General features: G+C 36.2%; 5 protein-coding genes, 4 long non-coding RNA genes and 1 pseudogene across 9 annotated transcripts; 5 read left to right on the top strand and 5 right to left on the bottom strand.

The window, feature by feature from the left end:
* Positions 1 to 9,897: 9,897 nt before the first annotated feature.
* On the top strand, positions 9,898 to 11,026 carry LOC106404324 (annotated as a pseudogene).
* Positions 11,027 to 12,182: 1,156 nt separating this feature from the next.
* On the top strand, positions 12,183 to 14,964 carry LOC111212445. The gene is made up of 2 exons (XR_002662973.2): positions 12,183 to 13,907; positions 14,482 to 14,964. It is a non-coding gene; the product is annotated as an uncharacterized LOC111212445 (long non-coding RNA).
* Positions 14,965 to 25,377: 10,413 nt separating this feature from the next.
* On the top strand, positions 25,378 to 27,237 carry LOC106403038. Its single transcript, XM_013843881.3, has 2 exons — positions 25,378 to 25,907; positions 26,022 to 27,237. Exons 1-2 carry the CDS (start codon positions 25,833 to 25,835, stop codon positions 26,430 to 26,432), a joined length of 486 nt encoding a protein of 161 aa, XP_013699335.1. The 5' UTR covers positions 25,378 to 25,832; the 3' UTR covers positions 26,433 to 27,237.
* Positions 27,183 to 30,197, bottom strand: LOC106402749. Its single transcript, XR_001280820.3, has 2 exons — positions 28,189 to 30,197; positions 27,183 to 27,574 (listed from the first exon to the last, which is right to left on the bottom strand). It is a non-coding gene; the product is annotated as an uncharacterized LOC106402749 (long non-coding RNA).
* A 4,144-nt stretch (positions 30,198 to 34,341) lies between these two features.
* On the top strand, positions 34,342 to 36,145 carry LOC106404322. The gene is made up of 4 exons (XM_013845049.1): positions 34,342 to 34,431; positions 34,643 to 35,095; positions 35,158 to 35,514; positions 35,675 to 36,145. Exons 1-4 carry the CDS (start codon positions 34,342 to 34,344, stop codon positions 36,143 to 36,145), a joined length of 1,371 nt encoding a protein of 456 aa, XP_013700503.1.
* A 4,066-nt stretch (positions 36,146 to 40,211) lies between these two features.
* On the bottom strand, positions 40,212 to 42,069 carry LOC111208097. Its single transcript, XM_022706832.1, has 3 exons — positions 41,656 to 42,069; positions 41,050 to 41,565; positions 40,212 to 40,868 (listed from the first exon to the last, which is right to left on the bottom strand). Exons 1-3 carry the CDS (start codon positions 42,067 to 42,069, stop codon positions 40,212 to 40,214), a joined length of 1,587 nt encoding a protein of 528 aa, XP_022562553.1.
* Positions 42,070 to 42,143: 74 nt separating this feature from the next.
* On the bottom strand, positions 42,144 to 43,073 carry LOC125579881. The gene is made up of 2 exons (XM_048743778.1): positions 42,825 to 43,073; positions 42,144 to 42,626 (listed from the first exon to the last, which is right to left on the bottom strand). The coding sequence occupies exons 1-2, from the start codon at positions 43,071 to 43,073 to the stop codon at positions 42,144 to 42,146; spliced, it is 732 nt and encodes a 243-aa protein (XP_048599735.1).
* Positions 43,074 to 43,310: 237 nt separating this feature from the next.
* LOC125580805 lies at positions 43,311 to 49,503 on the bottom strand. Its single transcript, XR_007318583.1, has 3 exons — positions 46,474 to 49,503; positions 45,306 to 46,376; positions 43,311 to 45,213 (listed from the first exon to the last, which is right to left on the bottom strand). It is a non-coding gene; the product is annotated as an uncharacterized LOC125580805 (long non-coding RNA).
* A 499-nt stretch (positions 49,504 to 50,002) lies between these two features.
* Positions 50,003 to 51,635, bottom strand: LOC106402828 (cyclin-D3-3). The gene is made up of 4 exons (XM_013843624.3): positions 51,031 to 51,635; positions 50,740 to 50,941; positions 50,529 to 50,659; positions 50,003 to 50,432 (listed from the first exon to the last, which is right to left on the bottom strand). Exons 1-4 carry the CDS (start codon positions 51,487 to 51,489, stop codon positions 50,166 to 50,168), a joined length of 1,059 nt encoding a protein of 352 aa, XP_013699078.1. The 5' UTR covers positions 51,490 to 51,635; the 3' UTR covers positions 50,003 to 50,165.
* A 10,966-nt stretch (positions 51,636 to 62,601) lies between these two features.
* Positions 62,602 to 64,669, top strand: LOC125580804. Its single transcript, XR_007318582.1, has 2 exons — positions 62,602 to 63,953; positions 64,431 to 64,669. It is a non-coding gene; the product is annotated as an uncharacterized LOC125580804 (long non-coding RNA).
* The last annotated feature ends 1,749 nt before the right edge of the window (positions 64,670 to 66,418 follow it).

The following is a 66,418-nucleotide window of genomic DNA, read 5'->3' as shown; positions in this document are numbered from 1 at the left end:
TGACCAAAATGAAAATAAAAATATGAAACTTCAAATTTGAAGTTTTAACTAGTGAAACTTCAATTCTTATAATTCTAAATTTGAAGTTTTGCAGTTCAGTTTTGGAAAGCAAAAAACTTTATGTTTGGAATTATCAAATTTTATTGGATATGCTCTTATAATGAAAAGACACAACTCTTAAAACTAATAATTGTAGAAAGACATTTATTGATTAAGATACTTTTAACTACTTTATAAACTTTTCCAATAGTTACAGGTTAGCAAAACAAAATTAATCTTAGTTTTTTATAAAAAGATAAAACTCTTATGATGGTGCTTTATAGATGGGTCATGGAAAGATAAGAAACCTTACTAAGGACAAGGTTGTTATAGCATTTTAGAGGGTTTTGATGGATTTATGGGGCAATAAATGTTAGGGTAACTCTATCACCTCTTCGTGCGGAGACGGATGCACTAATATGGGCGATAGAATGTATGAGGAATTTGTGCCAGTTTCAGTCACATTTGCAACGGATTGTTCTCAATTGGTGAAGATGGTTTCGGAACCAGAAGAATGGCCAGCGTTTGAAATGTATCTGAAAAACATTAAGATTTTAAAAGCAAGTTTCCGCAACTCAGAGATCATTCATGTACTTCGGACGGAGAATTCACTGGCGGATAGTCTGGCACGCAGTGTCAGAAAATAACCATCTTTCATCGTTCACATGGATGCAGAGTTACCAGTTTGGTTCACAAAGTCAGTATGAATCTGTATATGATGATAAAAAAAAATTTATGATGAGAAGACACAACTCTTAAAATTAATAATTGTAGAAAGACACTTATTAATATAATATAACTACTTTAAAAATTCAAATAGTTGCATGTTCGAAAAACAAAACTAATCTATTACAAAAAAAAATGAATAGGAATAAAATTTTGGGAATGATGAAGAATGATTTCTTATCAAAATTAACAATGAACAAATTTGCATTATAATTCTCTACAAAAAAAAAGGAATGAGAAGGAAGGAGAAAGAATGAAGAGGCAAAACTATTCCTCATGAATGGTAATTTTTTAGAGGAACATGGACTTTTACTCAAGCAAGTTCCTGAACACACATGTAGTCTTATCTGATCCATTTCTTCCTTCTTTCTCTCTTCTATAAATCTCAATTCCAATGAACAATGATGTTGATACAGTCCATCTCATTCATCTTCTTTTCGATTCGCATGAGACATTCCTACCCCTCTAAACCGTAGGAAATCATTTCCATCTTTTATACTTATAGATGCCGAAGATAGAGAGATAATGGAATCAGAAACACACAGACTTTTCAATTCCAAACTTGCTGGAGGAATCCGATCTAATGTATACCAAACCCCCAAGACAAGTCTCAATTAGGTTTGAGGTCAGTTTGGTTTCCTTCAAACATTCTCAGCCTGGATATTTGGCAGGTGATCCACTTTAGTATCTCTAATACAGTCTGCAGTCACTAAATCTAAGAGTGTTGCTAGAGAGTGGTTAGATAATAAGTGAAATTGAAAAAGTTCATTATCTCATTATTGACCCAATAAAAACTTTTTGAAAACATTTTATAAAACTCATAAAATAAACTAAATATCGGTAAACCTCCCCCAGAATTAAATTACATTGTCCCCAGTTTATATCTAGTCGAAGTTTGGTGATATCATAAATCATAAGTACACAATGTAACAAGGAAGAACGATATACATGCATGCTGATGTTAGTGTTGATCGACACAAATAAGTGTCTGTCGATCGTTGATGGCGTAGTACTGTCGATCGATGTCGAAAAGGTCTCATCGGTCGATAGGCTAACCAATCGTCTCCTCGAATCTATTTTTGGTTTTTTATAGACCTAAAATAAATTAAATATGAAAATCAGTAATAAATCCAAATAAAACTAAGTAAAGCTTACCTAATAGTGGGTTGCCTCCCACTCAACGGTTTGTTGTAGTCATAGCTTGACTTTGGAAGGTTAGTTAACTAGTTTGGAGGTGATTGACGACTTGATGGAAAACAAGTGTCTACATCTTCTCTACTCATCTGAAACCATGTACCGACGAAGCTTCTTATGGCGTCATCTCCTCTGGTCCACTAGTTTTTCATTATCTCCTTATCAACCTCATTGACATGTATCCTTTTCTGAAGGTGTCTAGTACAGCCTTGCTGCATTCTACGTCTGGCATGACTTTTTCCACAAAGTCCTCCAATCTCTGTGAAAAATTCTCCCTCATCAAGTCTTCAGAAAAAGCAATCTCATCAAGCTTGTCCTCTAATAGCTTCATTGTTACCACCCTTCCTTTCAAAGATGTGTGACTAGTGTCGATCGATGGTCGAGTGTAACCGTCGATCGATGTTTCTGGTTATATCGCATTCTGTCTATGAATCACGTCTATCTCTGCCTTCAACTCATCCATGCGTGTACTCAGCCTTTCGATGCTGTCATTGAGTGAGTAGTAGACATCATCGAGCCTCTTGTAGGAATCATCTAGTTACATCTCATGGGCTCTGTAGATCGCATGTACCATGTCATCAATATCTGCTCTGCTGTAAGTGTTTGGCACTGCATGGTTCTGGTGAACTTCTCTGCATGTTCTAGTAGACAGATATGAGCTTGTTCATGCATTGCAGCTCTTTCCAGAATTTCTCTGATGTCTTCCTTTGACACATGAATGACTATGCCATCTACAGCTCTTGCATATTCGTGCTCGTCTCTGTATATTCCATATTCATCTATTGTTTCCCAATGAAATCTTTTGTTGCCGCTGGAATCATAAGCTCTCTGTCCATACTCGTAGAGACCGTCGATCGATGGTTGACCTCTCCTATCGATCTATGCTAGATCCTCTGTTTCGTTTTTCTGGCGGAGAAGGTTTTCTAATTCTCTAGCCTTTGCAATGATGATTGTGACGTATTTAGAGATGTGTATAACTCGTCCATCTAGAGCATGTTCTTGTCCTTCTGAATCTCTGAAAATACTAAACTCATCTGCTCTAAGATAACCATAATCTGCATCATCTTCTGCTCTTGTGTTTGACTCTGTTTCGTGATGAGTATCGATCAATGCTTTGTTGTTTCCGTCGATCGATGTTACCCCTTTGTTCTCATGGAAAATCTTGAGAACTCCTGCTTCTTCCATGGCAAGGCCACGATACTCAATGATCTCTTCTTCTCTGTATTCCTCATCATACTCATCTGGTTCCATTACGATGATCTTCTTCTTTGAAGGTGTAGCAGTCCGAATTGTGAAGCTAGGTTGGTAGTAATCCTTCTCCCAACTATTGATAGATCCTTCTGGGAAATCGTCTATCTCATTCGAAGGATCACTATCGATCGGTGCTACGAATGCTTTGTCGATCGTCACTTCAGACTTCTCGTCGATCGATGCTTCATGTTGAGTGTCGATCGATGCTTCATTCTCCGATTCCTCTTCAGCTTCATCGTCGCAGTAGCAAATATCCTGGATCATCTCCAATCTTCATATATCCCGTCTGATTCCTGACAACTCTCACTAGATCATAGTAGACAGTAGGGTCTATGAGTGTCAGACACACCTTGTTGGTCTGCATGTCGCAAACTGCTCCTACAATAGCCATAAAAGCTCTCCCAAGTAATAGAGAAGAATTCCAGTTGAGATTGATGTCCATGACATGGAAGTCTACTGGAACTAGGGCACTAACAATCTGCACCTCAAGGTTTCTGATGATTTCTCCTGAGTTCCTCTGAAAACAATCCACAAAAGTGAATAAATCCTCTGAATGCTCTATCTTCAGATCTAGATGGTCTACCATCACCTTTGGTAGAATGCTGACTGAAGAACATGTGCCGCAGAGCGCACTAGGATAATCAATGCCTCCTATCAAGCATGGTACTACAAATTTTCCAGGATCACTCTTCTTCTTTAGTTTAATCCTCTGTCTCATCTTCTCTCTGACCTGGTGTAACACTCTCCTAATGTCTTCTTCAGTCTCCTTGGTCTATCTGAAGAACATCCACAACTTGTGGGTAACGTAAGCCTCCTCAAATGGCTTGTCCATTGGGATCCGTAGAATCCTCTTTGTGAAACTATCAATCTCCTTATCATTAGCTCCTCTCTTCAGATGCTTAGGAACCTTTTCCTTTCTCTTCCTCAAGGTCCTTCCCGCAGTAGCCTGATCAAGTTGCATAGGCTCTAGTGCATCTTCAGATTGCTCACTGATGTTTTCTGTTGATGTCTCTCAAAGTTGAGATGGGTTTCTGAGTGCATTCAATCGAGCTACATCGATTTTAGGTAGTTGCACTTGGTAGCAGAGAGGTGTTCGTCGATCGATGCTAGAAGGTGACTGTCGATCGCCGGTTGAATCTCTTTGTAATATTCTTGTTGTCTAATTTTAGTTTTGAAATACTATAAATCTTATTTTTAAAATTTTTATTTAACTTTATATGTAAAACTTTAATTTATAAAAACAAATTTGAAATATTTATGAGATATAAAAAATTTAAGAATTAAAACGATACAACAAAATACTTAAGAATCATAAATGTGATTTGTAATTAATTGTAATTATCAAAATGTAAATAAAAATATGAAACTTCAAATTTGAAGTTTTAACTAGTGAAACTTCACTTCTTAGAACTCTAAATTTGAAGTTTTGAAAAGAAAAAAAAAATTGAAGTTTTAAAGTTCATTTTTGGAAAGCAAAAATTTTTATATTTGAAGTAATATAATTTTTTGGATATGCTCTTATAATAAAAAGACACAACTCTTAAAACTAATAATTGTAGAAATCCATTTATTGATTGAGAAATTTTTAACTACTTTTGAAACTTTTCCAATAGTTACAGGTTAGGAAAACAAAATTAATCTTAGTTTTTTTTATAAAAAGACAAAAAGACAAAGGTTACATCTCAATCCTTGTAGTTTGTTTAAGGTGAAAAGGAAGATTTACTTATTTCTGGACTTTTAGTAAACAAAAACTGCGCCAGTTTTAATGTGTTGTGGCCAGGTTTCCAATATCATATACCTTGATTCGCTTATTGGTGTGGGATTATCTTATTCGAAGAACAAGTCTGATTATGATCAAACTAGTGATACAAAAACCGCTTCTGATTCTCACAAATTCCTTACCGAGGTGAAATAAGAGCGTAGCGTAAGAGCATGATTAATGGGGGTTCTTAGGGTGGGGTTCTTAGCGGAATATAAGAAACAGTCTCTTAACTTTTAACTAAACAAACTAAGAACCGATTCTTAAATATATTTAAGAGCCGATTCTTAATTTTTTTAGTTAAAAGTTAAGAGACGGTTTCTTATATTCCGCTAAGAACCCCTCATTAATCATGCTCTAAGTATATTATATTTGAAAACAACTTTTTTTGACTCACAACACTAACTATTAGATTTAGATCCAATGTTTCAAAACAGTGGTTCAAGAAATTTCCGGAGTTCCAATCAAATATGTTCTTCCTCTCAGGAGATTCTCAGAGCATCAGAGCACCCGCAAGGCAAACACCTTGCATGGTTTCTACAGATTAAAAAATAAGGATAATTGGAAAAGTAAGAAAGAGAAGGAAAAACGATTCTACTTAGAGCATGAATATCGGTGTCCGTGGACCGATATCTTAGCCTTTTTGGGATTTAAATTAAATGAAAAAGGCCTAATAATGCTTGGGACGAAAGATGAAAGTTTCCGGTTAAGAACTTTTTTGGTCGTGTCCTTAGGAACACGTGGCATCAAACATTCACGTTTCTTTCTCTCTCTCTCGACGGATCAACTTCTCTCCTTCTCTCGCAAAAGGTCGATGACTCCGGCTCTCTCTGTTGTTTCTGGTGAGAAGAAAGAAGAACCTGACACCAAGGCTGTTGGATCGTCGGCGGCAGGGGATGATGTATCTTCTCCGTTGGATGATGTTCAGAAGAAGATTCGACATGCTGAGAGGTTTGGAGTTTCGGTGAAGCTAACCGAAGAGGAGAAGCGCAATTCTCGTGCTGAGATGTTAGATTAGGGTTACGAAAGGCGGTGGTGGCGCAGTCGTACGCAAGGATCTTAAGGGAATGGGAGAATGTTTTGATTAATCATATGACGGGGAAGGAGTATAGGCTTAAGGCGATTGGTGATGTCGGGCCTGTGGTTGATGCTGGTGGTATCATTGCGTATGCGAGGAAAGCTGGGATGATTCCTTCCGCAGCTGCTTGATTGATTTCTCCGTGTCAGGTATGAGAGATGAAGATTGCTAATTTTTGGAATGTGATTGATTTCTTATTGTCTACGGAGATCTTCTTCATCTCCAGATCTCGAATCGGTTTGTATATCTCTTCCCATGTTTTGCTCTGCTTTAAGCTTTCTTCAGATTCAATCATATATATAGTTTAGTATTCAAATTTTTCGTGTTAGATGGATGGAATTAGATTGGTTAAACTCGTATCATTACATCATCTTTATATCTCCCTTACATAGTGGCTTCAATGAAAATAATTTTTTTTTTTTTTTGAGATTTGGCAATGGTAGAGAGCTGTGTTAATGTTTTATTTCAGGTTGGTGAAGCAATAGTTCTTGATGGGATTGTATCATCGCCATTACGAAGGCCACACGCGCTAAAGAAGCAGTGGGAGGACTTGGGTAGCCAGATTAAGAATTTTGATTGTTCCGAGTTCCCTACGGTAATAAGCAAATATTATTATATCAGGCTTTTTTGGAAGCTTTGGGTGTCTCCATGTACTTAAATATCTTTCCTTTTTATCTTTGATAAGAGAATTGCTGGAGAGATCAAATCATTCTCAACTGAAGGATGGGTTGCTCCAAAGCTTTCCAAACGGATGGACAAGTTCATGCTCTATCTTCTCACTGCTGGTAAGAAAGCTTTAGCTGATGGTGGTGTAACTTCTGATGAAGTAATGGCTGAGTTTAACAAAGTCAAATGTGGAGTTTTGATTGGCTCTGTAATGGGTGGCATGAAGGTACACTCTGAAGCCAAAGATTGGGGAATTATTTGCTAATCGTTGCATCTCTAACAATCTGGTAGTGATACAGGTCTTCAATGATGCTATTGTAAGCGCTGAAGATCTCTTACAAGAAGATGAATCCTTTCTGTGTACCTTTCGCCACAACAAACATGGGTTCTGCTATGCTTTCTATAAATTTGTCTTAGGATCTTTTTATTACTTGTCATACAAGTTTGTGTCATGAACTCAACAATTAATTTACTAAGAGATAACTAAAAGTCCCACCAGTAATCACCATTTTTACAAAAAGTCCTTAACAATGTCCTAATCTAAAAATAACAATAAAAAACTCTAAGGACTTAAAACTAAGGACAATGGATAATCATGCTCTTAAAAGAAGCAATTCTTCCATATGTTTCTATAGGAAAATCGCATTTTAAAGAGTGTCACATTTTCGCACTTTAAACACTGAAATTTTTTATAAACACTTCAAACTTTGAAAGTGACATTTAAAGCAAACCTCCAACGAAGTTTACTTGTTTTTCAAGTCAAGTAGGTGACCGGTACTGTTCATTTATGATGACGTGTTGATTTAAAAAAATACAAAATAACAAAAAAATAATAAAATACAAAAAAATGGAAAAAATCATTAAAATTAAAAAAAAATTCAAATTTTCAAAATTATAGAATCACCATTCAAGTTATTATATTATATATATATTTATTGGTTTATAATTGGATTAATTTTGATATTCAATAATGTTTTTGAGTTTAATCCTTTAAGCCTAAAAAAATGTTTCTGAGTTAATATCAAAAATCTAAAATATCAAAATCTCTAAAAATTAAAATTTTAAACTTAAAATTTGAAAACGTTTTTAAAAAAATATAGAAAAGAAAAAATGATAAAAATATTTTATGTAAAGTTTACATATTTTAAAAAATATTCTATTTTTAATTTTTAAATTTCAATTTTTAGATTTTTTGATTTTTTAGATTTTTAGACTTTTTATTTTTTCCAAGTTTTTTGAATTTTTATGTATTTTATTATTTATTTATTTATTATTTATTTATTTTTTGAAAAAAAAAAAACCAACAAGTCATCACAAAATGAACAGTACTTATCGTCTACTTGACTTGAAGAATTAGTAAATCTCATTAGAGGTTTGTTATGATAAAAATGTCACTTTCATGGTTTAAAGTGCTAGTAAAAAAATTTCAGTGTTTAAAGTGCAAAAATATGACATTTTCAAAGTTTAAAATGGGATTTTCCATGTTTCTATATTACTGGTTTAGTTTACTTTTATTTTTTTAAATTTAATGCTTAATTGAAATATATTCAAATTATTAATATTTTATTTGCTAGGTACTCTTGTTGAGGTACCAAACAATAATAGTGCTCTTGCTGGTGTCTTTGTGGCAACTCTTGCTTCCCAAATTTTCAAAGGTCATTATTTTTTTATCTAATAAATATCAGAAATATAAACAATCTGTACATGATATTTATCTGCTAGAAAAACTAAAAAAAATATGTTGTTTCTAATTTTCTTACTCATCTTCTCATTACGTTTTAGGAAATGAGAATATAATGAAAATAAAATATCAGAAACAAAACACGTATGATAATTAAGACAGCCAATAATCAACTTAAGGTACGACTAATGAAATATAATAGCTAAGGATATGTTTCAGATTCAAAGTTCATTATCGTTTTGGTTGGATCTTGAACGTAATATTGACTTATACATACGTTGTATAGGGATATTTGGTGGGAAATGGAGTTACTGATCCTGTGTTCGATGGTAACGGTATGGTCCCATCCGTGCATGGGATGGGGCTCATCTCAGATTAACTCTTTGAGGTTTCTATCTGTTGGTCATTTCTTTTTTAACACTCTTGTTTTATTTCTCAATATATTGTTTTGGCTAATGTGTAAACAAGAAATGGCAGGAGACTGAAGCGGCATGCAAAGGAAAGTACTATGATGATAACGGAACATATATAAGTGATGAATGCAGTCACAAGATTGGAAAAGTGATAGATGCTCTGGGGTTAATAGACCCATCTAACATTCTAGAACCATGCAACGTCCAAGCATCATCTATGTCCCACATTGCCATCGGATCTCTGCCAGTGAGAAAGAAAATGTTTAGACGCGAGTGGCCACTAGGCATTCTCCCTAGTTGGTCTGAATTCATCTCCACGTCCGATATTCCTTGTCTTGTGAGTGCTCCATTTACCTCATCATGCATCTTTCTCTCATACATCACTGAATACGTAAATAAAATGACAGTTTGCTCCTTTCATACCTTAGAACATAAGTGCTTTTATACCAAATAAGGTATCCCTTCAAAGAAAGAGAATTGTTCAAGAACAAACTGAGAACACAATTTTAAAATTACATTTTCAGCTAGCTATTATTAAGATTACTACATGAAAAAACCTACTTAACCACACAAAGATGATCTAGTGGTAGGTGGATTCTTGGAAGCTAGGCTACCCGGGTTCGAATCAACCCACGACACTAAACATGTATATATGGCTAAGCGGATATGAGACCATGCTTTGGATATCAATTGAATATCCGGAGAGATTATCTATCTGTGAGATGTACCTACTCTCGGAAGATTAGGCTGGCCCTTCTATCGACACATGATACCTTTAGATTAATTTTTTAAAAACTACTTATCAAAAATACTAAGTATTTAAATACATTTGGGTCAATCTGTATTAGGAACTTTGATATAATATATCATTAGAAATATAAACCAAAGCTATTATGATTATCATATAAATATAATGCTTTATGAAAAGAAACAAATATCTCCTAGATTAATAGAAAAAAATATTAAAAATGTAATATTCGTTGTGAATTGTGATAAACTGCTTCTCATGTGTTTGAATATTTGGCAAGGATGCAGGATAATATAGTTGCAACCAGGGGCGGATCCAGCCACATAACTAGTATGGGGCACACATCATATAAAATGTTTAAATCAAGGGAATTTACATAAATTGTATGTTAACTATTGAAGGAAAACAAAATTTTGTGTGGGGCAATTGCCACACCTATGGCCTTCCTGCGTCCGCCCCTGGTTGCAACGACCTGGCTGAACTATCCAGCCGCGAGGAAAGCGGTTCATGCTAAAGAGGTCTCTTAATTCTATAGTTTTCTCTTGGTTAAGTTGATAAACAATATTTGTCATCCTTTATTTATGTCTAAAACGTTGATAGAAAAGCAAGATTGGAAGATGGGAATTGTGTGCAAATGCAAGCAAATACCAGACTGACGCTGGAAGCATATCGAATTCCATAGAAATCTCACTCTCGGCGGCTATCGTGCTCTCATTTTTAGGTACAAATAAGTTTACGATAAAATTAAAACCAACGAAAAGGTGTAAAAAGTATATACTAAAAATGTGAATTTGTGCAGTGGATATCATGATAGAATTGTACGATATACTGGCTCTGAAACATGGACTAACTCAATGGGATACAAAGTGGTTGATGGATGGAGGCAATGGATGTCAAATGACCAAGTTGCCGGGTAATCCTTTTCTTCTTTCTATAACTCTCTCGTTTTTTTTTATCGATTTTGCTTCTCAAACTTCCCTGTTAATTTCTACAATTTGGTATCGCAGGTATACACGCGGGTATGCCAACAATCTAACATTTCTAAAAATCAAAGTAAGAAACATACATCTTCTGTATATTCTTTGATGTATTTGTTATACGTTTTTGATGTGTGAGTGTTTTGCTTTGCAGGGTGCAGGACATTTCGTTCCAGAAGTCAAACCTCGTGAAGCATTGGACTTCTATAGACGCTTTCTAGCTGGAGAAAAGATTAAGACATTCCTCATGTTTGGTCCATCTTTTGTTATAACGCTCATTACCAAACATGTCTTCTTAATAAAATTCGAGTCTTCTCATTAAACTTTTAGTTTTGTCACAAAGTTTACAAAGGTCGTTACTTTATATAAATTGAACTGTCTCGTTTCTAGCCATTTCGATGTTGCTCATAGTGCAAAGGTGCTTCCGCCGGCAATGATAAATGTCTTTCTATTGCAAATTGATTGATTAGGATGATACTCATGAAGACATTAGTATCTCTGAAACCATGTACACAGTTTTAAATCTATGAATATCATCCTATTTTCTTGAAATGCTTTGCTTTTGGCCAGAGTCATTAAATTTAACGTAATAAATGGTATCAGAGGATTCAATTCCGGATATATGTTGTCTCAGAAAGCTGGAGCAGATCAATTGTTGGAACGACTTCAACATGATGTGAGTAATCTGACATCGCTGGTTGTGGAGCAACGATAGGAAAGGGACAGAGTGAAGCCTCTGGAGCTGGTCGAGGTTGTCCAAAAGTAGGAATGTTAGTACGGGCTAAAAGTCACAGGTTAAAAAGGGTTAGCCCTGCAATGTACATGGTTTAAATTTAACCCATTTATTTTGAGTCAGATAATTACTATACAATATATAGATAAATATTAAAATTTTAAATTTGTTCGATTATGCAAAATAGAGTTTTCCCGTCAAAACTTTAAAACCCGAAAAACGAGTTTTCCCGCCAAAACCAAAAATTGAGTTTCCCCACCAAAACCGAAAATTGAGTTTTCCCGTCAAAACAAAAAAAAAATCGATTTTCAGTTTTGCCAGGTAAACCCGATTTTCATTTTTGTGGGAAAACTTGTTTTTTGGTTTTGGTGGGAAAACTCAATTTTCGGTTTCGACGGAAAAATTCATTTTTTTTTTGTTTTGGCGGGAAAACTCGATTTTTGGTTTTGGCAAGAAACTCGATTTTCGGTTTTGGAAGGAAAACTTGATTTTTTCGGTTTTGGCGAAAAAAAAACCGAAAAAATTTTGATTTTTGGTTTTGGCGGAAAATTTTGATTTTCGTTTTTAGCAGGAAAACTTGTTTTTAGTTTTGGCGGAAAAACTCAAATTTTCGATTTTGGTGAAAAGTCTCGATTTTGCAGTTTTGGCGCGAAAACTTATTTTTTAGTTATGACGCAAAAACTTGATTTTGATGATCATATATTGAGTTGTTAAAACATGTAAACTTTGATTAAAATTGATATAACAACATTTATTAAGTTGCATGAAAATTAAATGAGATAACGTTCCTAACAGTCCTAACCTTTGATTAAAATATGAGTAAAATAGGGTTGGTTTAAAATAGGGTTGAATTTATTTTAAACGGAAGAGGTCAAGACCCTAACCCAGAAATTAACATCCCTACTGAAGAGTAGATGAGCAGATCCTTACTTTCGGAGCAGATGAGATTAGAGGTAGGGATGTTAAATCCAAGGCCAAGGCCTAACCCTCTTTTGTTTAATATAAACTCAATTTTATTTTAATCCAGCCATATTTTAACCTTATTTTAATCAAGGATTATGGCTCGTGCATGGATTAGCCCAATTTTATGGAAAAAGTCTAATTTGTTCATTTTTACCTTCGAGTTCTAAGCATGAAAGTTAAAAAAAAAAAACTAAGAAGTAATATGATCATCACTCATTGCTCTCCTCCAACTTGTTGATCAACAAAATCAATTTTTTTTTGCCAAAGCACAAAATTAAGGTTTTCCTCGCCAAATCAAATTTTCTCGCAAAAACCAAAAATCAATTTTTTTCGCCAAAACCGTAAAATTGAGTTTATCGTCAAAATTGCAAAAACAGAAAAATCAAATTTTCTGTAAAAACCAAAAATCGAGTTTTCCACAAAAAAATGAATTTTCCCGCTAAAAATGCAAAATCGAGTTATTCCCCCAAGATCGAAAAATCAAGGTTTTCCGAAAAAAATCGCAAAATCAAGTTTTCCCGCAAAAACCAAAAGTCAAGTTTTCCGCAAATAAAAAACAAAAATTAAGTTTTTCCGCCAAAATTGCAAAATCAAGTTTTTCCGCCAAACCGAAAATTCAAGTTTTCTAAACAAAATCGCAAAATCAATTTTTTCCACCAAAACTGAGATATCGAGGGTTTCGATAAAACCACAATATAGAGTTTTCCACCAAAACCCCAAAATAGAGTTTTTCCGCCAAAATGAAAACGAGTTTCTCCACCAAAACCGGAAAATCAAAATTTTCCATCAAAACCGTAAAATTGAGTTTCTCCTCAAAATCGCAAAAATCAAGTTTTCTTGCAAAAACAGAAAATTAAGTTTTCTGTAAAAACCAAAAAGTCGAGTTTTCCCGTAAAAACTTAAAATTGAGCTTTCTCGCTAAAACTGCAAAATTGAGTTTTTTCGCCAAAATTGTAAATTCAAGTTTTCTCGTAAAAACCGCAAAATCTATTTTTTCCACAAAAATAAAAAAAAAATCAAGTTTTTCCGCCAAAACCTCAAAATCGAGTTTATCCGGAAAATCGTAAAATAGAATTTCCCCACAAAAATCACAAAATTGAAGATATGAACAATTCAATTAAATTGGACCCTTAATAGTAAAGTAAAAATGTGTAAAAAAATTGGATCCTATGCATTTGCACCTTTGGCACATGCATAAGGCCGGCACTGCATGCAATACATTATTATACAAAGACTTCCCAAACCAAAACCGAATAAAAAAATTACAAATGTGTCCGGTAAGAAGTTCTTAGAGCAGCATTAACGCGGTTCCTTATGGTGGGTTTTTAATGTTTTTAGGATTTTTTTTAAAAAAAGAAAATTATGTAATTAGAGAAGGAACGTCTCTTAATTAAGCTCCACAAGACACAGTTCTTATTAGACACGTGTTGGACATTCAGCGTCTCTTTCTCTCTCTCTCGACGGATTGATTCCGTTTTCAGGGTTCACCAAATCGTCGTCGCTGCTACACTCATCTCTGTCGATGGCTCGATTCGTTATAACCCAGGCAGAATCGCCCCATCGGATCTGATGTTTCTTTGATCCAGCTTCTTCCCACCCGTAACCCTTAAAAACAAACTCTTCGAATCCTCTGAACTCTTCACAGATTCTGAAAACCCTTTTTCTTTTATAAACAAAAGGTAAACCAATTTCAAACCTTTCCTCTGTTTCGTCTCTCACTCTCTTCATATGAAAAAAAAACTATGTGCTGTTAGCAAATCTCAAAAGGGTTTCTTGCTCCAGTGTAAAGGATCCGAATTTATAGCTCTAATTGTCTCATTATGGCATAATTTTATCTCTTTTTGCAGTAACTTTTTGTTATGATGATGATGTGTTTGGATTTGATATAACTGTATAATGCTGATGATGATGATGATGATGGGGTCTAGTTTCTTTATGATCATGATCTTTGCAGCTCTCATCATGCCATTGTAATTGTGAAGAAATGATAAAGTGTTCGTTTTCCAGTTTAAAGTTTGTTGCTTTTATCAATGACTAGTGATTTTTGGTTCATCAGTGAGTTTTGCGAATGGTGATTTTTTTGGTTTTGATATGATTGTATAATGCTGATGATGATGATGATTGGGTTTATTTTCTCTAGGATGATCTTTGTATAATCATGTCATTGTCATCGTGTAAACGATATAAAGTGTTTTGTTTTTGAGTCTAAAGTTTGTTGTTTTAATTAATGGGTAGTGATTTTTTTTGGTGCAGGAGAGAGTTTTGTTGGTGTGATGGATGAATCAAATGAGATCATCTTGCAGAAATCAAAGAGATTGACATCTGTTGTGTGGAACTACTTTGAACGGGTGAGAAAGGTTGATGCCTGCTACGCTGTTTGCATTCAGTCAACAAGAAACTCAGCGGTTCCAGCAACAGCGGGACGACTCATCTCCGGAACCATCTCATGCGTTGTCTCAGAAGAACCAACCACGACAGTGGGTATATGAGTACATGAATCTCTTTGATTTTGATATGCTCCCAATAATAAATTCAATTGCAATTTTTTTTTTGTTGGCTGGGTTCTTAGCTTTCAGGCTTTGTAAATAACTACTTATTGATGCATAATTACGAGCATGGACAGTCTCACATATACAAGACACTTTCAGAAATGCATGTTAGTTGAATCGTGGTGTTTCTTGTTTGTAACGAAAGTGTATTCATAAACTTGTATAAATAAAAGTGTATTCACAAGCAGCCTTTGTTCTTCCTTCTCATTCTCATGTTCTTCCTTTTCATGTTCAAAATATTCATCTAAATCTAAAACAAAATCTATCTTGTAAACAACTTTTCTAAACAATTTTATCTTTAATTAAACAATGTTTAATTTTTTTTAAGAACTCCTAAATAAGAGACTCCTATTGGAACACAAAAATATTGGTCTCTCTTAACTAGGTCTCTTAAATAACATTTAATACTTAAAAGTTATTAAGAGACCCAAAATGAAGTTTTGGGTTAATGATGCTCTTAGGTGGCGAAGTTGCGGGGTCACCCACACTCGACAGTTAACACCCGCTCATGTAGTGCTCCAACTTGGTCTATATAACGTTCAAGGTTTAATACTTTAACCTTAGTCTTAGTTATCCACAGCCACAGGCAGTGGCGGATCCAGAAATATTTTTGATCGGGGGCACTATATATATTTATAAATTAATTATTTTTTTTATCAAAATTATATATATTAATATACAATAAAAATAACTAATAAAATTAAGTTTAAAGTATTATACTATATTTAAATTTGGTACCAGTATACTATAAACAAAACTAATCTTAAACTATTTTGGATTTTAAAATTTTGATTTTAATATTTATTTTTTTCAAAAATTAATTTAGGTGTCTTATTGTCTAAATAGTTTATCGAAAAGTATAAAGTGATTTTTAACTAATGATGTAAAATAAATGTTTTATATATGTGAGCAAGTTAAATTGCTTAAATGAAATGTAAAAGAAGATAATTAGTTTACCAAAAAAAAAGATAATTAGTTAGAAAGACAAACAGATGATGTAAGGAAAAAAATATACAGGTGAAATTAGTAATAAATTAAATGTAGGAAATAGACTGTCTTTAAATTTTGTTATAATATTAAATGAGATTAACACGAGAATAAAAAGTAAAAAGAAGAAATAAGAGGAAATGGGTAAACTAGAATTTGGTAATGGGAGAATCAAACCTTGCTCCAATACATATTGGGGGAACTACAAGCCACTAAGATACGTTGCTCATGTTGGTAAGATATGACGCAAAATATTTGGAAAAGTAGTGGGGGGCACGTGACCCCGTACCTATGAACGTGCATACAGGCAAAGTGGTTCAAGGATGAGGAAGCATCATAGCTCTCCCAACAAATCATGCAGTCCGAATAATATCATAACCCCCTATAATGTTGCATTTGTATAATTCCGATCTCTTTTGATGAATAAGTAACAGAAAAGTGCAACATAAAATTTGACTTTTAAACTTTATATCAATATATATATATATGAGAACTACAATAGTTAAAACTAGAATTTCAGATTAAAATGGTATCACTACAAAACAGCGGTATTCTGACGGACATTCTGACGGAAAATGAAATCTTCGGAATATCCCGAGGAATTGCCGAGGAAATTCCGAGAAAACACAAAATTTGTGTTTCCTCGGAATTTCCTCGGAATATACCGACGGAATTCCGAGGAAATACAAATCCGTCGGAATATTCTTATGGAATACCGAGGAAAAACGTATTCCTCGGAAAAAACCGATGAATTCCGATGATATATTATAGCCGTTAGAGAGCCGTTGGGGGATTTTAAAAATTCCGAGGAAATTCCGACGAACTAGCCGTTTCCGTCGGAATTTTCTCGGTCTGTCGGCAGGATTTCAACTATAAATACAAGCACCCCTCTTCCTCTTCATTCACTCCATATCTTCATCCTCCCTCTTACTCTCTTTACACACGAATTTGATTCATAAAAAACATGTCTTCTTCAAATTATTTTCGTTCTTGGATCGATCGACCTCATTTGGATCCGAACACGAGATTGCTTACGGAAGAATACCAACGAGGTATAACCGAATTCATGGGGTTAGTTCACCGACAACCGGAAGCAAAAACAGGTATGTTAAGATGTCCTTGCTCTAATTGTAAAAATAGAAAGGTTATTAAAGAGTGGGATGTTTGGACACATCTATATTTGAGTGGGTTTACACGAAGTTACAAAATTTGGTATCATCATGGGGAAACTGATTATGAACATGGTAGTACTAGCGAACCTCAGCCAGCGGTTAGATTAGAAGAACCAATTAGAACGGATGTAGATTATGGTATAGGTACTGAGCAGATGGTAAATGATCATTTTACAGGGGAAGATTTACCCAATGCACAAGCTAGGAGATTTTATGATATGTTGGATACTGGAAAGCAACCATTGTACGAAGGTTGCAGAGATGGTCATTCAGCTTTATCATCTGCTACAAGATTGATGGGCATTAAAACAGATTATAATTTGGCTGAAGACTGTGTGGATGCGATTACTGATTTTGTAAAAGGTATTCTACCCGAGGATAATATAGCTCCTGGTTCATACTACGAGGTTCAAAAACTCGTAGCTGGTCTTGGTTTATCGTATCAGGTAATAGATGTATGCAGCGACAACTGCATGATTTATTGGAGGGCGGATGAACAGCGGGTTACATGCAAATTTTGTGGAAAGCCTCGTTATAAAGATACGAGTGGAAGAGTTCTAGTGCCATATAAAAGGATGTGGTATTTACCTTTGATGGAAAGGTTGCAGAGGTTGTATTTGTCTGAACGCACAGCGCAACCAATGAGATGGCATACAGAGCATTCAACAGATGGTGAGATCAGACATCCTTCAGATGCAAAAGCGTGGAAGCATTTCCAATCAAAGTATCCCGACTTTGCGTATGAGAGAAGAAATGTCTACCTTGGATTATGTACTGGTGGTTTCAGTCCGTTTGGGAAGAGTGGAAGACAGTATTCTCTATGGCCCGTCATTCTTACACCATACAACCTACCCCCAAACTTGTGCTTGCAACGAGAGTTTTTGTTTCTCTCGATTCTCGTTCCCGGACCAGAGCATCCTAAGAGATCACTTGATGTGTTTCTTCAGCCACTAATATATGAGTTGCAACAACTATGGGCTCAAGGTGCTGAAACATACGATGTTTCGTGTAAAGAAAACTTTCAAATGCGGGTAGTACTAATGTGGACAATAAGTGATTTTCCAGCATATGGTATGTTGTCTGGATGGACAACGCATGGAAGACTATCATGTTCATATTGTCAAGATAACACTGATGCTTTCCAACTAAAACACGGAAGGAAAACGTGTTGGTTTGACTGTCACAGGAGATTCCTACCACCTGATCATCCACATCATAGGAGTAGGAATTTGTTTACGAAGAACAAGAGGGTGTTTGACAGTCCACCTCCAGAAATTTGTGGGAAAGATTTGAAGATACAACTAAGAGATTTTGGTGCAGAAAGGACGCCAGACGTCGGTGGACATGAGCGTTTTCCGGTAGATGCTGTTGGAGAACTACATAACTGGCACAAAAAAAGTATTTTCTGGGATCTCCCATACTGGGACGATCATCTGCTAAGGCATAATTTAGATGCCATGCATATTGAGAAGAACTTTTTTGACAATCTCATGAACACGATCCTTAATGTTCAAGGTAAAACAAAGGATAATTTGAAGTCAAGACTGGATTTAGTCGATATATGTGCTCGTTCAGAACTTCATGTTGATGAGAATGGTAGGGCTCCTTTTCCCATATACCGACTTGATGCAGAGGGAAAAGATGCGTTCTTTGATTGGATTTCAAACGATGTGGAATTTCCAGACGGCTACGCATCTAATTTGCCTAACTGTATCGACAGAAAGTAAGGAAAGTTTACTGGCTTGAAAAGCCACGATTGCCATGTAATGATGCAGCGCCTCCTTCTGTTTGCCTTCAAGGAACTATTACCACGAAATGTTCATGAAGCAATTGCAGGGATAAGTGGTTTCTTCCGCGATTTATGCACGAGATCAGTGACTCTTGAAAGTATTGAAAATTTGAAGACTAACATAGCCGTGATTCAGTGCAACCTTGAGAAGATATTTCCTCCCTCATTTTTTGATGTTATGGAGCATCTTGTTATTCACCTGGCAAGAGAATTGGAACTTGGTGGTCCTGTGCAGTATAGATGGATGTATCTGTATGAGCGGTATATGTTCCATTTGAAGAAGATGGTGAAAAATTTAAGTAGGGTGGAAGGTTCTATAATCGCACAGATGATCAATGAAGAAACTTCAAACTTTGCCGAGTACTACTTTCCAGCAGAAGTTCAGACCAAAAACAGAAGACCTGCTCGGCATGATGATAGAGGCGAATGGGCAACATATCATGTTACGGTTCCAGACATTTTCACAGACGTTGGACGACTTAGCGGAAAACCAAAGGACCGTCGACTTACTGAGCAGGAGCGCAGTCATTTGCAAACATATTTGCTCACCAACTGCGAAGATGTTCTTCAATATGAGAGGTAAATAAATTAGCTTACAAATTTTTATTTTAACAAGTTGAAATTTAAATCTTAATTAATTACATTATTGTCATCATATACAGGATTTTCATGGCAGAAAAGCGGTTCGAGTATAGATACGCCACAGAGGACGAACTAGAAGAAATGAAGCAGAGAGAATTTTCTGGATGGATGTTTACTTATGTGAGTGCTTTAAACAAATTAAAATATATTTTATCACATATTTATACTAATTCACATTTATTGATATAACATATATATATATATATGTGCTATTAATAGGTGTCTGCTGGTTTGGCCAGAGGTGAAACATTTGACGATTGGATACGTGAGATGGTCGTTGGACCAAACTTTGTTGTGAAGTCATATCCGAGATTTTGTACTCGAGGATATGCATTCACAACTCAGAAGAGGAGACGTTCGAGTACGACTTATGATGCTGGCGTTTGTTCTGCATCAGGGGATGATGTATACTACGGACACATACATGAGATTTTGGAAATCAAGTATTTGGGCATGGTTGGATTGCGCTGTATTGTTTTCTATTGTGATTGGCACGACAACACTCCAGATCGAGGTGTGAGAACAGATGCATTTGGTGTTACATCAGTAAATTCGAGGCGAAAGCTGCAATATTATGATCCTTTCATTCTTGCTTCTCAGGCCGATCAGGTAATTAAATGTTAATTATTCAGAATGATTCATCATCATGTGTATTAATTTATAATTTTACTAATAATTTTCTAAATGTTACAGGTTTGTTATATCAAGTACCCCCGGGTAAGGAACAAAGATGATCCATGGGTTACTGTTACAAGACTCAACCCGAGAGGCCGAGTTCAGGGAAGTTCTGAACTGGAAGACCCACTACAACCAAGCACATCCGGCAACTTAAGTACAGCAGAAGATTTAGCTGGAGTTGGCCTTGTAGTCGATTTAACCGACTTCGGAGAGGAAGCCGTCGTTCAAGTAGAGGATGAACCAGTGATTGGATAGTTTCACCAAGATCCAGATTCAGATTCATCTAGTGATGACGACTCGGAAACAGACTACCATTGATTTTTTTTTTTTAAAAGAAATACCGAGGAAATTCCGAGGAAAACTTGATATACTCGATCGATCGATCACATTTTTTTTTTTTTAAAGAAATACCGAGGAATTTGTTTTTCCTCAGAATTCCCTCGGAATATTCCGAGGAAATTCCGAGGAAACAAGGTTTTTAAATCGAAAACAACGTTTTTCGGTTTGAATAACACTTATATAACCCTTATTAAGTGTCTTAGACTTATTATGTAGTCAAAAATTTGTTTCTTACCCTATAATAAACACTTTTCCGATTGTATGAACGAAATCCCCACAACATAAGAGAAACACTTATACACTTTAATGAACGGTAAAGGGAATACTTACAATTCGTTTTGAAATTTTGTTATTTCATGGTTTATGCTCATCTATACAAAGAATCCTCAATGGTATGCATTACAATTGTATAAGAAATGAAATACGGCAAAAAAAATTGATGTTTTGAAACCCCAAACACTAGTTCCTCGGTATTTCCTGGGAATATTCCGACGGAATTCCGAGGAAACAAGGTTATTAAATCGAAAACAACGTTTTTCGGTTTGAATCACACTTATATAACCCTTATTAAGTGTCTTAGACTTATTATGTAGTCAAAATTTTGTTTCTTACCCTATAATAAACACTTTTCCGATTGTATGAACGAAATCCCCACAACATAAGAGAAACACTTATACACTTTAATGAACGGTAAAGGGAATACTTACAATTCGTTTTGAAATTTTGTTATTTCATGGTTTATGCTCATCTATACAAAGAATCCTCAATGGTATTCATTACAATTGTATAAGAAATGAAATACGGCAAAAAAAATTGATGTTTTGAAACCCCAAACACTAGTTCCTCGGTATTTCCTCGGAATATTCCGACGGAATTCCGACGGATATTTTACTATCCGTCGGAATTTCCTCGGAATATTTTCATTTAACCGGGCAAATATTTCGCGAAAATTTAAATTAGAATTCTGACGGAATTATCCGTCGGACCCTAGGTTTTATAACCACGAGCCGCTTCTTCTTCCCCATTTCTCTCTTCTTCCTCTGCGCGACTCCTCTCTCCTCTCCGGCGATTTCCCCCTGAAATCCGACGATATCTCCGGCGATCTCCCCCTTCTCTTACACAAATCATGTAAGGACCCTATCCCACTCTCTTAGGTTCTATTTGTTAGGTTTTTGTGTAGTTTTGATAGATTTTTGTTAGGGTGATTGGTTAGGATTGTGATTTGGTTGTATAGTAGGTTTAGAATTGTGATTTGGTTGGATAATTTGTTTTGTTGAATTGATTTAGAATTTTTTTAGAATTTTTTTATTTTTTTGTATTTATAAAATCGATTTTTGTATATAAAATCGATTTTTGTATTTTACAAAACGATTTTTGTACATAAATTCGATTTTTTGGATTTTACAAAATGTTTTTTGTATATAAATTTGATTTTTTGGATCTTACAAAACATTTTTAATATCTATAAAACTTTTTTGTGATTAAAAACTATTATTTGGGATTTAAAAAATATATATATATATTATTAAAACTATTTTTTGTAATTATTAAACTATTTTTTATTTATTAAAACTATTTTTCGTTTATTAGAACTATTTTTATATATTTATTAAACATTTTAAATATCTATAAATATTTTTTTGTGATTAAAAACTAATATTTGGGATTTAAAAAAAAATTAATTTATATATTTCTATATTTATTAAATATATATTTTTTAATTTACAGGTCTCATGATGATCAGACCCGGCCTCGACAGCGTCGTGGTCGTGGTGGTACGGGGAGCCAATCTCGGGATTCCAGCCATTTTCAGGATTCCCCTTCGCCCCACAGCTCCTACCATACATCTCCCTCTGCTGCACCCGCTCCTGCTCCTCTCGCTCCTGCTGCTGCATCCGCTCTTGCTCCTCCGGGTCCTCCGGGAGTGATGAGTGTTGCGGAGTTGGTTCAACAGCCCGGTCGTGACCATCTTCCGTATCTCACTCCGTATCCACATGGACGGGGTCAAACATGGTAATTAAACATTTTTTTTCTTTAAATTTGGATTCATTATTAACCGTTTGTTCTTTTTATTAGGTTCAACCGATCCGGGAACAGGATCAGCGCATGGATCAACCGTATGATGTACTCGGCCCTCGACAGGGGACATCCGACTTTCACTCACTTCCCTACCGACAAGCAGCATCTGTGGTTTCGTCAGTTTGCGGTAAGTATTCTAATTTTTTACTTATATTTTTAATCTTTAATATAAATTTTCTACTAATTGTGTTTTTTTTTCAGCAAGAGTTCAACTGGAATTCCGATGAGACGCTCTTTATCTATCACCACTTCGTCCATAAAGTTATGGACAACTATGGGAAGCAGATCCACGAGTGGAAGAAGAAGTGGGAAATCAATAAGGTTCGATTTAATTTATTAAACAATTTTTTAATTTATTAAACTATTTTTTTGTTTATTAAACTATTCCCTTTTTTTTTATTAAAAGGTCCCAAAGTCGATGAACGACACGGTCTGGAAGGAGTTGTGTGCGCATTGGGATAAGGAAGAGACGAAAGAAACTTCTTCCACCAACTCCACCAACCGCAGGAGCGACCGTAAAGGGAAGGGCATCTACAAGCATAACTTGGGTGCTCAATCTATTGCCACTCTGGGAGATCGCATGGTAAGTTCAACCGCTTTTTCTTCAATTATTTGAGTTTCAGAATTTTAATTTATTGTGCATTTCTTCTAATTTCTAATGTTTCTTTAATTTATGTTCTTTTCAACGCGGAAGAAAATGATGGCGAGCCGGTTGATGATCTCGCCCTAATGAGGAGGGCGTATACCAACAAGAAGACCGGCCAGATTGATGACGGTCTTGTGAGGGACGTGGTCGACCTGGTCCAAACTCAGGTGGTAGACGAAGTGTCTCAGCTTCAAACCGAGGATGACTCTTCGACGGCTTCGACCAACTTGTCCCGGTTTCGAATCAACGAAATCGTTGAATCGGTAAGTTCTTTTTTTTAAAGTTCAATTTATTTATTTCTTGATTTTTATTTTATCATCAGTTTATATTATTTAAATTTGGCTATTTATATTTCAGTCGGTTCCAAAGAAGAAGGGACGTTTGGTCGGTTTGGGTCGTCGCTCCCGGTCGGCTGCTCCTTCTTCTGCACCACCGCCATATGTTGATCCAGAAGTTCTTACGGCTCAGCTGAAGGACAAGGATGATCAGATATTTGCGTTGGAGACCCAGATGGCAGCTCAACAGGCGGGCTATGAGACACAGAAGAGGCTGAACGAGCAGATGATGGAGATGATGAAGAGGATGTACCCGAACGAGGTGTTCCCGAACATTCAAGACCCGTAGTTTTTTTTTTTTTACCAAAAACTCGGAATGTTTTATTTTTATTTGTATAACTTTGAATTATCTAATATGTTTTCAGTTTTAATTTTAATTTTATATTTTCGAATTTAAATTTCAAAAATTTTAATTTTAATTTTATATTTTCGAATTTAAATTTCAAAAATTTTAATTTAAAAAAAAAAAATTTGAAAAAATTAATTTTTTCGAAATTCCGAGGAAAAGCACCCTCGGAAATTTCCGACGACCTTTTCCTCGGAATAAGTCGTCGGAATTTTAAAAAAAAAATCCGAGGGAATGTTCCTCGGAAATTTCCGAGGACCACGTTCCTCGGAAATTTCCGAGGTCCACGTTCCGAGGAAGTCCTCCCTCGGTATATTCCGAGGAACTTTCCGACGATCTAGTGGTCTTCGGAGTTTCCTCGGAAATTTTGTTCCTCGAAATTCCGTCAGAAATTTCCGAGGGATTTCCGAGGAAAAATGAATTTCCGAGGAGTTATTTCCGAGGACTTTTTTCGTCGGTATTCCGACGACATACCGACGATTTTTTCCCTCAGTATGCCGCTGTTTTCTTGTAGTGTATTGGTTCTTTCTATATCTTTTGCTTTTCTTCACCACGTACTAAGTTAATAGTCTTTCACTTCTTTATTTTCTCTTATTTTTCTAAGTGAATTCATGTATTTCATTAGCTAGTTTGTGTAATATGGACGTTATTTTTCTTTTTAATTAGTGTTTTTCAGTACTTTTTAAACAAAAGAACGGTTATATACAAAAAATATTCAAAGAAAAAAAGAACGTAAATTAAGTCTTATAACATTTTCGTTGGAAATATCTCATAAAAAGTATATCATGGTTTTAAAAGGAAAATAACAGAAAAGCAAGAAATAATAAAAATGATTTTTAAATGAAATTTTCTGGAAAAAGAAAACTCGCAAAAGCTCCATGAGGCATTTTTTACCTGATGCATTTGTCTTACCTGGAGATACATTCTTTATAATTAAAATTTGAATTATTCAACTACATTATATTAAAATATTAATACTTTTTTTTGGAGAAACTATATTTGGTTCTAAACATTAACAATGAAATTGCTCTAGTTATACGGAGCGGATTGGCAATGGAAAATTGAAAAGCCAAAACTCAGTGCTCGAAATCAATCGTCTAGCACGCAGTGCTCGAAATCAATCGTCTTTCGTCGTTCACATGGATGCAGATCACCCAGTTTGGTTCACAGAGTCAGTATGAGTCTGTATTTTGATGACAAAAAAAAAAAAAAAAAAAAAAAAGAAAAGCCAAAACTATTCCTTGCACTATTTTACTTTTAGAAGGACGACATGAAACCATTTCAAACTTAGCCGCTAATTCGCTGACTAAAAACATGCCGAAAATAATCGCATTTTTTCATCCTTCAAGTCTTTAACATGCACGTTTTGGTTTTCCTTCGTGTCCTACCCACATGCAGGTGCGCATACCTGATACCTGTCAATGGTTTAACCAGTCAGAATCTAGAAGCATAAAAACGAATCAGACTGAATGGGCCGTTTCTATCTACTTTCTCTTGCTTTTGGCCCAAACGTGTTACAAAATTTAGATGAGGTCACTAGAACCAACGGTCAAATACTACCTTTCTGAGGTTTATCTTCTTTTTCGGAAAACCTAGCTGTGAAATTATTGAGGGATCTCACACTCCTATAGTATAAAGTTTTTGAGAGAAAAAATAGATTTTAGTGAATATTAGTGGCATATCATTTTGAGATTCTCTGTGATTTTTTCTAGGTAAAAAACTCACAGGTATCTAGGTAAAATCTCATATGAGATATTTCCAAAAAAAAAAAGATCAAACACGAAACTCTCTCTCTCATCAAATTTACTCTCTCGCGGCCAAAACAGAATTGAGTTTTCCCCGGCACCGAAGGTTCCCTGCCGTCTAGCTTATCGCTTTGCTTCTTCGCCTGTCATCTCTCCTCTCGATATGCTACTGGATCTGAGCTCTGATTTGCTGCGCAGCCATGGAAATCCGCTTGCGAGAAGATCTACGATGGAGGTGGTGTTTGTTCTTTGGATTCTCGGCGAGGGAGGGTGGAGGTAGCAGGTGTTCAGAGTCAGATGTTATGGCTTTTGAGGAATCTTTTTCAGAGTCGTTTCCTCGTCGACTTCGCTGCAGGTGGTGGGGGTGATAAGGTACAGTTCTCAGATCGGGGTTTTGCGGTGGTATGTTGCTCTGTTTCGTTCGTGGGTGTTTAACGGTGTCGTGGAGCTTCTGACTCCTCCTTTCTCTCGGTCTTTTGAGCTCAGGTGGATCTTGCTATCACGGAGAAGCGTCAAGAGCTGCTTGATGCAGGCGGAGATGGTCCAGTGGTTCTGTTCATGTCGCTTTGGAGTTGTCCGAGCGATAATAGTACGGTAGTGGTCGTCTATGGCCTCACCATTTTTCCTCCACCGCTTCTCTCAGTTCACGTCTTCCCTACCAGTGCTCTTCTTCATGTCCTTGAATTTCGGCGGCGGTCAACTTCCGGGAGCGTTCTTGTGTTCGTTGATGTTCCTTTCTCCGCTTTGACCCTGGAGTTTAGATCTTACATGTCACAGGTTCTGTCCTTCGGTTCTCAAAGGCAGCAAATGTCGGAGCAGCCTCGCTCGGTTGGGTCTTATCTGTTTGGTGTCATCTTTTGGTCCAGCACATATCCCAGTGCTGGTTCGGTCACTTGATCATTCGTTAGGTAGTGTTGCTGGTCTACACTTTGTGCAGGTTGAAGAACATATCAAGTGAGAGTACAATGGTCTTGTCAAGCCCGTTTCTTGCATCTGTTTAGTGTGTTTGTGTGTTTTGCGGTGAGTTCCTTTGGTTTCTCTTTGTAGCGGCTGAGGTGATCTTTTTACTGGCTGTCTTGTGTGTTATGAGTATGCGCTTGGTGTTTCGTCTCCGAAGTTATCAGGTACGTGTTTCTGTCGTCTTCTGCGCTTCAAAGTCTACAGTTACTTCAGCTAGGAAGAGAGTGGGATTTAACTCCCTTGCCGGATTAACCGGAGCAATGGTGATGAGGGAAGGATCCGGAGTTGCGCCCAAAACTTGGTTGCGTGTCTGATGACTCTAATCTACCAATTTTGGTTGTACCGTCTTTTGCTTAAATTCTAGTTTGCTTGTAACTTTATTGATGCCCATGGGAAGTTTTAAATAAAAATTCAAGCTAAAAAAGTGGTGCTTAGTAGCCACATGCCTTCGAAGTTGGAACAGATGACATCTACGGTTAAGTCGCCTTAACTGATAAGAGCATCATTAACCCAAAAACTCACTTTGGGTTTCTTAATAATTTTTAAATACTAAATTTTACTTAAGAGACCTAGTTAAGAGACATGAACATTTTTGTGCTCCAATGGGAGTCTTTTATTTAGGAGTTCTTAAAAAAAAATTAAACATTGTTTTTGAGTATTGTATAATTTGTGATTAAAATGTATGAATTTGTGATCAAAATGTATGAATTTGTGATAAAAATATATAAAAAGTTTTTGATTATTTTCTGAACATGAGAAGAATGGTAAGAGAAGAAGAGTTATCGGTGTTGTGAGATGCACGAGCCGTAGAAAACGGAGACAGAGATGTTGCAGGCTCCTCAGCTATGCTTGGCTTCTTTGGAGGCACCACAGAGCGAGAAAGATCCTCAAGGAAAGGTCCTTTAGCTGTAGGCACATACACAGTTGCTATGAGTATAGTTTGATTCCATCACCACCAGCCACAACCTCTTCAATCTCCAGGAAAGGATAGTTTGATTCCATAGTTGGCGGCCTTACCACAGGCTCAAACTCTTGAATATCATTCATATAACCACTGGTCTTCCTCCCTTAAAAGATCCCTACAAGAACACAGATGAATCACAACAAAGAAGAGATTCAGTCAGACACCAAATGGTCACAGCAGAAGGAGATCAGGTCCTGTAATGAAACCAAAGACTGACAAGAATGTCACATTACAAGATCATTCAAAACCTTCCAACACAAGATCATACGCTCTTTTGCAGTTCACTTTGAGAAAAGGTATCAGTTTATATCATTTTGTGGTTGACAACAACGTTCTTGAGTTAACATTTTAGATTTTCTTACTCATCATCCTAGACTTGGTAGTAAAATAGATACTGACAGAAAGTGAAACAAGGGAGAGCATACCAAGTGTAAGCTTGCCAAATTGTTCAAAAGCTTTTCTTAAGTTATCTTCAGTTGTACGGAAATAAAGCCTTTGTGTCCAAAAAAAAACATAACATCAAACCCTTTGTCATCAAGTCTCATGTAGACAAACAAGGAATCAAAGCAACATAGTAGAACCATAAACAGAACATTAACACAATGCAAATCCAATTCACCAGTTCATCAGAACTTAGACACCAGCCAAAAGATGAATTGAAAACATAGACATCTAAGAAAATTAGAAGAAAAAAGACAGAGACAGAGAGAGAAAAGGAAGGGAGCTTACCACTCACATACAGTTTCGTCTTCGGACCAGAGATAGAAGACGGTGGAGATGAAGAATCCGGCGAAGAGAGACAGCCAGAAACTAATAATCCCCCGACGTCGTGGCGTCTGCGAGCTGAATTCACGACGGTTCCGACATTGATTCGTCCGCGCCAGTAACGAGAATAGACAGACGAAGAGAAGGAGCAGGTGGTGGCTGAAGGTTAGTCTTAAGAAGCGACCTCCAGAACACGACGGATTAACAGCGACTATCAGCCGCAATCTTCTTCAGTCGCTGGGGATCATCGCACGCCTTCCGCCATCGATCCTTCAACTCTCTCTCTCTCTCTTCTCAAAGAGATGAACGCCCAAAGGGCAACACGTGTCTCAGAAGACCGTGTCTTGTAACCCCTAAATAAGAAACGTCTTTAGCATTTAATCTAATTTCTCTTTTTTTTTAATGCAAATAAAACTAAGAGACGGTTTGAGAAGACCGCGTTAATGATGCTCTAAGGTGTTCTAAATAACACAAAAGACTATGTATTGGTATAATAGATAGAGAGACGCTGGATTTTTCATAGACTCATGAAGTCATAATCACTAATAATGATAACCACTGTAGTTTTGTAAATAAAATGTTAATGGGATGTTTCGACTGGTTTCACCTTGCTTATGTGAAAAAGCGTTTCTAGCGTCAGATTACCATATAGTACACATTTTTGTGTTTATGACACTCACACAAACCGCTGGAATAACACATTTACGGAAGGGAAGTTTACTTAAATATACTTTAGGACAATTGACAAGAACCACACATATCTCTTTTTTATTACTGACATTTTTTAAATACCAAGCGTACCCTTTTTTTACGTTATGAGAAAAAACATATTTACAAGAATGCCATTATTTTTCGCTGCCACATAAGCAAAAAACCGGCGCCACGTAGGAATTATGTTCCGTGTTTTCATTAAGCTAGCTGTAATTCGCTACATACGTCGTTACGGCTGATTTATATCTACATGTCGGCTGAATAAACAAACGCGGCTGAGTTAAGAGGAAAAGACTGACTTAAGAACATAAGTCAGCCGGACGGTACGGCTGAATTACAAAAATGTGGCTGATTTATGAGATAAAGGCTGACTTACAGACAAAGGTTACGGCTGACTTATACATCGGCGGTTTTAATCTGGAAAATTTGGCTGAGTTGTAACTAAGAGACGACTGAGTTATGTTTCCCCGGCTGAGTTAATGAATATCGACTGGCTGAGTTATATAATTTACGGCTGACTAATGTGATGTTGTTACGGCTGAGTTTATGATTAGTCGGCCGTAATAGGATGGATTAACAGTAAACTAAGCTCGGTTACGACTGACTTATTAGCGAAAGATTAATTACTAGAATATCATTCGTTTGACGGCTGATCTATGTGACGATACGGCTGATTTATCGTTTTTCATCCTAATTACGGCTGATTAAGGATCAAAAGATTAATTACTGAAATATTTCCATGGCTCGGCTGACTTACATTGTAAATGAGAGCTGATTTACGGAGGCTGAGTTATATATTTGTTTGTCGGCTGATTAACCGATTTTCCATGTCATCTGCCATGTCATCAACTCGGATTTGCCATGTCATTGCTAACGAACTACTTTACAACTACGTTTGTCTGTCTGTTCATCTTTTTTCTTCATCTTCTTTATCTATCTATATATCGGGAAACCGGCCGATTCATGCGTCAACAGAGGCTAACGGTCCCGATCAGTACATAAACACGTTACCTGTGCGAAAACATACCTCAACTAGTATAAAATTCAATTTTCCATACATGAACTTACAAAATTGAGTTTTAACATACATTGACATGATTTCCGTTAGTCAAACGTTACGGAATAAGAGTTTTCGTTAACCGGTAACATGAAATTGGTCAATTCCTACATCAACATGGGTCAATGTTCTCGATCAATACATAAACAATTTACATGTGCGGAAAAATACGTCAACTAATACAAAATTTAAATTCAATATATGAACTTTTGAAATCTGGTTTTAACATACATTGACATAATTTTCACTAGTCAAACATTACCGAAGATAAATTATCTGTCACATGTTGATTAAGTGAGATTTTTATTAAATTATGTGCTAATTAAACCGTATTACATAGTAATTGACTAAGAAAAATAAATCATTTAGGCCAAACGATTTCGTTCTCGTGTAAATCATCAGTTAGATTCTCTTTAACTTTTTGGTTTTCGTCTTTTTCGGCAAAAAATCTAACACAGAGAAGACAACAGAGGAAAAAATCGAACATAAGGAAACGGGAATGTCTAACTTATCGAACAAAAGAGGAATTATGATTGGATAAGCTAGACATTCTCGTTTTTTTCTATTCGATTTTGTTCTTTGTTTTTTTTTATGTATCAAGTTTTTTGCCGAAAAAGTCGAAGAACAAAAAAATAAAGAAAAAAACTAACTAATGAGTTACACGAAAACAAAATCGTTTGGTCTAAATGATTTATTTTTTCTCAGTCAATTACCACGTAATACGGTTTAATTAGAACAAAATCATTTGGCCTAAATGATTTATATTTCTCGATTAATTATCACGTAATACGGTTTATTTACCACATAATACCATAAAAACTTCACTTAATCAACACGTGACATACAATTTATGTTCGGTAATGTCGGACTAGTGTAAATTAGGTCAATGTATGTTAAACCAAATTTTAAAAGTTCATGTATTGAATTTAAATTTTGTATTAGTTGATGTATGTTTTCGCACATGTAAAGTGTTTATGTATTGATCGGGACCGTTGACCCCTGTTGATGTAGGAATTGGCCAATTTCATGTTACCGGTTAATGAAAACTCTTATTCCGTAACGTTTGACTAACAGAAATTAAGTCAGTGTATGTTAAAACCCAATTTTGTAAGTTCATGTATGGAAAATTGAATTTTATACTAATTGATGTATGTTTTCGCACAGGTAACATGTTTATGTGCTGATCGGGACCGTTAGCCCCTGTTGACGTATAAATTAGCCGATTTCCCATCTATATATCTATCTTCTTCATCTTATTCTCCATCTTTCTCCGAGATCTTATGGATCCGGTAATTATTGTTTATGGTAACTGGATTAAGAAAAACATATATGTATTCAACGCCGACAGTAGAGAGTGTAGAGTTCTGCATTTAAATGAGAAAACAAAACATGAAGAATTAGCAAAGTCTGTACTCGATGAATACAGATTGAATGAATTGAGAACAACAGATTGAATTCGCAACAACAGATATGTATTCAACGAACGACACTCCACCAGTTTACGGAGAACAAGGATGACGAAATGAATCGGAATGACAGAGCAAGAGTGACGATGAAAAGAATTGGGTTTTAATGTTTTGTAATACGGCTGGGTTTTGGGTTTTAATGTTTTACATTACGACTAAGTTATATAAACATGTTACGATTATATTGGGTTTTCTTGATTAGTATAACGGCTGAGGTATAGATTTTAATGTTTTCGTATTACGACTGAGTTATCGTTAATTTCTATCTTATTTAACTTTTTAAACTCCTCGTGATTATCGTCTCCATGTTATAAATGGCCTCGATATTAGTTTTGAGCCGTCAAATCAAGAAAGACGAAACGTCCCATTATTATAAGGCGTTTAATATTATAAAAAAGGATTACCGTGAATGTTAAATCAGTTTTTAAATACTAAAGTATCATCTCGATGTTATAAAAGCCTTGATATTAGTTCTGAGCCGTATTTTCCACACTCAGCCGTCCCAAAGTATCAATCCTAAATCTCGATGGGCCATGATAAAACCCAAATATTAACGGCTGAGTTATGTTAATAATAATGGTTGAGTTATATTATGAGTTAAATAATAAAGTATTACCGTCTCGATCGCTACGAAGGCGTCGATGTTATATTAACCAACATGGCTGAGTTATGTCAAATATCATTGCTTAGTTATATGAACGTTACATTAATGGATTATTTCCCGATACTTGAACTGCCTGAAGAGATTCAGGCGTTAGTGGTTGAACGTGTGGCCGGTAACTCCTTCACAGATCTCTATGGCCTAAGAGCATCGTGCAAGACGATGAAGGCGTTAGCATAGCGGAGAAGGGTAAACCATTTTTACGATGTGTTATCCGTACCATTTTTACGATGTGTTATCCGTTCCCAGGAGACTCAATATGCCTCCTGAGTTGTTTAAAACTTGCTACACAGAGAGAAATCCAAGCACACTTTATATGAAGGGTGTACAGTTTTTCTTCACATTTAACCTTCAGGAAGAAGGACTTGCTTTCATGAAGCTTGCAGCGGATGAAGGATATGAGCGTGTTGTGTATATATACGCAATGACTAGAAAAATATTTTGGGGTGATGAGGAGTATTTTGCTCGTTTAACGAGGGAATTAGTTGTCAGGATCGGGAAACTAGTTCGATCTCAAAAATGGGCATAGGGTTTGTCGCACAGTGACGAGTTTCTGGAAAAGAGGGACGAGTTCATTTCAACCGTTGTTCCTTCGTTCTATAGTTGCCAATGTGTTCATGTTATGGAGTGAGATTGGGTCTTGTGGTACATTGAAAATAGTAAGGGTGACAAAATGTGTAACCGCTTTTTCTGGATCAAAGAGTTGGGGCTCTTCTTCCGTGAGTTTGAACAGATGAGCGTGATTATGGACACAAGGGAGTGGTGAAGATGTATTCTATCATAATATTTTCTCTTTTTATGTTCTTTGCTGTGACATTATTACGGCTAGTTTATATTTTACATTATGGTTGGGTTGTTGTCTTTTAATGACGGCTGATTTTTGTAAAAAGGGTTCTCTTCAATTACGGCTGAGTTTTAATTTCATAATGACTGAGATATTTAGTTGGAGTGTTATTAAATACGACATGGCTGGGTTAATTAAATATGTGATAGCCGAGTTATTGTTACTTAAAGGCTAAGGTAATGTTAACTTTTTGGCTGAGTTTTGTAAAAAAATCCAAGATACTGACTCGGAATCCGCCATGTCAACAAACTCCTTGCCATGTCATCACTAACGAACGAAATTTATAACTTGCTTTATGAGACTGTTCATGTTCTTCTTCATCTTAGTTATCTATCGTCTTCATCTTTCTCAGTTAATTATGGATCCAGTAATTATCGTTTCCGGTTACTGGATTAAGAAAAACAAATATGTATTCAACGTAGACAGTAGAGGGTGTAAAGTTCTTCATTTAGATGAGAAAACAACACATGAAGATTTCGCAAAGTCTGTTCTTGATGATTACGGATTGAATGATTTGAAGGATCATATTCAACTTAACTACATGTTCTCGAATAAAGCATTGAAAACGATGGCGCACGACACTCCACCAGTTTACGTATCCAATACTCGACAATTGCAAGGTTTTCTAAGCCTGAAGAAAATCGAACAACTACGTCTATGTGTGGAGATTACGGAGAACAGAGCAAGAGAGAAGAGTAAAACATTTTTGAGCTTTAGCTCAGAAGCAGAAGCAGAAGCTTCAGTAGTTGAGTCCAGAGACGAAAATTACAGTGGGAGTTACGATGGTTGCAGTTTGGAGAAGGAACAAGAGGACAATGAGAATGACTGCTCTAGTAATGTCGAAGGAGAAAAACATGACTTAGTCGAAGAAGATGAAATAGGCGAAGAAAACGAAGAAGATGGTGAATTTGAAAGCCGATTTGATATGTTCGACGATTCAGACGGTGCGTCATCTGAAGATGATAACTACAGCTCATACGGTGAGTCTCCTACAGATGACGAAGATTCACCAACGCTACCTCCCAAGAAGAGATATCAGAACTTCTCAATGAGCGGATCTAAAGGGAATCTGGAGGTTCTAAGTTTGGAGATGTCGTCGATAGACATTGCGGTAGGTCAACGATACGATAGTAAAGACGATTTGGAGAGACGACTGAAACTTCTTACAGTGAGGTATAAATTTGATTATGATGTAGAAACATCAACCCCGACATCATACGTTGTTAAGTGTTGGGTTGATGGATGTCTCTGGAGAGTTTGTGCTTCTACCCAAGGAGAATTCAAGGCGTTTTATGTTCGTATTTACGATTAGAAGCATACATGTTCCTGCACAGAGCGCTCTAATCGATCTCGACAAGCAACACCAGATATTTTAAGTATGTTGTACAAGAACTTTCTCGGCGACGTTGGTCCGGCCGTTCGCCCTACGAGCGTCGGAATAGCTGTCACTAAGCAGTTTGGTATAAAGGTAGTTACTTTGTTGTGGCTAAGTTATTTTAACGACACGGCTGAGTAATGTCAAATGTATAGGCTGACATAATCATACAATTCGGTTGGGTTACTATATATTTAGATGCGGCCGAGTTATAGTAAAATAGGGTTGAGTTATTCAGTACGTTATGGTTGTCTTAATTATTTGATGCGGCTGAGTAATGAAGATCGTTTTTTCATGTGAACAGATGGATTATTGGAAATCACACCGGTCGCTGAAATTTGCAAGGGAAATCGATGAGGGAACACCTGAGTGTGGGTTTGAAAGCTTGCCTTCTTACTTATACATGATAAGAAGGGCAAATCCGAGTACAGTTACGCGTCTTCAAATCGATGAGCTTGGAAGATTCATGTATGTGTTTCTTGCCTTTGGTGCGAGCGTTAATGGGTTTCCTTTCATGCGCAAAGTTGTTGTAGTCGACGATACGTTTCTCATTGGTAAATACAAAGGGACGCAACTCACAGCACTAGCTCAGGACGGTAACTTCCAGATTTTTCCAATAGCCTTCGCAGTGGTTGACACAGAAAATGATGATTCGTGGCATTGGTTTTTTACGCAACTAAAACTTCTGATTCCTGACGACGAGGGTCTTGCGATAATCTCAGACATGCATAACTCGATAGGGAAAGCAATTAGAAATGTATATCTGTTGGCTGCTCGGGGAATATGCCCTACCATTTATATAAGAACATATTGGGACAGTACAAAGGAAAAGAAGCATTCCGTCTGGTGAAGAAAGCGACGAGATGTTTTAGGATGTCTGACTTTACTGCGATTTTCGAGGAGATTGAAGCGATTCATCCTCCACTCCACGGCTACCTCCAAAGAGCTGATGTCCGCCTGTGGACGCGTGTTCATTTCCCGGGCGAGAGGTACAATTTGATGACTACAAACATAGCGGAATCAATGAACAGAGCATTGTCGCATGCTAGAGGTCTAAACATTGTTCGAATATTAGAATCGATACGGGTTATGATGACGGGATGGTTTGTTGAACGGAGAGAGGATGCCAGATCGCAGCCAACGACGCTTACGCGTGGTGTTGAGAAACTACTACATGTATGTCAGTCGTAACAGTAAAAATAAGTCTGTCTTTAAAATTCATAAAATTCTTAAGTCAGCCGTTTCATAAAATTCATAAGTCAGCCTTTATAATTTTTAAATCAGCCGTAATATGTAATAACTCAGTCGTTTCATATTTATTCTTTTTTTTTAATAGGGTCGTGTAACTGCCGCCAGAGAATTGACGGTCCAAAGGATTGATGATCATCACACTGAAGTTAAATATGGATCTTCTAGCGAGTCTTTGAATGTTGCTAATTTGGTAGAGCGAAAGTGCACATGTCGGCGTTTCGAACGCGAGAAATTACCATGTGTACACGCAATCGCAGCTGCGGAGTACAACAATGTTTGTCGTATATCCCTGTGCAGTCCTTACTATAACACTGAATATTTGGTTAACGCATACGCTGAATCTATCATGCCGGCTGACTCAGTGCAACCTGTTCCAGAAATCGTGGCAAACCAACCGTGCTTGCCCCCGTATATTCGTCAACAACGAGGAAGACCTAAGAAAAATAGGATGAAATCTGCTTTAGAAGTTGCACTTAAAAACAAACGTCCTAGGAAAGAACACACATGTTCTCGATCTATACAGAGTGGCCATAATGCGAAAACTTGTCCGATGTAAGCAAGTGTTGTAGGGATTTTCATGTTTTTGAATTACTGCTGGGTTTTTGTTTTCACTTATATATATTACGGCTGGATTATGGATTTTCATGTATTTGAATTACGGATGGGTTTTTGTTTTCACTTATATATATTACCGCTGGATTAGGGATTTTCATTTATTTGCATTACGGCTGGGTTTCTATTTTCAAACGCAACTGTTATAATTCCCGCCCAAAATAAGAAACGTCGCGAAGTTAATAAACGGCTGATTAATTGAAAGAATTTGTATTACGGCTGAATAAATAAATTATATGTTCAACTCTCTGTTTTTTACACAATTTCTCTCTCTATCTAAATGGAATATTTCCCTCTTCTTGAATTGTCTGAAGAAATTCAGGCGTTGGTGGTTGAACGTGTGGCCCGTAACTCCACATTCGGCCTTCAAGAAGAAGGCTTTTTTCTCATGAAGCGTGCAGCAGATGCAGGATATGAGCGTGTTGTGTATACACACGCAATTACTCAAGCAATCTTTTTGTGTGATGGGCAGTATTTTCATGGTATTCCAAGAGAATTGGTTCAGAGGATAGGGAAACTAGTGCGATCTGTGAAATGGGGATGGGATTTGTGGCATTCTGACGAGTTCCGCCAAAATAGGGCGCCGTTCATTTCAAAGTTTGTTCCGTCGTTCTACAGATGCCAATGTGCAACACATGTGTGGCGACAATGTCTCTGCTTGTGGCACCTTGATATGACTAAGGATGACAACATGTGTGAGCGCTATTTCTGGATCAAAGAGATTGGCTCGTTTTTACGTGATTTTGAACCGATAAGCGTTATTAGGGACACAAGGAAGTGGTGAAAATGTAATCTATCGGTACCTTATCTTTTTAAGTTCTTTGCTATTTTCTTTTTAAGTTCAAATGAATGTAATGAAGGCTTAGTTATTGTTTTTTTTGGCTGATTTATTGTTCAATTACGGCTGCATTACTGTTTTATCACGGCTGATTTATTGTGCATTAAACACTTAAAAAAAGAGGTTCATTTACGTGCATTGCAAAACGTTCAGATTTCTTAGTTTACGTGCAGACATGTAAAACGTCAATTACAAACAAACGGAGGGAGTAATAATTAGCCTCGATATTCTCATATTGTTGGCTAAGTTAAAGTAATAATTAGCCTCGATATTTTTAACACGCGCCACCATTAATCGACAACTCAGTCCAATCAAACAAGTGGAAACGTCCCATTAATAATGAAAGTGGGTGAGTGATAATCTTCGTTGTGGTATAAACAATGATGAGTTAGCTGAGTTACTTTACACTTTACGGCTGAGTTACTTTATACATTACGGCTGCACGGCTGAGTTACTTTACACTTTACAACTGAGTTACTTTATACATAACGGTTGAGTTTCTAAACAATGTTATCATTTGTTTGCTTCACGGCTGAGTTTGTAAAAAATGTTATCATTTGTTTGCTTCACGGCTGAGTTTGTAAACAATGTTATCATTTGTTTGCTTCACAGCTGAGATACTTTAATACGTTAAGTCTTAGTTACATAAAACATAGGCTGACTTACAAAACATTACTAAACAAAGTAGTAGTAGTAGTAGCAAAGTAACGACATTTCAACCCCACAAACAAACACATTCCTCAAACACCGATCTTGACTCATACATTCTTCTCCTTTTCCCTCAGATGTCGTCTTCATTACTTCAATCTCTTTCTCCAACCGAACAACGCTAAGTCTGAATTCTGAGATGTCTTTGTTCATGCCACTTATCAGTGACTTAATATCCTCAACCTCTTCAACCAAACACTCATCCGCCCATTTGAATAAATGTCTCTGTTTTCACAATATAACCAGATCTAAGTACTACGTTACAGAACATGCGAAATAAGAACCAAAACGAACCTTATTATATCCTTTTCCGCAGCAATAGTACAATCTTCCTGGATTTGTAGTGGTTCCAGATGTAGAAATGTAACAGGGTTCACCACACCAACACTGTTTCGGCGTTTCTCATTCCGCGTTCAAACGGCGTCTGTGAGAATTTCCTGAAACGCAGGGTGAAGAAGACATTTTGATTCTCAAAACAATTTCAGAAACGAAATGGAATTACATGGAATTAGGGTGAGAAAGACGACATGATGAAACAACATCGTTTCCACACGCACCATAATTAAAATAATATTTAAATGTGTCGATATTGTAAATCCCTCGACACATGCGTCACAGACTGTTAATAATTAGCCTCGATATTAGGTTTGAGCCGTATTTTCCACACGCGCCATAATTAATCGACAACTCAGTCCAATCAAGCAAGTGGAAACGTCACATTAGAAATATATTATATTAACATTCACAGCTGGGGTTTGCCGTTTTACAATGGCTGAATTATGATTAATTTATTTACGGCTGAGTTTCAGTCACTTATGGCTGGGTTTATCGTAAACTAACATTCACAACTGAGTTACCTTATACGTTTTGGCTGAGTTAACTTTAAATTTTCACTAAGTTAGCATTCACAGCTGAGTTATTTTATACATAGAGGCTGAGTTATTATAAAGATACGGCTGAATTAAACAAACACATTATGACTGGGTTATAGTACTTAATATACAAGAAATATGAATTCGACATGTTTACATTCAGGAACCGAAATTATCAGATTCAATATACAGACAAGTCATCACTTTCAGAAACCAAAATTGTCAGGACCAAACTCTTCAAACATGTGGACGAGATCACGCCAGACTCTTGTTAACATCCACAGAGGCTTTTCGCCTCCGATTGCCCAAGTTCTCTTCAAATAGCGCATCTGGCAACGAAATAGCGTTCTGGCCACAAGATTAAAATGTGTCCAAACTGTCGAATTATACATTCGATCCCATGTGTTTTTGCGCTACAACAAAAAAAAAATTACAAAACCATTGAGAACACAACAGAAAAATAACTCAGCAACGCTATGCTTCCATTTTAAGTGGACAAACTGTTTTTACAGCGAGTTGAAGAAACCAGTGTTCCTTAAAATGATCGGGAATTGCGCGGTATGTCGGCCAATCATGAACCCAGCTTTCTGCAAGAATCAACGGGATGACGAGAGAGAGATCACTTAAAAATTTGAACCAGATAGTACTGGTTGTGTCAAGTAATTCACCCGGACCAGGGTATAGAAGAGGGGGGTTTTCACGATTTGCAGAGCTTAGTATCGCATTGACACTGTTCTCTAACATCGTCGAATAACCAGAAACAATCGTCATAACTTTTGATGGGGATAAAGAGTTTTTGTTTAGGTTTTTTTTAGAGAGAGAAAGGTGTAAGAGAGGAGACAATATATAGAGAGGTACAGAACGTCAAACGTCTCGAGTTAAAATTTCCCAAGAAGCAGTTATCTTTTTCCCGCCAAACGTGAGGATGAAGTTACACTTTACGGCTGAGTTACAGACCACATTTACGGCTGACTTAGTAAATGGGGTTTAGGGTTTAGGGTTGCTTATTTAGGGTTTAGGTTTGCTTTTTTGAGTTTTTAAGTTTGGGATTTGGATTTATGGTGCAAGAATAGTTATAAAAACACAAATTCATGATAAATAAAACAATAATAGTTTATGAGTTTTGAATTATACTCACACCTTATATGTATCAGTTAAGTTTATGAGTAATTGTAAGACAAACATATACCTCAAGATCATGATTGATTCTAAACTCGTAGATTCAATAAAGAAGACACATTCAGTTGATTATATATATTCACTTCAGATATATAATTGGAGTTTGAATTTAACATTTTAAAGTATAAACATTTTTTCTTTTTAATTATAGGGTATGTTTGAGGTATGGCTGAATTATAATATCGTGACGGCTGACTAATACTAATCGATACGGCTTAGTTATATAGACATGTTACGATTATAGGGTATGTTTGGGGTAAGGCTGAGTTACGTATATACGACACGGCAGGGTTATAAAAACGATAAGACTGAGTCAAATACTTAATAACAACATAAGTCAAGTACAAAATAACAACATAAGTTCATCATAAAACAACAACAACATAAGTCAAGTACTTCATAACAACACATGTTCAATTAGCCATCATTTGGTCTGTCACAACATTTGCTCCTTCAGCGAGGATATCTGCTGCCATCTTCATCCGTAAACCTTGAATATTTTGATCGTTTATCCCATCAAACGTTACACCAAGCGCTAGACACTCCACAAACTTCAACGAATACACCCCACAATCGCCAACCTGGGTGTTTTGTGGAGTGTACCTTTTGCTCCTCTTCCTGCTAATGGGTTGGATATTGGCAGAAATATGTACACTCAACATAGCGGGAATCATGTGCGTCAGCGGTTTAAATGAATTCAGAATTCTTTGCTCACTTTCGAGTGTTACATCTCCAAAGATTGGATCGTAGCAATTAATCTTCTCCTTCTTCAGATCCACGTGATACGTAACCCAGTGATTTCCACCGGTTTGAAGACATCCGTACAAGTGATCCACATCTTCATACCACTTCAAGTTTGTTCGACAATGATCGGGAATCCTACCATTTACCATATCTTCATAACCATTGCCTTTGAACATGAACATTGTGGGTTTCATCTTGAACTGAGCGTAATCGTGAATCAAAAAACTTTGCCACCAAACGTCAACGAAGGCAATCCGCTTGGACCAGAATGGAGTAGGCTCTCGCATGGACCTTTTAATGAGGACGTTCATATACGCCACGATATGCTACATAAATAATATTAACAAGTCAGCCGTAATCAAATATATAACTCAGTTGTTATATAACAAAAGAATATATAACTCAGCCGTGATATAATAAAAGAATATATAACTCAGCCGTAAAAATTAGATAACACAGCCGTAATAAAATAAAATAATATATAACTCAGCCGTAATAAATACTTACATTATCAAATACCCATCCATACTCATTCTCCGGCCACGGTCTTTCATGGATGAGTATGTTGTAGAAGTCACTCTCATGATCAGCTGTTAGTACTTCTTTTTTACCTGGTGCTGCTGGTGGTTTGGGTGGAATTGCCTTGATGTGTTGCATAAGTTTCTCCAATAGCGCCGGATCAACAGGTGCTAGAGGGTCATATATTGCTGATGAAGGAGTATCATTCTTCCTCATGCACGTCGTTCCATTATGTCCTACGTTCGGAAAAACTATTGATGAAGAAACTGCCGTCATTGACAACCCTTTTGGAGTTAACCGAACATTATTCTTCCGGTAGTCCTTAATTATGGCAGATCTAACAACTTCAGAATTCTCGACATCAGACTCCGGCGCGAATTCGTTCTGTTCTGCAACAACTTCGTCAGTTATATCAGCCAATGAACTGTCCTCTACATCAGGTTGTACCTTGCATCTTGTTACACCGTCACGCGGTGGAGTCACCTTTTTGTACTTTGACCCAGCCTGTTTTTGCTTCTTTAGCTCAGCCTCTTGTTTCTTCTTTAACTCAGCCTCTTTTTTCTTAGCTTCAGCCTCTTTTTTCTTAGCTTCAGCCTTTTTTTTCTTATCCTCAGCAGCTTTTTTCTCAGTCTCAGCCTTCTCCTTCCTCTTAAACGCAGCATCTGCATGCGCTGCTTTTTTCTTCTCATCGGTTTCCTCACCCTTAACAATATGCTTGCGCCTGCAGCCGCGTCCATAGGTTGGATCCTTAGCAGCCTTATCATCCTTAGTAGCCTTATCATCCTTAGTAGTCTTTGCAGGAGAAACTACTACGAAATCAAGAGGCCGCATATCAGTAGCTTTATCAACACTACCAAACACCTCATCCAAAGTCCTTTTCACCCCTGATTCCTTTTCAAGCTCCTTGGCCAAATTCTTTTTCGGTCCAAACTCCTTACCAGGAGTCGCAGCTACTAACGCTGGACTATTGACAGACTTTTGATGCGTTCGAACCACCGGTGATGCCATCGATAAAGAGTTATCTGATAATGGTGGAGAGGGGTTATCATGGTTTTCGGAAATTTTCTCAATCCCCAGATCTTTCAGACGCTCCTCTGTAAAGCATTCACCCTGTCATCAATGGTCTTTTGGTCCATCAATGGTCTGTTCCGGTCTAACTCGTAAGCTTCCAACCGTGAGTCAACCTGATCAAATTTTCTGGAAATAATATCCAGAGTACTCACAATGGTCGTTAGAGTCGCTTTGTTCTCCAACACCAACTCTTTGTTACCTTCCTTCTCGCTAGAACCCTTTCCCGCTGCTTCAGCTTCAGACTCATTCTGTGTCTTAACTTTCTTCTGCTTCTTAGTGGGTGGCTCAGCTTCTGACGAAACTCCACCCTTCATTCTCTTCTTCTCATTCCCCTTACCCTTTGCATTCATCTGCACTTCCCACAAACCTTTCACAAATCTACCTGAATGTATGTCTATTATCAACCTAACGAGTTGTGGGTCGTCATCTTCACACAGCCAAATAGGAAACATCTCTTCAATTGAGTCATTCAAAACCATTCTCCTCACACGCACCTGCAACACCAGGTTATAACAAAACTCAGCCTCCAAACTAACACAAAACTCAGCCATCAACTAAAATAATTCAGCCGTGATTTAACACATAACTCAGCCATCAACTAAAATAATTCAGCCGTAATTTAACACATAACTCAGCCATTAAGTAACTCCGAACTCAGCCATCAAATAAATTAAGTCAGCGTTAAACCTTACCTCGCCATGCTTTTCGATTTCGGCAGACAACAATTTATCAAAGCTTGCACTTGTACGCTTTCCACCCCATCGCAAAAGCGGAACGTCTTCGTTATTGATCACTCTCCCAAAACTCTCACCAAAGCATGTGACGGATTCATAAGCCCAAATCAATAACGCGTCCTTCATGCCGCTTATTGTGTATGAACCTCCATCTGGAGCCAAAGTTTTAATAGAGTCAATTAGAACTTCGTATGCAGTCCGACCCATGGATACGACCTCATGGCTTCATCGTCGAATACCCTTATTGCACTTTGAAAGGGTATCCTTGAATTGTGATGCAAACAATATACTCCCATGGCTTGAAGAAGTAGCAGCCCCAACCACTTGCGCTTTTCAAAACTCCAAAGCGGATAGAACGCTAATGCTGCCTTCAGTTCATCTAATTTTGGTTCCATCCCAAGCGGCACCTTCATCTCTCCCCCCCCCCCCCCCCCCCCCAAAAAAAACTCGTTGTATTGACTAGGATCTAATTTTTCTGTTGGCAATAGACCTGTGTTTAGCCCAGTGATCTCACCAAACTCGAGCAAGCTAAACCTGATAGCCTCATCAGCCACGAGACACCATATCTCCTTCTTTATAACTCGCAGTTGTCTACTGTTCACGGTCCTACCAGACCACATGCTTTCGCGTTCAGCTAGCCTCGCAACTACTCCAATGGGAGAGTTCACCAGTTCTTCCCACACATCAAGTCCTATTGTTTCTCTAACGTGGGGGAAATGCCCTGGATGGAAATTGTGATTAATAACTTTACCATCTAGGTTAGAAGACCCTTCAGGGTAAAGTCTTGGTGGGTAATCCCTTGATTTAACTTCAGCAGCATCCATATGATCATATAACCCAACAATAAAATTAGCCACAACAAAACAGTAACTCAGCCGCATCATAAGAGTAACACAGTCAAAACATAACATTAGGTTATTCACGACAAAAATATAACTCAGCCATGACATAACCATAACTCAGCCGCAGCAAAAGCCTAACTCAGACGCAACGAAACCCCAACAAAACAAAATCACAGCCGCAACACAACCCTATCTCAGTCGCAACAAAATATAAATCAGATGAAATATAATACATAACTGACCCACAAACTCAACAAAACACAATATATAATGTCCCGATATCCTACCGGAAAAGACGAACTCGGAGATAAGAATGCGGCGAAGACGATTTCGTACAAACGAATTCAGAATTCTGATTTCGGGCACGATGATAACAGAGAAAACAGAGTACAACGACAGAGAGCTATTTCGACGAAGAGGAAGTTAACACAGACAATGTCGATGACGGAGAGTGGGAGTATCCTCGCGGTTCCTTCTTCGACGGTTCTTCTTCGAGACGACAAAATGATGTTCTTAGTTAGTTTTTTAAAAAAAACTTCGATTTAGTTATGTTGGAGAAGAGACGGTTTGGTTTCTATTGTGGTGGTGATGTGTAATTTTAATTACTGATGTGGATTATATGTTTAAAAGTAATTTCAATTAAAAAAAACTAACCAAAGACCCTTAGAGTCATTTACTATGGGTGTCCAAACATTCTAGTCATTTTAAAAAGATGTTTAACACTCTAGTAATAAATCAACTTTTGTTATACATTCTAGTCATTTTCTCTTTACGGAATCCGAGAGGTGTTTTGGATAGAAATTTCCTTGCTTATAGGAAACATGAGATGTGTTTCTGTTTGGAGTAAGTATAAATTGTAACTTCGTTTTTCTTATTCCATTGTTTCATGTAGTTTTTATCTCAAATTCTAAACTATATAAAACAAAAATAATTATCACATTAAATTATATATAAAATTTTATATCGTTTAACATTCATTTTTAAATATATAATATTAACATTTATACAGAGAAAATGTGGACATGGACACCAAAAGGTAGATAACAGGACATGCAAACCAAAGAGTGGATAATAGAATTATAGAGTAGTTATGGACATGGATACCAAAGTCTAGATCATGTATGTACATGATGAAAAGTTTGAACATTATAACTAACAAGATTTGAGAGGGTTCACATTACTTATTCCATCATTACTTTTTCCATCAAAAAGAAAGACTGTATAAAGCAATCTAAAGAGCTCTGTGAGGGTTCACATTAGACTAACAACTACAATAACATAAGCAAAGCTGATAAAATATTTTTTAGCACACTACGTAATCTAACCAGAAGCCTAAGTCAAAGCTTGAGAAGAAGTAATAGATACCTCTTTTCCTGAGCTTATTGGCAACCATACGTGTAGATTCAGAGATCGAGGACCTCTGTATACCAAACTCATTAGCATCTAACTTCTTCCACGGCATCAACATATCTTTACTCTTTCTTGCTCCACTAAAATCGTTCATCCTTTTACATGACAAAACACACACACAAGAAGTTCACAAGCTTCGTTAAAATCAAATTATATTGGTGTTGAACTGAATAAGCATGATACTCACCACAGCTTTCTTCCTTGCGTGGTTTCACGAGGCTTCTTGGTGATGTGATAGCTCCAACACATCCACAATGACAAGTCTGGAAAAAAATTCCAATGTTTGGGTAGTTACTACAGATTTGCCAATTACAATCAAAGAAAAGAGATAGAGATTTTTTTGGACCAAAATCATTTGAATCCAATGATCTTGACTGAAATTGCTTAAGCGAAGCGAACAGTTGTTGTAACAAAGCGTTCCCAAATTAACCAAAAAATAAACTAACTAACTTAGCATGTCATATTCTGTTGCTCATGTGGAGCAGGTGCGTTTGTGGAGCCTTGTTTGAGGGTGGCTCAAAGACGACGGCCACGAAACAAACAATTTTGGAGAAGAAAATGATTTTGATTCACGGAGTGGAGGACCGAAATGGATTAGGGTGAGAAAATGACAAGGAATTGCAACCAGACAAGATTCAGAAAAAGGCAGAGATTAGGGTTCATGAATTGGGAACATATTTGGGAAATTGTCTTTTTCGGTTTTGTTTAAATCATCAAAGTAAAAAAGAAAACAACCAAAGCACAAAAAGTAAAGGACACCGTCTACGATCATTATAAGCGCAAGCTGTAGCCTTCTCTCATAAGGCATGAGGGGGTCATTCTCTAGCATATCTCCAAGCTCTGAAATTGTGATGTGTGAGTCATTACCTATAATTCGCTTCCAGCATGGATCCTTTGCAGGGTTCATGAACTTGAAGTCTGGTGAAACATATTTCTCAGGTAGGGGGGCGCAGGGGAGACCGGTAACCACTTGGAATTCTGCAATTGAGAAACAGAAAGGATTGCCGCTGACGACAGGCCACAATGTGTACTGTTGGCTGCATAAGAGTTGCCGAGAGAGAGGTTGTGGATCATCTCGCACGATACAGCGGCTTGTATATCGAAAAGACCACCAAAACAAGATGCTCTGATAGCCTCGTAGAATCTTGTGTAAGACGACAGATGATTTCTGGTTTTGAGTATATGTTCAAGCGTTTCCTGGGATAGCTGTCTGTAGCAAAGAGACGATAGGAATCTGGCCGGAGAGTGTCGTCGTTATCTAGCGGCGCATGAAGGTAGAGTGGAAATGAGATAAGGTTTAGTGTTTACAACATATTACTAGATCGGGAATTGAAACAAAAGAGTAAAGATGAAACCTGTCATTTGTCTGCGGATATTGATGAAGGTTTGGCTTGGCGAACAGAGAATAGACAATTGCAAATCGTCGAGAGTTGAAACCAGAGAGGAGCCAATTGAGTGTGGTCGCGAGCCAATTGAAAGTGGTCGCCGCTTTGGGGACTCTTACGTTTCGAAAATTAGGGTTCAGACAAAAATCGACTTTCGTAAAGTAAGGAAGAGAAAAGCATAAAGATGGATAGCGACTGGTACTTGTTTTCTAGTTTTCAAATATAAGGGGCATTGGTGACTTTTCATGGCATAGAAGTGTCCCAAATGCTCTAACTATGTGAAACTGTAAATGGCAGGCTTAGAAGTATAAGAGTAATATTTTCAAAAGTAAATGAGAGTGAGGTGTTGATTAAAAGGTATTATGGACATTATGCAAGGAAAACGTGTGTCACAAATAGAATATGACTTATTGTGATATTGTAAAGTTAAAATGCGTCTTTGAGAGTGATTTTCTCAGAGTTTCTACTATCTTTATATCAATTGGTTTTTGCGTGAGATTATTTATGGAATAGGTTATTTGAGTGTAAGTTTTTTAACATCGAATAATTGACACACCGATTAATCTTCGAAACTTTATGAAACTCCTAACATCCTAAGGGAAAGATTAATTCCCAACCTTTTATTATTTATAGCTTTAGAATTTAGTGTTTCTCTTCTTCTAATATTAAAATGTCTAGTACTACTTCCAAGATCTCAGAGATCACAGAACAAATAGTCCTTCTGAGTGGTTTGGTTTTGGATTGGTACATTCATTCCTTTTCAACCAAAATCTTCAATTTTCCTTTTTTTTTCTTTTTTTTTTGAATCTCTTCAATGCTATTTGGTTCTGTGTAACAACAAGACTCTTCCACCAAGACTCTTCATGGAAGGTATTTTTATTTGAAAATATTACACTATAGGGCAGTTTTGCACTTACTAATAACACTATAAGGCAGTTTATGCTCCTCAGACACTTTTTCTTTTCCCAATACACGTTTCACCTCTTCCAATTCATAAAACAATTGAAATCTAACTAAATCTTAACTAAATAAAAATAATAATATTTATTTTTAATCTTTTTAATATGACAACTTATGGTTTCTCTCTCTCTTTATTTTTCTCTCTCTATTTATTTATCTTTCTCTTCTACCATCAGATTCAGATATGTTCTCATGTCTCTGAGAATGATTTTTTCTGTAAATTAAGCTACATTTGCGTAAATTTGTTTTTTTTTGTTCATTTTATTTTACTCTCTAACATAATAGTTTGAAGTATTTGATCTGTAACTTAGTGCTCTTATTTTCAATTTTTTTTTTTGCTATTTTAGACTTTGGACAAGAATCATTGCTGTTGACAAGATCTTGAAATATATTTCTTTCAGCCCTTTCAAAGAACTCATCTTCTTAAGGAATAAGTTTCATGACTCTTCAACTATTTCCTTGAAGGAGTTTCTAGTTAAGTATAAGAAGCAGAGTTCATCAAGTTTTGTAATTGAGGAAAGTGGAAGCTACGAGCTTAGGAAGATGAACTCAAGTAAGCCTTAAGGGCTTGTTGATGTATCTATCAGTATATCTGTAGAAACACAATACTTTGGAGGTTTTACAAGTAATGTCTCTGAATTATGTTCATTTAGCATTTGTCTAAAATCTGTGAGGTTTTACTGGTAATGTCTTCGAACTATGTTTATTTAACTTGTGTAGATGGGATGAAGGTGAAACCGACATAGATGAGTTCTCATCTTATGATGATATGCTTGCTGCACAAGATTTCACTCAACGATACAAGTTAAGAAGGCTAGAGAATATGTATTTCCAAGCTCATCGTTTTAGAAAACCTATTAGGTGTACAAGTGAACTAATGTACATGTAAGGTTTTGGGAATTTATGTACACGTGGACAGTGATAATTATGTGTACATGTTCGATAATTATGTGTACACGTTTGCAAGTTTTGCTTTTTTGTACACATGTATGCCACAATTTCTATTGTACACTCATGGATGTGCACAATTTTTTTGTTGTCGACATATGAGATTATGATAGAGATACGAAAGTTTATATATTTTTTTTAGAAATCTTTTTATTATTGAAAGGTCGTGTAATCATTGGCCCATCAATTCTAAAGTGTACATTTTTACCATAGCTACAAAAGTATTTCTATGTCATACGTCCAAGTTTTTTTTGTACACATGTACGCCACAATTTATATTGTACACATGTAGACTCACGGATGTGCACAATTTTTTTGTTGTGGATATATGAAATTATGATAGCGAAGGGTAGTATTGTAATTTTATATATCTTCTTCTTCATCACAGTCTCTTTCTACAAAATTTACGGCCATTTTTTTTTCAGACATAAATCACCATTTTGGGATGATTTGCTTTGATTCAACCTCGTTTCTTTATTATTACCATTCAAATATGATAGTTCCTTGATATAACAACTGATTTTGACTCAAATCACCATAACATAGATGTGTTTTAACTGACTTTGTGGCCGAGTGTACTAAACTCGCGGTGGCGGCGAAGTCATGATGTTCCGGTCTTGGTGGTCAGAAATAGTTTAGGATCAAATGAAGGACGACGAAAATGCTAATCCAAAAAAAAATCCAAAAAAGCAAACCAAAAAAAGTTCACTGTTTTCTACGTTTTCTAGGTTTCAACATTTTTGAAAATTTAAAACAAAAGCAAAAAAAAAAAAAAGATTCTTGTTGTTACGCTTAGTTAGCGGTGCATATAACGAAAAGCTAACTAGATCTATAAGGGTGACACAAAAAGAGCTGACGGTTACACTTTTACAAAGCCAACAATGTCTTTAACCACCAAAAACTACCTTAGTAGCAGAAACTGCTCTTTTACGTAATAAAAAGTCAAAAACTGACTCATAGCGTAAATCACTCTTTTTATTTAATGTTTTGACATGACATAGCAACTGTAAATATAATAAAATAATGAGATATGTGTACGTATGTTATGTGCATATCTTCCCCACACCATTTTGCTTTTCACCACTACTGAAAGGAAACAAGTACTCAAACCAACCCAATTGTTTGGTCTCACTTCATATCCTTTCAAATCAAAACCTCTAGAAATGGGAACCATTAATAAATGTTTTGTGGAAGCTAACAATGCTTAAGAAGGCCAACCAACTCTTTACTTGTCTCTTTAATTCAATGGAAATTTTTCCCAAATCTGTACCAAGTAAATAACCAATAATGCCATGTGATTTTTCAGACAAAGGACAAGCAGCACAATGATAACGACGGTGTTTATGAAGGGAACCATGAATAAATGATTTGGAGAAGAGTGTTAATTGGTTATATTTGTCCAACCAACTCTTTAGTTGTCTCTTTAATTCAATTGACAAATTTCTCAAATCTGTACTAAGTAAATAAGAAATAGTGTCATGTGATTTTTCCAGAAAAGGACAAAGTAGCATAATGATAACATTGGTGTTCAAGAAAGATTAAGACAATTGCAAAGGATTTAAGGTGAAATTTGATCATCATGCAACCCATGAAACAAGTAAAAGATTTTTCAAATTATCAAATACTGAAGAGTACACCATTTGAATCCGTCCATTAACAAAAGAACCAAGTGAAACACATAATGTTTCTGCCTTACCATATAGCCGATAATATGTAAAACAGGGGAAAACATATCTTATATGTTTCTAAAATTATTAGCGAGGACTACTTGTGAACACATCGAGAAACATTCTGTTTATTGGAGACAGCTTCATCTGCTGCTCTTGCACTCTTCTCCTCTTGAATAGAGGCTCATGAGACTGTGATGCAGACACTGATGCAGAAGCAGAAGCAACCCATGACTCGTTCGAGCTATCAGAGTTGAATGATGCATCAAATACACCAGTTGGACTAGCGGGTTGCATCCTTTTCTTGCTTGGAATGTGATCTAACACTAACTCATAGCATTTATTTACTTTCTCCTGTTTAAGACAAACGAATATAGAATCAGTTCTTGATCTTAACACTAACTACATTGCCATTTACTGATCCAAAAGCATATTACTAATACCACATACCGGATCGACTTTGAGCAGAGTCATGAGCTGAGATTCATATTCAGCTTCGTCACACGTCGTGGAATCTCCAACGACAGAGACCATTATTGCAGTGGCCAACACCGAAGGACTGTAGCTTAGAAACCTCGAATCTGAAAAGCAAGAACAAACACAATTTAGCATCCAAGAGATCCAATGAAAATCATGTGAAGTCAAGAGATCTAGGCATTACCAGGAACAATGGAGAGTAACAGAGATTCACATCGACTCAAGAACTCCAAGTCGTGGTGAGATTTAGAGCTGCATCGCCGGATAATGTGATCGAAATATGAGATAGGAGTCACGGGATGCATCCTCCACTGAAGAGTAGAGAGAATCAAAAGCTCCATTCTCTGAATAGTCTTAGCCTCAAAGACATATCTCGCATCTCCCACCTTACCAAACACACACAAAAAGAGTGGCATTTCAACGAACAGTCAAGCGACATTACATAAACTGAATCTGAGTAAAGGAGTGAACTTACTTGAAGATCTAAGAGCAAGGGAACACGGATCTCTTCAACTTTAGCAGCTAAAGACAGACAAGCCACAGCTGTAAGCTGAGACATCCATGGCTTGTCTGTCTGAAACTTCCTGCTCGTAAGAAACGTATCGAAGTAGTTAACAGCGAGTAGAGCCGTCAGCGCATTAAACCCATAATAAGTTTTCACTCTAAAGATCCAATCAAGAGCCTTTTCACGACACAGAACGAGAAACTCATCTAAGACTGTGTCGGAAAGACACGGCCTTAACTCGTTTTCTTTCGAAATCAAACTCAACAACTCATCGTCATCCCATAACATGTCATGATCGAGAAAACCCAGATGGAAAAAGGGAAACTTTACAACGCTCTCGTCTCCCTCTAACTCATGGCTCCTCTCTTCCTCGCAGAAAAGCATACAAAACGGTGCGTTTAGAACCTCTTCCTCTTCTTGGAAAGCCATCTATCTATCTATCTATCTATCTTCCTCTTGGGAGGAGAAGATATTGTGAAAGAACTTTGGCCATTCTGCCATTTCAGAGCTCTCTCTCTCTCCCTCTCTCCGCCCTATGGATGCTACTGCAGAGAGAAGAAAAGTAGTGAAGACAAATGCAAAGAAAGTGAAGGGTTTTAATATCACGCTTGTCCTCTTTTTTTTTTTTTTTTTAATTTTTAATTATTTTTGCTGTCTCTTTTTTTTTCTATTATTATTCGGATGTTTGGCGCGCGATTAAATTGATGAAACCGTACTTCTTTGTTTTATTTCCATAAATGGCCGGAAAACACAATTCTCTTTTAATTATTTTTATCAAAATTAATACATAAATTGAAGTAAATTGAGATAAATTAGTGGATAAATATTTTTACTGCACAGAAAATTATGACAAAATAAATAGCACTTGTAATATATATATAGCATTAGTTAAAGGATAAAATAATTAATTTTGTAAAAACACTAAACTCTTAGTTTAACGCCACTTGCTAAATATTAAAATGGTATAATCACTAAATCTAAAATCCAACTATAACATTAAAAAGTTTTAATTTTTAGTTAATATTATTTTGAGAATTTTTCATTTGTATGCTATTTTGTTGTTTTAGTGTTGTTTTAGTGTTATTTTAAGTGCTGACAAAAAAGTGTTACTTTAAGATAATTTCTAAATTAATTAAGAGGCAGCTACTTGGCTATACGTAGTGCCTTTACTCACGCACTCATCGTATGTACATTACACGCTCTTAGATCTCAGTTCGTCCGATGCTAGCAGTAGATGTTTTCTTTTGGAGCATGCGATTTACGCGATCTTGAGGTACTGTTGGGGTTCTCAGTGGTGAGTAAATCGTTGACCATTAATTATTTCTGTCACCTTTCGGTTTTGAGCTTCGATGATTACAAGTAAATAATACAAGTAAATATTATTTTCATTAATAATTTGGTATAATGTACTCCCGAGTATTATAATAAAACACTACAAGAAAACACATACTTAGCGAGGAAAATTAACGAAGAAAAACAATCCTCGTAAATTTGCGTCGAGTTTACGACGAATTTACGTGAAAAACTAAAGTCATCGTTATTTCCTCGTAACGTAACGACAAAACTGTTTCGTCGTAAAGTGGATGTAATTTTACGAGTATTTTACGAGGAAAAACTATTTCCTCGTAAATACGACATAAACTTTGCGTGGTATTTACGAGGTAATAGTTTACGTGTATTTAGCGAGGAAGTTTTTGAATCCACCAACTTTATAGGTGTTACACGTTTTTTTTGCCCACCTAATTAATTTTCGTCGTAAATTCATAGCAAAATTACAACTACCAGATTCGAATTTTCCTATAAATATGGATGTTTGAACATCATTTTAAACACACCAACAACAAAAAACGTGAAAGAAAAAAAATGGCTGGCTCCGGGACTATTTACGAGTTGCGGAAGTGGATGTATATGCATAGAGATGCTAACGGGAGAGTGACGAAAGAATACCTTGCGGGTCTGGAGACATTTATGCATCAAGCAGATTCAACACCGCTCGCCCAAGAAAGTGGTAAGATGTTCTGTCCTTGTCGGAAATGCAACAATTCGAAACTGGCAAATCGTGAAAATGTTTGGAAGCATTTAATAAATAGAGGTTTCACGGCAAATTACTATATCTGGTTTCAACATGGAGAAGGTTTTAATTATGATCAGAATGAAGCAAGTAGTAGTAATAGCAATTTTCAGGAAAAAGAACCGGTTGATCATCATTTGCATAATGAACATAGTTACCATCAGGAGGAGATGGTAGATTATGATAGGGTTCATGATATGGTAGCTGATGCATTCGTAGCTCATGATGAAGATGAAGAACCTAATATAGATGCAAAAAAGTTTTACGAAATGTTAAACGCGGCGAATCAACCACTTTACAGTGGTTGTAGAGAAGGTCTCTCTAAATTGTCGTTAGCTGCTAGAATGATGAATATTAAAACTGATCACAATCTACCTGAAAGTTGCATGAACGAATGGGCGGACTTGTTTAAAGAGTACTTGCCGGAAGACAATGTGTCTGCTGATTCTTATTATGAGATTCAGAAACTGGTTTATAGTCTTGGGTTGCCTTCGGAGATGATAGATGTTTGCATCGACAACTGCATGATCTATTGGGGAGATGATGAGAAGCTAGAAGAATGTCGATTCTGCAAGAAGCCACGATTCAAGCCGCAAGGACGGGGACGTAATAGGGTACCGTACCAAAGGATGTGGTACCTACCAATTACAGACAGATTGAAAAGATTGTATCAATCAGAGCAGACTGCTGGAAAGATGAGATGGCATGCCGAGCATACTCAGACGGATGGTGAGATGACTCATCCATCAGATGCAAGAGCCTGGAAACATTTCAACAAAGTACATCCAGATTTCGCTAGCAATATCCGGAATGTGTATCTCGGATTATGCACAGATGGATTTAGTCCGTTCGGAATGTCAGGGAGACAATATTCATTGTGGCCAGTCTTTCTTACTCCATACAACCTGCCACCGGAGATGTGCATGCAACGGGAGTTACTATTCTTGACCATATTAATACCTGGTCCGAACCATCCAAAAAGGTCCCTGGATGTTTTCCTACAACCACTGATAAAAGAGTTGAAGGATTTGTGGTCAACAGGGGTGAGGACGTATGACTGTTCAACGAAGACGAATTTTACGATGCGAGCGATGCTTTTGTGGACCATAAGTGATTTTCCTGCCTATGGGATGTTGTCTGGATGGACTACACATGGGAGATTAGCTTGTCCATATTGTAATGGAACGACAGATGCGTTTCAACTGAAGAATGGTAGGAAGACAAGTTGGTTTGATTGTCACCGTCGATTTCTTCCCATTGGCCATCCTTACCGAAGAAACAAGAATTTGTTTAGGCACAAAAGGGTTGTGAGAGACACTCCTCCTCCATATCTAACTGGAGAACAAATTGAAGCGCAAATCGACTACTACGGAGCTAACGAAACAGTTCGTTGGGGTGGTAATTGGCATGTCCCTCGTAATATGCCAGATTCTTACGGTGTTCATCACAACTGGCACAAGAAGAGTATATTTTGGGAGTTGCCATATTGGAAGGATCTTCTTCTGCGCCACAACCTCGATGTGATGCATATAGAGAAGAATTTCTTTGAGAACATCATGAATACAATATTGAATGTCCCAGGGAAGACAAAAGACAACATAAAATCGAGGTTGGACTTGCCGGATATTTGCTCAAGAAGCGAGTTACATATTAAAAGCAATGGACAAGTTCCCGTTCCGATATTCAGATTATCTTCAGAAAAAAAGTCGGTGTTGTTCAACTGGGTGGCATCAGAAGTGAAGTTCCCCGATGGGTATGTTTCGAATCTCTCTAGATGTGTTGAAAAGGGTCAAAAGTTCTCCGGGATGAAGAGTCATGATTGTCATGTATTTATGCAACGACTACTGCCCTTTGCATTTGCGGAGCTACTTCCAACAAACGTACATGAAGCACTTGCAGGTACGTAGTGTATTATATCACAATAATTTACAAAATAATATATGACTAACAATGTGTTTAATTTTTTTTGAATATAAAAGGCATTGGAGCATTTTTCAGGGATCTGAGCACACGCACTCTTAAAGAAGAAGTTGTGGAACAGCTTCAGGAGAACATTCCCATCTTATTGTGCAACTTGGAGAAGATATTTCCTCCCGGATTTTTTGACGTCATGGAGCATCTAGCTGTCCACCTCCCATATGAGGCATTGCTTCGTGGACCTGTACATTACGGATGGATGTATCAGTATGAGCGAGCCATGAAATATTTGAAGGGAAAAGCAAAGAACCTCGCCAAAGTTGAAGGTTCTATAATTGCTGGAAGTTTGACGGAAGAAGTTTCTCACTTCACATCGTACTACTTTGCGTCAAAAGTACGTACACGGAGAAGAGCTCCAAGAAGATATGATGATGGTGGTGTTGCGCCAACATATGCAGTTGCTGGTGTTCCAGACATCTTTAGCCAGATTGGGCGACTCGGTGGGAAGTCTAAAGAGGTTTGGTGGTCGAGTGAACAAGACGCTCATAGTGCACACACCTATATTCTACTCAATTGCGAAGATCCATTGATTCGTTATTTTGAAAGGTAACATATATTGACACTTCGAAACACATATAAGTATAATTAATTGTATAATTGCGAGAGATTCATTCCTATAAAATGTGATTTTACAGCCTATTTGTTTCTCAAGTCGAAGAAACATTTCCTGGTATATCCACAAGTGACGTAGACAAAAGGAAAGATCAACACTTCATTAAGTGGTTGCGGAATCAGGTATTAACTAAAAAAATTTCATACATTATCTGTATTTCATTAACATTCTCTTTATTTTTGCAGGTTGATTATGACGACGACGATGCAGATTATCCTAAGTGGTTACACGAAGTAATTCAATCTCCACTTGTAAAGGTCACCACATCACAGATGTATTTCACACGAGGCTATACTTTTCATACATATGACTATGGTAGACAACGGGCGACCAGTAACTATGGAATATGTGTGAAAGGGGAAACAGATTTCTACGGGATCTTGACGGAGATTATTGAAGTCGAATTTCCAGGGATACTGAAGCTGAAATGCGTCCTCTTCAAATGTGAATGGTTCGACCCCGTCGTCAACAGAGGTGTTCGGTCTAACAAATTCGGTGTAGTTGATGTCAACGGTGGACGAAGGTACAACAAATTCGAGCCTTTCATCTTAGCTTCACAAGCAGACCAAGTTAGCTTCCTTCCATACCCTCGGATGAGAGATTCAGGTATAAATTGGTTAGCAGTAATCAAAGTTACACCTCGAGGACGAATCATCAGTGGAGAAGAACCACCATTGCAAGAAGAACAGATAAATGAAGTTGAGGAACCTGAACAAGAAATTGATGATATCCTTCTCATTGATCCGCATAATCACGAGTACGAAGATCTTACCGATGATGCCACAGACGAAGCTGTTGAAGACGAGTTTAATGAAAATGATGATGTTTCTAGTGATGACGAGAATGTCGATGTATCCGATTGATGTATTTGTTTTATGAATAAGATGAGGGAGTTTGTTTTATGAATAAGATAATGTGGGGTTTGTTTTATGAATAAGGTAATGTGGGAGTTTGTTTTATGAATAAGCAAATGTGGGAATTGTGGTTTGGAATGGAAATAAAGATGGGGTTTGAAATATATGAAGTAGAAAATAAGGAATATGGGGTTTGGGGTTTCGGGTTTCGGGTTTTGGATTCTAGGGATTTAAACATAACACTCGTTAATTCCACGTAAGCTTAAATCGTCGTAAAGTCCTCGTATTCCAACGAGTAAATAACGACGAAGGACTCGTTAATTCCACGTAGGACTAAATCGTCGTAAATACCACGTAGGATGAATTCGTCGTAAAAACCACGTAGGATGAAATCGTCGTAAATATAACGTAATACAACGAGGAAATAACGACGAAACCTAAAAATAAATATGGGGTTTGGAATATATGAAGTAGAAAATAAGGAATATGGGGTTTGGGGTTTGGGGTTTCGGGTTTCGGGTTTCGGGTTTGGGGTTTGGGGTTTCGGGTTTTGGGGTTCCGGGTTTTGGATTTCGGGTTTCGGGTTTCGGGTTTTTGGTTTCGGGTTTGGGGTTTCGGGTTTAGGTGTTCGGGGTTTGGGGTTTCGGGTTTTGGATTTCGGGTTTCGGGTTTCGGGTTTCGGGTTTCGGGTTCTAGGGATTTAACCATAACACTCGTTAAAAATAACGACGAAACTTAAAATTAAATATGGGGTTTGGAATATATGAAGTAGAAAATTAAAGATGGGGGTTTGGGTTTCGGGTTTCGGGTTTGGGGGTTGGGGTTTGGGGTTTCGGGTATGGGGTTTCGGGTTTCGGGTTTGGGTTTCGGGTTTCGGGTTTCGGGTTTCGGGTTTCGGATTCTAGGGATTTAAACATAACACTCGTTAATTCCACGTAAGCACAAATCGTCGTAAAGTCCTCGTAGGATGAAATCGTCGTAACTACCACGTAAAATGATTTAAACAAAACACTCGTTAATTCCACGTAAGCAGAAATCGTCGTAAAGACCACGTAAACGGATTTATACATAAACCCGTTAATTCCACGTAAGTACAAATCGTCGTAAATATCTCGTAGTGTACAAACTTGAAAAAAAAGGAAAAGGAGAGAAATACCAGATTAACATGTGGCAAGACTTCCAGCAATTATAATACGTAAGTCTCGCCCACATGAATTCTAATATCTTCTCCTTTTCCTATTTTTTTCAAATATTTATAATTTGAATAGGATTTTTTTGAGGATTGTGATTTGAGATAAGGTGTGATTTGGGAGTTTGTGTGTGGTTTGAGAGTGAGAGTTGTGGGTATATTTATAGGAAAGCAAGCCTCGTTAATTCCTCGTAAGGTAAATCGTCGTTAATACCTCGTATAAAAAAACACGGGCCTTTGTGATTCCTCGCAATTTCCTCGTAAAAAAAAAGACGGGCCTTTGTAACTGCTCGCTATTTCGTCGTAAACTTACGAGGAATTTGCGACGATATGTAATCTTATATATACACCCGAGCGCTCACTCTTTCTTTCCTCTCTACTTCCTCTCTACTTCCTCTCCATTTCGTAGCAATGGTTAGCCTCTCTGATTCCTCTCTAATTTGGTTAGTTTATGATAGATTAGGTGGTTAGTATAGGGAATTTAGATAGGTTTGCGGATTTTATGTTGTTTAGTGTTGATTATGTGGATAATGTTGGGAAATATATTGTTGATGTTAATTTTAAAAATTTCATTTTTTTTCCAGGTTCGAAAAGGAAGACTTACTGCCCATTACAGAGAGATCTTCGGTGAGCCGGGTAGTCGTTTAGACCCGGCCTCTTCTTCCGCTCCCAGTTCTTCGGGCCAGGAGACTGTCCCCGAGACTCAGTACACTCAGAGAGTCTCTGGGTCTACTTCTTCTACTGCACCATCGGCTCCTCATGTGCCTCCTCCGATGCCTCCTCCTGTGCCTCCTCCGATGGCACCTCCGATGGCCGCCGATATTCATCCTGATTTGATGGTGCCTCCGAGTGCTCCTTACTCGCAGTACACTGTAGAGGACATTCTCAGTCTGCCAGGCAGAGAAGGTTTACCAGTCATCGACCCAGACCGACCGGACGGAACTTTGTGGTATGTTGCATTAATTTTTTTTTAATTCGTTTAAATTTCTTTTATAACATTAAAAAATAATTTATATTTTAAATTTGTATTTTCCAGGTGGGGGGTTGACGGATGTCTTGCATCGGACGTAACCGACACGATCAAGGGTTACTTCTCCATGCCACATCCAAACTGGAGTAAGACGCCTCACTACGTCAGAAAGACGTGGTTCAAAATTTACGCTGTAAGTTTCTATTAATTAATTATATATACTTTAATTTTTTCATGATTTATATATATACTTTCTAAAAAACTAATTGTTAATTTATTTTTCCAACAGCAAAAATATACTTGGGCCTTGGGGATCACTGAGAGGGTGAGGAAGAAGTTTAACGCGAAGGCGAAAGTTCGCTTGTTGGACACGGTCTCCAACTGGAAGGGTGACTGGATCGTGAAGGGGTATGAGCGTGGCAAACCCGCTGAGCTCACCACGGATGTGTGGGATGGCCTCATCCGTTATTGGCGCCTTCCTGATTCCATTAGAATCGCCCAGGCTTGCTCTAACTCCCGTAACACGGTCGATGAGCACGGGAACGGGCCGATGCTTCACACTACGGGCCAAAAACCCCACGCCGGTGTCCGTTTGGAAATGGTAATTAAATATTTTATTAAATAATTTTTTTAATATATATATTAATTTATTCTAACTTTCTTAACTGTTTTTTAGGCCAAAGAGACGGGACATCTCCCTTCTCTTATGGAACTTTACGAGAGGACCCACAAGAACAAGGCGGGCGTATTTGTAGATGGCAAGTCCGAGCAAATCTACAACGACGTAGTTGCTCGGGTTGAAGACCGCCAGACTCAGCTGACCCAGCAGTCTACCGACGGATTACCCGTCACCTTATCCACACTTGACGTGGATAAGATTTACGAGGAGGTAAATTTTCAAAAAAATTAATTTTTTATTATTCATTTAATTTAACTTTAAATTTTTACTTACAATATTTATTTTTTGTTTTTAAGGTTGTCCTTAAAAAAAGGGACGGACGTTGGGTATTGGTTCCGTCAACGATGTTCCGAGAGCGACATCGTCTTATGGTCAGCGACGGGATGATGAAGTCACTGAGCTGCGTAGAGAGTCCGCTCAGCTGCGTAACGAGTTGACCGCGACAAAATCTCGTATGGGTGGAGTCGAGGGTTTCTTGGACGTTATTGCGGCCACAAATCCGGAATGGGAGTCCATGTTGAGGAACATGCGACAACAACATCCCATTCAAGGCGAGTCATCCGACGTACATAACGAGGCGGATGTTACGAGGAGGAGTGATGAATTCTACCGGGCGATGAACGACCCTTAGTTTTTTTTTTGGTTGTTGTATTATATAAATTCAAAACTTATTTATATATAAAATATTTTCATTTTGATTTATTTTTATTTTAAATTTTAATTTATTATTAAATTAAATAATTTTAATTATTTTTTAATTATATTTTTAAATTCTGTAAAAATAATAAAAACGAAGTAAATTCGTAGCTAATGTACGACCTCTTTACGTGGAAACCTTACGAGGAAATGACGAGAAACAATTAACGACTATTTTACGAGGAAACATTTGCGAGGAAATAACGAGGAAAAGTTTACGAGTATTTTACGAGGAAATCGTTTCGTGGTTGTTACGTGTATTTTGCGAGGAAACTCTTTCAAGGTATTTACGTGTAGGTTACGAGGAACTCATTTCGAGGTATTTACGAGGAATTGTAGCGACGTCTTTGCGTGGAATATTGACGTGGTCTTTACGACGAATCGCCCTACTTCGTCTTTACGACAAAATATATTCCTCGCTAAGTTACGACGAATTAGCGAGGAAATATGTGTTACGACGGACGAGTAACGAGCAAACGCGCTTCCTCGCTATTTCGTCGTAAAGCCTCTTTTACGACGAAATAACGAAGAAAACCGCCCTCGTTAAGGTGATGTTTTCTTGTAGTGAAAGTATTAATTATTGCAGGGGTATCTAGTATATTAAAAGAGATATCACAACTTTGATTCATGTGTGATTTTTAAAAAATAGATTTAATGAACCTATTATTAGAAAGTTATGTTATATTTAATCTCTAATCTTATCATTATTATAGATCTAAATAACTTACTTTCTAGATTATAGGAACTAAATAATATGTCTATTACATTATAGGAATTAAATAACTATCAATCTTTTCCAAACAAAAAAACGTGATCTAAAAACAACAAATTCAATAAAAAATATATACGATAAAGTTGTTATGTTTTAAAAAGTGATACACACATCTTATATATATTATACTAATATATACTAATGTAGAATTGAAATCAAAATGTTTATATAAACATAAAGGAAAATAAACATCCGCTAGATCATAAAAGTTATGCAAACTTTGAAAATCACATTATGTGAAATCATTGTCTATTTCATTTAAAAGCAAGACGTGGATCATTTATATTAGGTGTTTCGTCAAGTAAAAATTGTCTGAAACATAAAATAAAAGTAACGTGTTTTCCCGTCATTTAAATATGATATACGGAAAGGATGATTCAAATAGATATAACAATCATATAAAATCACTCGTGGGGTCACATATTGTCAGATTAAAATCTACGTGGACGAATGAGAAGCTTTATATGGTCAACGAGCTGACATGCACATTTGTAAAAGCAAAAACATAAACAATAACTGTAACGAAAAAAAATACTATGTATTTATTTTCAGAAGACCTCGTTCTATTAAAACGCTCGAGCTTCTATTAGTTTATCATATTTTGTGTATCCCATAAAGGTCTTTTCTAAATATAATAGCTTGATCTTTATGAACATTTCAAGTTTAATTCGCGCTGCTTTATATGCTAATACTAAGGCATGTGGAGCCAATTAAAACGTAAATGTATTCGTTGTGCTATTGAAAAAGTTATACCAAACTTTAACGCTCAAGATACATAAATGCGGGATAAACATTATATATAAAAATTATTTTATGTATTATATGTTCTTACATATTATGAAATAATAAATATATATTGAATAATTAAAAGTCAGTAACTATTACATATATAATTAAATTGGTTCGAACGTATAAATCAATTTTATTAATCTAGACAATTTTTTAAAAAATTTGATAGGATATGTAATTAAATTTAAATGATATTAACATACATAATATATTTTTAATATTAATGTCTATTAAATGATTCTTTCTACTCATATGTTTTTTGATCATGTGCATCTTTAATAGCAAAAACTTTAAATTACTGATAACAAAATTTTCATTGTGAGATTAATAATTTTAGTAATTTATAATTTAAAAACAATTATCAATGTTAGTTCAAAACTTTTATCAAAAAAAATTATTCAAAGTAAATTTTGAAATTAAAATATTTATTTATTCAATATGGTTTATAGTTTAATTTAGAATGATATATATACATATATATTTTAAATCTTAATGATTAATTAAATTAGACTTTTATTTATATGATTTTGTAATCATTTGTATTTTGTCATAACAAAAATTTTAAACAATGGATCGCAAAATTTGAATGTGAGACTTTTAACTGTTTTACTAATTTAAAGTCATTTTTTAAAATTCAAAATATAACATATACAGAAAAATCTAAATTTTTATAATATGGTTATTGTGATTTTTTTTAAATTATTTTAATAGTTTAAAATTAAACAAATTTGATGGAAGAAACATTATTTTTTTATTAGATCTTTATTATTCAAAATCATTAATTGTCATATATACTTTAGTCACATTAGGCAATTCCGTAATTTTTATTTAAAGAAATAATAAATGACATTAATAATGAATTTATGGTTAGTTTAATAAAAAACTTATTATATAATTAGATGGACCAACATATTTCTCTAATTATTCTAAGAATCATTCTAGTGATGACACATGGCTACAAAAAGAAGTTGTAATGTTTCACAAATAATATATAGGGGATATTATATAACTGAATCAATTTATAATAATTGTGGAATAGTTATTAGTTAGTACACAAAAACTATAAAATAAATTAAGATTCGGCACATTTAAATATTTAATAATAAATAGTAAATTAAAAAAAATCAACAAAAATTTTCTATCGTGGATGGTAATATATACATGTTTAATATTTTTGTATCAAGAGTAAAAGTACTAATAAAGTTACCAAAAAAAAAAGAGTAAAAAGTAATAACAAGTGTCACTTACTACCTACCTCTCTAGTCGCGGTTAACAAAGCAAGAGTTTTTTTTTACTTTATAACATATATTATTCATGATCTTTATCGATAGATAGTGAAAGAAAGCAATGTGTGGTGGTGAAAGACTTAAAAATGAAAAAGCAAAAGACAAATAAATTAGGGGGATGGGGAAAAAAGTAAATCACGAGAGGAAGCGAAGCCATTGGTAACAAGCGTGAGTCTGAGATTTGTATAAAGTTTAATAGTGACTTCTCACTACCACATTTCATATCTCCCTTTCAGAAAAAAAAAAAAAAAAACAAGAAACATTATGTTCATTGTATCCTTTATAAGAACAATTCTATTGATTTTACTATAATATTGATTGATAATTCTTGTAATTGCAGAGTAATTCTACAACTGGTTTCTGTAATTTTTACCAGTCTCAAAACATACCAAATATCGATTTACAATTTTTCTATTTAAATTAGAATATTTGCACTCTCTACCCACACAATTAACCATATTTAGTGGTCTACCTAAATACACTGTTGGCCACTGCCTTTATTTTAAAGTTTTGTTCACTTTATCGTCACTATTTTCCTCAAAGTTTGACTGTGTTAGACAGATTCTTAATAGATAAATTAGGATAGATATACACATTTCGCACCAATATTAGGAAACTACCTGATCTCTATTTGTGCATTGTGCAATTTTGATTAATACCATTTTATCCCTACTCACTAATGAAGGTACAAAATCCTATGGAAAGATACGATTTTATTTCAGATGAAAAGAGGAAAATAGTAAAATAAAAAATATGGGAGACACCAAAGAGAGAGATACGATAGAGAAAACAAATGAAAGGAGGAAAGAAAGAAGAAGACGGTAGGCGTGGAGGTGATGGGAGGGGCGGAGGCGACGATATAATGGGAAGCGATGGTAAAAGCCACAGGTAGCACAACAACTCGCTTCCAACGGTGACTCCTTCACTTCCTTTACCATCCCCACCTCTGGCAACATGAACCCTAGATAATTGCATCATGTTTCCATCACTGCACCAGGTCTATTTCTTGTCTCCTTCCCGTTTCTCGGCTTAAATGTTATTTGGTAGGAGAAACATGTTTAATAGCAATAACTTGTTTATTAGATGGCAACTTGTATTATAACGGTTAATATTTTTCCTTTCGGATTAACTTTGATGATGTATATGTTGTGTAGATGATGTAGAAATAATAATTTTACAAGTTAATCATATGTGAGAACGGTAATAGAAGGTGTAGACTGTAACTGCATAGTTAGATGTTAAGGTTCAAACTGTGACGGCATAGTTAGACTGTGACCGCATAGTTAGACATCTATATTATATGTATATCTAACATGGTTAGACGTTAAAGTTCAGACCTAACATGTACTATACTGTATGTATAACTATATTTATTGTAGTAGACTATAAGTTTATTGTTAGACGTCAAGTAGGTTGTTAGATGTAGGAGATAAATGAGTTGGCTTTCCACCATTCATTTATCTCATTCGTGTAGGTTATGTACGCGCTTATGTTCTCCCTGGTGCTGCAAGGGAGCTCGCCACAACGATGTATCAAGATCTGGCTGCTAGTTAACCGAAATTGGATGTCCCATTCTACGGATAGTGTCATATGGATTACCCCTCTCTGTGTTGGATTTCATTTGTTGAACCATCTTTGTTTTAACTCACCTTTTTGTGTTATACTGTTATGTATTAAACATCTATGGTCATCGCTATCTATAACTTCTATTAACGGTCACGAGTACCTTCTTCTACATTGTTATTATAACCACTATTAAATATATTAACAACTTGTTTTGGCACCGTAGATCGTACCACCTATCTATATAAGTTAAAAAATTCATTTGTGTTGTAGTCATAATGATCCAAGTTATGTTAACTCTTCTGTGTAATAGATAAACATAATCTTATCCACTAACATTTGTTAGATAGAAGCTATTTTACATATTAACAAGTTATATCACTAGGTGTTAATAAATTAGTTAAATGTCATTACTAAATATACATGATACGTATACAGTTACCATCAACTTATAGATATAGTTTCAGCAACCAGCCTAATCCGTAGTCTACCATAAGATATTTTTAACCAAATATGACAAAATCCTCTACGGTCTATGGCATAGTTCATGAAAGAATATGGGGTGTAAAATCAACCAACAAGAAAAGCTATATTTGAACAAGAGCCTATCATATCTCTAGACCATATCTCTCAACCATTTATGTATGTACTATAATTGCCAACGTGGTCAAGCAAAAGGATAAAATTGGAAACACAAGAGATAATAGTTACAGAAAAATGGAGCATTTCACGCATATGAGTATATAGCTAATTTTGATTTCTCATTGGTATATTCACCCAATTATCTCTTCTTAATATCTAATTTCTTTTAGTATTTTGAGCAAATTTACTCTTTAAACTATAACAATTGAGATAAAATTATGCAGTTTTATTAATTATGTAATCAAAAATTGACATGAACTTTTCAATATAAGAGTCTAACTGGTGACCAAATAATGAAATAAAATAATACATTCTTTACTATTCCTAATTTTTTTATCATTTATAAAAAATAGTTTTTCCTTTTCATTCTTTTAATTTTATAGAAATATAAAATAAATTTGTTCCTCACTAAAATTGATAAGAAATATTTTTCTTTTTCATTCCTCTAATTTTATTACTCTACATTTTTTTTTACTCATTTCTAATATTCATATAATGGGCACAGTTAGACTCTAAGTATAAGCAATAGAAGAGTCATTTATATATCGTTTCCATTTATGTTTTGTAATTCTGTATATGTTAATCTTGTGTGCATACTTTAAACCACATTAACAATCTAGCTGTGTATCTATTATGCATTTGTTACGTATATAAAATTTTGGTACATTTTCATGCTTATTTTTAAAACGTATATTTGTTAAGTAACAGTTTCTCTTTTTATTTTGTACTCTAGTGTACATAGTGATAGTTAATATTTCATTTCATTCTCAATTGTGTGTTGAAAGTATCACTGGCATCTTTCGTGAAGAAAAAAATCTTAAAATTTTGAACATGCTTTTTTATAAAAATAATAAAATGAATATTTTACAATACTAAAAGTTGCAAATCCTCAATAGAGAGGTGTCCACCTTAAACCTCTTTTATGCCATTTCACATTTCTCTTTGTCGACATTGAATTGCAGATATGCCTTACAAAAAAGAAAAACAGGTTGTGATCTAAATCAGAGAAGGTTATAATAATAATGGTCCCACATTTTACTAATAAATATTATACTAGGAAAAAAATTATACTCCACTAGCAAGAAGCAAAACAAGTTAGATTAAAGAGGGAGTGTGTGTAAGGGCATCTCCAAGGAGGACGCTACAACACTATTATAGTGTAAAAATGTGACTTTTCTTCTCCAACGGAACGCCATTCCCAACTCTATTATAGTGTGATGCTGCTTTTTGGTACAGTGTTACACTATATATAGTGTG

Source organism: Brassica napus, chromosome C1 (genome assembly GCF_020379485.1).
Source record: "Brassica napus cultivar Da-Ae chromosome C1, Da-Ae, whole genome shotgun sequence".
Lineage (NCBI taxonomy): Eukaryota > Viridiplantae > Streptophyta > Magnoliopsida > Brassicales > Brassicaceae > Brassica > Brassica napus.
The sequence above is the reverse complement of the archived record's forward strand: the minus strand, read 5'-3'. Positions and strand labels throughout refer to the sequence as shown.

Bases quoted from the DNA above. Each gene is read 5' to 3' on its own strand.
- LOC106403038 (XM_013843881.3), top strand. From the start codon at position 25,833: ATGTTATGGCTTTTGAGGAATCTTTTTCAGAGTCGTTTCCTCGTCGAC. The intron at 25,908-26,021 runs GTACAGTTCTCA...TTTTGAGCTCAG, and splicing joins CAGGTGGTGGGGGTGATAAG to GTGGATCTTGCTATCACGGA.
- LOC106404322 (XM_013845049.1), top strand. From the start codon at position 34,342: ATGTTGTACAAGAACTTTCTCGGCGACGTTGGTCCGGCCGTTCGCCCT. The intron at 34,432-34,642 runs GTAGTTACTTTG...TCATGTGAACAG, and splicing joins CTAAGCAGTTTGGTATAAAG to ATGGATTATTGGAAATCACA. The intron at 35,515-35,674 runs GTATGTCAGTCG...TTTTTTTAATAG, and splicing joins GTGTTGAGAAACTACTACAT to GGTCGTGTAACTGCCGCCAG.
- LOC111208097 (XM_022706832.1), bottom strand. From the start codon at position 42,069: ATGGCATCACCGGTGGTTCGAACGCATCAAAAGTCTGTCAATAGTCCA. The intron at 41,566-41,655 runs GCTGAAGCTAAG...AAGCAAAAACAG, and splicing joins CTGAGGATAAGAAAAAAAAG to GCTGGGTCAAAGTACAAAAA. The intron at 40,869-41,049 runs GTAAGTATTTAT...TTATTTATGTAG, and splicing joins ATGGATGGGTATTTGATAAT to CATATCGTGGCGTATATGAA.
- LOC125579881 (XM_048743778.1), bottom strand. From the start codon at position 43,073: ATGGGTCGGACTGCATACGAAGTTCTAATTGACTCTATTAAAACTTTG. The intron at 42,627-42,824 runs GTAAGGTTTAAC...CTGGTGTTGCAG, and splicing joins AAATCGAAAAGCATGGCGAG to GTGCGTGTGAGGAGAATGGT.
- LOC106402828 (XM_013843624.3), bottom strand. From the start codon at position 51,489: ATGGCTTTCCAAGAAGAGGAAGAGGTTCTAAACGCACCGTTTTGTATG. The intron at 50,942-51,030 runs GTAAGTTCACTC...GTGTTTGGTAAG, and splicing joins CCTTGCTCTTAGATCTTCAA to GTGGGAGATGCGAGATATGT. The intron at 50,433-50,528 runs GTATGTGGTATT...TGTCTTAAACAG, and splicing joins CTCTGCTCAAAGTCGATCCG to GAGAAAGTAAATAAATGCTA.